We start from the raw sequence: 72,089 nt of genomic DNA on the forward strand, positions 1-72,089 counted from the left end.
CATCGCATACTAAACCCCTTCAAATGGTTCAAAACACGGCAGCCAGAATATTGACAAATACTCGGAGAAGAGATCACATTTCCCCAATCCTTAAAGACCTACACTGGCTGCTGATTCATTATAGAATCGTATATAAATCCATCACCATAATATACAAAGCTATCCAACAATACGCCCCGCTCAACCTACAAATCCCTTTCAAAAAACATACATCCTCCAGACCCATAAGAGAGTACTATACTATAAGGAATTTCTACAGGTACCTCACTCCAAAACCTCCCATCATATAACCCTCAGACAGGGCTTTCTCCACAGCAGGACCTCCTCTTTGGAACTCCATCCCACCGGAGCTGCGGCAGGAACCTTGCCTCCCAACTTTCAGGAAAAGACTCAAAACGTGGCTATTTAAAAAGCCTTCCCAGACTCGGAATAAATCTTAACTACCTTTAATCAACTTCCAATCACTACCCTTACGCAGAAAACTATAACTTCCAGTTTCCACCCTTACGCAAAAACTACAAAATACCAAATGGACATATCCTAGTAAATACCATAAACTCTGTAAATGTACCCCATCAAATTTCGGTTAATACATGCTGTTAAATTTACTATCACTTTTCTCTGCTCCCAGTTGTACTTTTCCCTGTTTTATTGTAACTGTAATTGTTTTCGTTCAGCACATGTTATTTATTTCGTTCACTGTAACTTTTATCACTCCCCCTGTTTATTGTAAACCGGCATGATGGGAGACTCTCACGAATGCCGGTATAGAAAAAACTAAAATAAATAAAATAAATAAAAAAATAAAAAAATAAATAAAGTCTATGGCTTAACCAAATAATTTGAATCTCATGCACAGTATGGAGAACACTGTAGAAATTAGATTATGTCCTAAAACTAAAGTAGCTTGGTGGAGAACTCATAAATACATTTGAAAAACACTACATGTATAAATATTCTACATTGTTTAAATTAATCCCTCAAGGGACAAATACAGACTGTTTTTTCCCACTATAAGTAGAATAGCTAGTGATTATTCCTTTGCAATTATAGTACTCATGTTGGATATTAAGACAATAAAAGCATACATTTTTAATATGCTTAATATGTAACATATGTAAGAACTTCCATTGCCAGTTTCCATGGCTTACTCTGTTTTCTGCTTTTGTAATAATCTTGTGCAGGTGAAAAGTATTCTGTCTTCTGTTGCTTGGAAATAGTGGGTTAAGGATTTTTAAACAAGTGTAAATATTGCATTGCAGTTTTGTTTTATATACATATTATTCAATATCTAACTCACAATATCAAACCATAATATGTTCTAAATTGCATACTTCTGAGAGTTACTCTAGCTTGGTATTATGAGGATTAAACAAAAAATTCATAGATGTCTTATGAGCCTAATTTATATAATCCTGGTTGGAATGTATGTCCCACTTAGAGGAGATCTGAGTACTCAAAAAGGATGAACTGGGTAATCATATTGTCTGATTAAGTTTTTCCTGGCATACAAATCTCGTTTGTGCAGATACTGTATATGCCAGCTGTATCTCTTTGAATTGTCCCTATGTGTGTTCTCTGTTATAGTATTTAATCCTAAATCTTTTCTTAGGTTTGTAAAGAGGCTTATGGTACCATAAAAAGATTTACATTTAATCTGGAAAGCTGACAGCATTGAATGACACTTTAGTCTTAGTTACTATTTTACGTGAATTATTTAGTAAATAAAGAAAGCTTTCTAGAAAGGAAAGTTCATAATTGACAATCTTTGAACTGCCTGAATTTTAGCAAAATTGCTCAGTTTAAAAATCTGGTTCTTATCTAAAGCAGTGCTCTAGGTCTTTATGCTAAAAAAAAAAGTCCACAATATTTTTAATGCTTTCATACAGGCATTTGTTCCTGGTGAAAGGTTTCCTTTTAGCTTGTCACCTGGAGATTGTTACTCAAGGCAGGAAAGGCTCTAAAGCAGTATGGAGCAGTTTTCCCCTAGTGGAAATTTGCACCACAGTACATGGAGAAATCCCTTATCAACCCAAACTTTTGTAGGAAATAAGTTCTAACCTGATGCTGGATGGCACAGGTCACTGAAAAATTTCTGTGTATTTTTTTTTTTAATGAGGTTTTTAGTACCTTTATGGAGACAAGTTCCTAAAGCCAGATATCAACTAGAGGCCAATGTACTATAGTGTGTTAACAGAGGCCATTAATGAGCATACATTTGGTGCTTTTCAATAGTTTGCTGACAGTGTTAATGAAATTAAAATAAAGCACATGCTTAGTGTAGAAGGTGAAATACTTGCACACAAATACACTCATTAATTAGGGAACTGTAAGTATGATGTACTCTATGATATCTTGACAATACAACACCATATGCGGAAACATATATTATTATTTTATGAATGGAGATCTCATAAGTATTACCGAGAGCTTCTCTTTGTTTTGAATCTCTCGTTCTGCCGACTTGTGGTCTTAATTTATACATCCACAGTCAAATTGTATGTATTACGACTGCTATAACCTTTTAATCATCAATCTCCACTCACTGTATCTAATTTTCAAATTTTTTGAAGATTTTTGAAATTTTTCTTAATGCTTAATAACAAGGACACTTATCATTTCCTTGCGGTCTCTTGAGGAGGCTTAGTGCCATAGGAACAGCCCAACTACCCGTATTCACCCAGACATTAGATCATTATAGACATTATTTAAACCATAGTTCATACGTTCCTTGCATCTTAGCACCCACTCGTGTCCTGCTCTTTTGCTTCAGCGATTCCAAACAGGATCCTCCATTTTAATTTTCTAGGCTTACTAGGTTATAACAGTCGTAATATATACAATTTGACTGTGGATGTATAAATTAAGACTGCAAGTTGGCAGAACGAGAGATTCAAAACAAAGAGAAGCTCTCGGTAATACTTATGAGATCTCCATTCATAAAATAATATGTTTTCACATATGGTGTTGATTTGTCACGGTGCAAATACTCTCATACATGCAGACAATATTGCAAAAACTTAAATACACCTCCCCAAAGTGTAGCTAACTTTTTTTTTAATTACCGTATTTTTCGCTCCATAAGATGCACTTTTTCCCCCCGAGATTGGGGGGGGGGGGATGGGGGAATGTCTGTGCATCTTATGGAGCGAATGTAGCGTCTCTTCCTCTCGTGCGCCGTCCCCCTCCTCCTCCTCCCAACTCAGCCCAATCAGCATGGTGGCGCAGGTCAAATGTCAGCTATTTGAACTGGAGGGGTCTCCGTAGCCCATGCGGTTCAAACAGCTGATGTTTGACCTGTGCTGCGCCGACATTCGCAGTAAGGACGGTATTAACAGCCCGAACAGAAAGGAAGAAATGCCTCAGGAGCAGCAGGCTGGCAGGAGCCCAGCCGACAGAAGAAGATACCCCCTGGGAACAGCAGACCAGCAGGGAGTTCAAGCTCTGCTGGCAGAAGACGATACATCTTGTAAGTAGAGAGCCAGTAGGATATCCAAGTCCTGTCGGGCAAATGTTCGAGCATCTTCCTTCCCACCCGCAGCAGAGGAGCCCTAGAGTTTGAGAGAGTCTGTTGTGGGGTGAGGGGAGAGCAGCCTGTGTGTATGTATATTTGAAGGAGAGAGAGTCAGTGAGTGTGAGAGAGCTATGTTTATGAGGGAGAGAATCTGAGTGTGAGTGTCTGTGGGTATGTATATATGTGAGGGAGAGCCATTGAGTGAGTGAGTGAGTGAGTGTGTGTGTGTGTGTGTGTGTGTGGTGGGGAGAGCTTGTATGTGTGAGAGCCTGTGTGGGAGTGGGGAAATGGGGGGAGAGAGCTAGTGAATGTGAGAGAGCCTATGTGTGTATGTGGGGAGGGGAAAGAGCCTGTGTATGTATGTGAGGGAGAGAAAACCAGTGAGTGAGAGTACCTAAAAACCAAAACCAAAAAAATACACGGGCAGCCACCAGGGGGAGCTCTGAACAGAGCCTGTCATGGGGACAGAATTATTTTTTTTTTCCTCCTCTAAACCCTAGGTGCGTCTTATGGTCAGGTGCATCTTACAGTGTGAAAAATCCGGTAATGCATTTGTAATATATTTCAATGCATGTAAGTTTTTGCTGTCCTAACAGATTTTGAAGCCAATATTCAGTGCTACTTAGCCAAATAAGTAGTGACTTATCCAGCTAAGTTACAGCTGCTGAATATCTGGCTACATTTAGTGGTTGCCACTTAGCCGGACAAGTATTTACCTGCCTAAGTAGATCGCCAGATATTTTGTGCATGGGCAGTCGATGAATTGGGGCAGTGCCACTTATCCAGGTAACTTAGCTAGATAAGTGCTGATACAAATTTGGGTGCAGCTTTTTAAGGGCCCCTCTAAGTCCAGGCATTCTTTTCAATGGTGGCATATACCACTTTCTGTGCAGGAGCTCAGATACACAATGGAGTGTTCCTCTTCTTTATTGTCTACTTGACTAAGCACAGCTCCGATGCCATAAGTTGATGTCAAAAGTCTTTTCACTCCCACAATGATATTTTTCAGATCTTTTTTATTCTTCATTATTCAATTAGAGATTCACATATTCATGCTGTCTACATATAGTCTACATACATATATTCATGTGGACTTACATATCTCCATGTTATTTTTTGATTTATTAACCGCATGTCTATTAATGGTTTAATAGTATTTACTATTTGCCTACTTCTATTAATTTGTTTCAAAGTAAAAACTTGTTTACTTTGTTTGTTTCAATGTTAAAACTTGTTTACTTCTTTTTGCTCAATGTAAAACTTCGTTGTTTAATCCTGTTCTATGTAAACCGCAAAATGTAGCGATTGTTACTGTTCTATGTAAACCGGGGTGATATGTATATTATACAGGAACCTCCGGTATATAAATTATTTAAATAAAAATAAAATAAGTTGAGGTGTCAGTTTGTAGCACAAATCTTTGATTATAGTCCGGTGTAGCCAGTACTGGAGCAGTAGCTAATACAGTCTTTCATTCTTGAAAGGCTGCTTCATACTCTGGTGACCAGGAAGTGGTTCGTGGTAGTTTCTTTTTAGTCAGGTCAGTCAAGGCCTTGGCTATTGTGCTATACTGGGGCACAAACTGTCTGTAGTACTCTGCTGTCCTTAGGAAGGCCAGTACTTGCTTTTTTGTTTGGGGAGTTGGTTCATGCTTTAACTGTCCACCTCCAACTCTGTGTCCTAAGTACTGAACTTCTGCCATTCCCACCTGACATTTGCGAGGCTTAATGGATGTATGGAGTTTGAGGGGAAATTCAAGGTCAAGATGAAAAAAGTTATGAATGGACTTGTGTATCAGGGTGAGAGATTTGTGAAGGACTCTGTGGTAGACTGGTAACCAGTGTAGGTTTCGGAGAGTGGGTGTAATATGATCTCTTCGGTTGGTACTGGTTAAGATTCTGGCTGCGGCATTTTGTATCATTTGAAGTGGTTTGGTGGTTGAGCTGGGTAGGCCAGTAAGAAGAGCGCTGCAGTAATCTATTTTTGAAAATATTAGGGATTGCAGAACAGTTCTAAAGTCGTGGAGATATAGGAGAGGTTTGAGTCTTCTCAACACCTGTAGTCTGTGGAAGCAATCTTTGGTAGTCGTATTGATCATAGTCTTTAGATTAAGGCGGTTGTCTAGAATTACTCCCAGATCTCTTACTTGAGTGTGGGTGAGTTGGTGACTGTGATGGATTTGTGGAGGAAGGATGTCTGGGTTGGAAGAGATAAATAGTAATTCAGTCTTAGCGGAATTGAGGACCAAATTTAGATTATTGTGGAGGTTGTTTATAGATTGAAGGCAAGTTTTCCAAAGTGAGAGAGCTTTGGTGATGGATTCTGTAATGGGAAGCAGAATCTGAACATCGTCAGCATAGATGTAGTGGATGAGATTGAGACTTGTTAACAGATTAACTTGTTAAGATTGAGACTTGTTAACAGATGACAAAGAGGAATATTATATATTTTTAATATAAACGAAAGTTTTTCACAAGATATGTTGTGTTGTGAAACATTTTATTATGTATATATTTAAGGAAACATACATAACTTGTCGAAATACATTTCATTCATTTAACCTTTAACCTCTGGTTTGCTTGTAGACTAATTACTGTGTCCCGAAATTCTGTTTGTCTAAAAAGTGTGTCACCAACATGAAAAGTTTGGAAAGTTCTGCTCTAAAGCCTCTTCTTGAACTACAGGCAGAGGTCAAACACCTCCTGCAGGCCAGCTCACAGGAAATGAGCTCTCTGTGGAAAAGTGTTACAGGGCAGAGCAAAAACTACAAGGCATGTGAAACCTCTGTTTCACCACAAAGCATTTTTAATTCATTAGATAAGAACATAAGAACATAAGAAATTGCCATGCTGGGTCAGACCAAGGGTCCATCAAGCCCAGCATCCTGTTTCCAACAGAGGCCAAACCAGGCCACAAGAACCTGGCAATTACCCAAACACCTAGAAGATCCCATGCTACTGATGCAATTAATAGCAGTGACTATTCCCTAAGTAAACTTGATTAATAGCAGTTAATGGACTTCTCTTCCAGAACTTATCCAAACCTTTTTTGAACCCAGCTACACTAACTGCACTAACCACATCCTCTGGCAACAAATTCCAGAGATTTATTGTGCGTTGAGTGAAAAAGAATTTTCTCCGATTAGTCTTAAATGTGCTACTTGCTAACTTCATGGAATGCCCCCTAGTCCTTCTATTATTCGAAAGTGTAAATAACCGAGTCACATCTACTCGTTCAAGACCTCTCATGATCTTAAAGACCTCTATGATATCCCCCCTCAGCCGTCTCTTCTCCAAGCTGAACAGCCCTAACCTCTTCAGCCTTTCCTCATAGGGGAGCTGTTCCATCCCCTTTATCATTTTGGTTGCCCTTCTCTGTACCTTCTCCATTGCAACTATATCTTTTTTGAGATACGGCGACCAGAATTGTACACAGTATTCAAGGTGTGGTCTCACCATGGAGCGATATAGAGGCATTATGACATTTTCCGTTTATTAACCATTCCCTTCCTAATAATTCCTAACATTTTATTTGCTTTTTTGACTGCTGCAGCACACTGAGCTGACGATTTCAATGTATTATCTACTATGACGCCTAGATCTCTTTCTTGGGTGGTAGCTCCTAATATGGAACCTAACATCGTGTAACTACAGCTAGGGTTATTTTTCCCTATATGCAACACCTTGCACTTGTCCACATTAAATTTCATCTGCCATTTGGATGCCCAATCTTCCAGTCTTGCAAGATCATTTTTATTATTAGTTAAATAATACTATTGTTGTATGCTGTTTTATATATTATATGTGATTGTACTTCACTTAGCATGTAATTGTATAGGTGGTATGTAAATATTGTAATAAATAAAATAGACCTGCCATAAAACAAGCTTAACTTTGCTGAAAATGACTTATCTGGCTAAGTAGTGATTTCTACAGGGATATTTAGTAGTATAGCTGTGCTGCTTCATATCTCATGTAAGTTTGCTGGATAAGTTTTTTTTTATTTAATTTTTATTCTGCTTTTTGACGCTTCAGAGTAGATTACTTTCAGGTATGATAAGTATTTCCCTATCCCCAGAGGGATTATATCTAAATTTGTACCTGAGACAGTATGATTTGAATGCTAGTTTCCTTTATTTTTAGCCTGCTGCACTAACTACTAGGCTACTCTTCTGTGTGAACCACTAAGCTACTCCTAGTCTTATACGGCTAACTTTCATATACTTTTATGTTTGAATATTTGGCCCAATGAAATTGTTTGCATGCTTTTATATCTAATTATCTCATTAGCATAGATTTTATGTTAAAACTATTGAAAGCTAATTTATGCATGCCAGCAGCACTTTTAATGCTCATTAATCAATTTCCTTCTGAAATACAGATGTCTGAGCATTAATGTTTGCAATAGAACAGTATATAAAACATATAACATTAATCCATAAATAAATAAAATACATTTATTATATTGGACCTGTAAGGAATAATTTTCAAAGATGTTATGTACATATAAGTAACAATTTAAAAAATTCCTTTAACATGTGTAAAAAAACAGTTTTAAGCATGTAAATCCTTTTGAAAATTACCTCCCCTGTGTGCACACTTATGCCTTTAGGTAAATAATGGGCCAGCCACTAACAATTTAGCAAGGGTGAAAATCCATGCTAATATGTGAATGCATGCCAAAAATTCCCAAGAAAGTGCATGCAAATTAGGGAAATAGATTTATTTTGAACTCATGTGATCTTATAACCCTATTCACTAAATGATGCTAAATTTACCAAGGCCCTCAAGCCCTACTAAATTTAACAACTTCTCTAGGTGAGTGTGAAATGTTAGCCTGTTAATAAGATTTACTCATATTTTAATTCACAGTCTGAAGTGCTTTTACTTCTCCTTAGGTAGCAACTACTAGCTTGTTTCTCAGGAAAAGTCAGAGAGAGAGAAAGGCAACATATAAAATATAGTGTATTTCTGCCCCCAAAGTATATGCCTATATTACAGTACACGTGTATATCTGCAATGCAGGAACACAAATTCTTTCATTAGCCATTTAAGAGAAAATATGCACATTTATTTGACATATGTAATAATTGTGAAAATTTGCACATAATAACCCAGAATTAAATGTAGAGTCAGGTATTTTATAAATTATGCACACATTTTGCTTCTGAAAATAGCTACTTACACACATACTTGGAATCATCAGTTTGCCGATGCTTCCACCAGTTCACCCAGTCCTTCACAAGTTCATCTAGACCAGTGGTTCTCAACCTTTCTAATGCCGTGACCCCGAAATACAGTTCCTCATGTTGCGGTGACCCCTCGCCCCGCGAGGGTGGGGTGAGGGCGGGGCTTTGGTCATATGGGGGCGGGGTTATGGATGGGGTTGGATTTTAGTGCATACTTATTTATTATGACATTTATAAACAGAACCACCATTCCTCATAAAACAATAAAATTAAGAAACATAAAGCATCAGTTATAATAGTAAAACCATACTAATAAAAGAATATTTTAAAATTACTGATAAATAGAATTTCTATTAATTAAAATCATATACATTTTTATAATTTCCCAAACACCAATAATATTTCAAAACAGCACATATATCAAATAACACACAATAATTAAAACTAATAAGGATTTTAAAAAGCCCCTGCTGTCCATACATGGGAGCTCTTGATTTCCAGTCACCCTGATATTGTCGAGGATTAGGAGGTTATCCTCTCTCTCTCACACATACTCACATGTCCATTCTCTCTCACACATACATTGTCACATACATACACATTCATGCTCTTATACCCACCATAACCTCTCACTCTCACAGACACTGATACACTCTCAGGGTGTAAGACACTCTCTCCCCCCTCCCCCCCCCCCACACACTCTTACTCCCCTGGATTTTCTCATACACACTCATGCTCTCACTCTTACTGGCTCCCTCACAACCTCAGAGCCTCTCAGATAAAACTCTATGCAGCAGAAATAATGCTGAATGTTGAGAATTGTGTTATGCACACTAATCTGGAAAATGCACTAATTTCTACATGAGTCATAATGAATCAGTCCTCAGCTGCAGGCTTCAATTGATTATCCTGGCTCCCTTTATGTTTGCCAAATACAGTTCATGTGTAACAGCAATCCTAATTCTCCACCAGATCAAGGTGATTTCACATCCCACTTCATACTTTGTCACCTCCAGCTGAGTCAAACAATTAATCTAATTACTGCCACTGCTGCCACGTGGCTATTGGGGAGGCACTGATTGCTGCTATTGGCACTGAAGCCCATTCTGCTGCCTCCTCTGTGCAGGCCCTGTGGGTTTCCACTTCCTCCATGTTGATCTCGTACATTGTGAGATCCGCCATAGAGAAAGTGCTACTCTTGCACATTCCCAAAGATTACATGTGCCAATCACTAAAAAGTAATTTATTTATTTTTTTACATCTGCTTCCCTTTCTTATTTTTTTGCAATTGCCTTTTTTTCTATTTCTTTTCTCTCCACCTGTCTTCTTCCCTCAAACACACAGTCAGGTTCTCATTCTCACATGCATTTCTCTCTCTCACACACACACACACACACACACACACACACACACAGGCTCTCACTGGCACATGCTCTCTCTCTCATGCAATCATTCATACACACAGTCTCTCACTGGCACAGGCTGTCTGAGTCTCGTACACAGGCTCTCTCACACCCCCACATGCTGCCTTGCTCAAGCACAGGCTCTCACTCTTACATGCTGTCTCTTTCACACACACAGAGGCTCTCACATGCTGTCTCTGCAAACACACACAGTCTCTCAACTCACTCTCACACACAATCTCTCAACTCATCTCATACTCGCACACACCTCTCTCTCACCTCTGGGCCTCTTCTTTACGGGTTGCCACAGGATGGGCTCTGCAGCGGCTCTAGTCTTCCTGGCCCCACTGCTCCTCTGCTGCACACGGCTGAAGCGCCTCTTCTACCCACGCGGCTGACGCGCCTCTTCTACCCACGCGGCTGACGCGCCTCCTCCTTCCTCCCCGTGCGGCTCCGGCAACATTTGTCTTCCAGGGCAGGGCGGGCAGGAAGGAAGTAGGAGGAGCACCTGCAGTGGCTGATACACCTCCTTCCTGCCTGCGCGGCTCCAGCTACATACGTCACTGCGACGCGCTAGCTTTTTGGGCCATGTCTCTTCCCTTTTGGGGTTGGAGGAGGCAGGTCGCCAGCTTCGCCCCGCCTCCCCGCAGCAGCCGCGACGCCGCAGACCGGCAAAAAACCTCAACGGCCCGGTACTGGTCTGCGGACAAGGTGACCCCTGTGTTTTGGTCGTTCGACCCCCGCCGGGGTCGCGACCCACAGGTTGAGAACCGCTGATCTAGACCTTCCAGGAGTTCACCCTGCACCCTATCAGTTCACCCATATGTCCCATTCAGAAACTGCAGAGAAAAGATCTTTAGAGGGATAGCCATGTTAGTCTGGTATTAATCAATTTATTGAGGCATCAGCTTTCGAGGACAAATTCAGATGCATGAAATGTGGTACAGGGGGGTGGGTAAAATATATGGGGGATGTGAGAGAGTGTGTTTGTGGTGGTGGGGGGGGGGGAGGAGGATACTGAATTAGGCAGGGTAGGGTGTGGAAACAAAGTGTTAATAGCATTATAGTCCAGCCCAGTGGTTCTCAACAGGTGTGTCGGGACACACTAGTGTGTCACAAGGTCATGGACAGTGTGTCGCAGACTCAGCGGAAGGCCTGCTCTTTGCTCATCAGTCTGGACGGGAGTTGGCTGATTTCTCCTTTATTGGGTATGACAGGAAGCTGCTCTTGCTTCCTTTTCCTCTTCCTGGCCCAGTGGGAGGTTATTCTCTTCTTTTTCAACCAGATCATAGTGAGATATCACCAATTCCTGTTCATAAGGGGCCGGCAGTGAGGCTGCAGCTTCTCACTTCACCCCACGGGGCCTGGACATGAAAGCAGAAGCATGAGGAAGAGAGGTGCATGCTGTATAGATCCACTGCTGACTTCCGCATCTACTGCTTCATCTTCTTCCTCTCCTCAATGCTACTTCCTCTCATCTCCTGCTGGTAAAGCGGGAGGGAGACTCTGGATTGGACTGAAGGCTTATGCTTGCTGGGAGCCAGGAGGAGGGTGAAATGTGCTGGGCAGGAAGGCCTTGGGAGATGGGGAGTCAGGTGTCTGCTGGGTAGGAAAAGGTGGGGGAAAGGAGGTTGGGGTTGCTGGGTAGGGAGAAGTGGAGGAAAGAGGGGCTGGGGCAGATGGGCAGGGAGGAGAGATGGAGGTGGAGGGAGTGATGGAGGTGTGGGGACTTCAGGGTTGGGGAAGAAGGGAGGTCAGGGGATGCTGAGCAGGAAGGGGTGGGAAACGTGGTCAGAGGAATGCTGGGGAGGGAAGGGGAGAGGAAAGGGCAGGTACAGTTGAGCAGGGGAGAGAGGTGGCACAGGGAAGAGGATGCAGAGGTGGAGGGTGTCGGAAATGTTGCACAGGGACATGAGCATGTGAAGGGACAATTGAGTAATTGGGAAAAGTGAGGGGTGATGGGGGCATGGAGGGGAGGGGTACTATGTCAATTTTGAGAATATGCATTTCTTCTATCTTTGAACTTTGCTTAATGTAGGAGGAAATACATTTCTGTTTCTAGTTCTCCAGTTTTGCATTGCAAGAGGAAGGTCTTCTTGGGGTTTCCATTCCTGTTTTTGTTTCTACATTTGTCATTTGTGGTATTTTATTCTATATTAGGTGAAGGTAGGACTGTCTGTATTCTGTATGTGTGTGACTGAGCATGTAGAGAATGTGTCAGTCTTATTTGTTGTATTTTCTCAATATGATATTGCGCTGGTGGTGAATTGCTGCCTTTTCATGGGTAGGGATATTGCTGTTTCAGTTCTTGGAGTTAGTGCTCCTTCAGTATGGCAGGTTTGATAAACATATACAGAGTGGGGTTTGTTTGTTTTTTTTTTTTTCTAGGTTTTGTATTATTTTACAATGCACCTGGTAGTATAGGGAATTTGTGATGTTATTGAGATCTTACCAGAATCAGAATATCTTTTTTGTATGTTGAGTTTGTACAGGGAAATGTCTTAGTTCTGCTCTGCACTCATTGTTTGGAAGTGGGAGTTCCTGTGGATGCAGGGTATATGTTTATATTTAGTCCCGTGATGGTCATGTGTTCAGTGTGTCATGCATGTGAGCGTCATCTCTCAGGTGTGTCCTGATAGAAAAAAACCACTGGTCCAGCCTACTGACAACTGAGGTAGTGTGAAAAGACAGAATGATCTGAGAACTGTTAAGTTCACAGATAGTTGTGGAGTACCATGAAGGCATTGTCTCTGTTCAGAGGTAGTATGATGATTTTTTTTTGATGAGTTTCAATTCATCAGTTTCATGCTGGAATGTTCCTTTGAAGTTTCTTTTGGGAATATGGCAACCCTAAATTCAGATAGAGAATGTCCTGGAAGGTTAAAATGTTCTCCTACTGGTTTCTGAATGTTGCCATTTCTATAATCATAAGAACACAAGAAATTGTCATGCTGGGTCACACCAAGGGTCCATCAAGCCCAGCATCCTGTTTCCAACAGAGGCCAAACCAGCCCACAAGAACCTGGCAATTACCCAAACACTAAGAAGATCCAATGCTACTGATGCAATTAATAGCAGTGGCTATTCCCTAAGTAAACTTGATTAATAGCCGTTATTGGACTTCTCCTCCAAGAACTTATCCAAACCTTTTTTGAACCCAGCTACACTAACTGCACTAACCACATCCTCTGGCAACAAATTCCTTCGTTCAGTTCGTCTAGAAAAAAGTAGCAGCAATGAAAATATTTTACAAATATTAATATACCTCAATACTTGTAGCTTCACAAATCAAAAAATGCCAAATGCAAGACTGTTTAACATGAAAAAACTTTAAAACATATTTTTTTAGATATGGAAAGGGCATCAAAAGGACTTGTCAAAGGACCACTTCAAACCTTTGACTTCATGTCCTCACTATCATCATATGCCACTTACTGTCCCAAATTTTTGCTTCAAATTTTTTCAAAAAACTGTCCCAACAACTGAACAAACAATGAGCGGAGCAGTCTGTACGTATCTTATTTTTTGAACAATTTTTCTCCCTGCATTGGAGCTGGGTCTAGGCCGAAGCCCTAGTGTTGGGACCTGGCCTCCGGGCTGGGCTACAGCATCAGGCCTGGGTCTGAGCTCTGGCCTAGGCATTGGGACCCAGCCTGGCCATTTCCGCTGATACCTGATGGATTAGGTAAGAGGGGGGGGGGGGCTCGGCCAAGGTCCTGGTGTTGACCTGAGCCGAGACCACAGCATCGTTCTCGGGCCTAGGCCGTGGCCCCTGCTTGAGGTCTCAGCCTGTGCCCTAGGCGAGGCTTTGGCTTCAGGCCTAGGTATAGGCCTTGGCCAAGGCGCTGGCATCACTCTTTGGGGTAGGCGGCAACCCCTGCTTTCAAAAGGATTTACATACATAGAACTGGGTTTTACATGTGTAAATGCACTTTACCCATGTAATGTGGCTTTTGAAAATTGCTACAATGTATGTGCATAGGTTATACACGTGTTGCATTTCACACGCATAAATGACTTTTTAAAATTGCTACGGTAGTATATTACCTTTACACACTTACCTCTAAACTGTTGAACAGTGGAAGGATTTTGTTTTGCTGAGGTGACACCAGAATTAGAATATATATTTATTTATTTTGCATGTGAACTATCCTAGTTTCGCTCCGTACCCACTGTGATTCATGAAAGAATACATTATACTTGTTTTATTACATAATTGATTGCATCTGATGTTTGTGCTTTTTGTTTGCTTTTTACATGATATTTTTGTGTTTTTATGAACTGCAATAAATATAAAATTAATTCAAATTAAGAAGTAATTTTTAAAGCTTGAAATAAAGATTAAATATTTCAAAGGTTCACTCATGATGTATAACAGCTGTTGGATACTGGTTAGAAATTCATTGTCAGGTGCACTCTAAGGCATTATTTATCGATAAGGATACAACTAGTAGGGCGCAGACCTATGGGCCTACTTCTCACCCATGTTAACCTTGGGCCCTCCAAAAAAAAAAAATCAGTTCTGGCTAAGCCACTGCTTCTAGTATATCTGTAACACAAAAGGAAACAATTTTGAATACAGTATCCTACAGGTTGTGTAGATAGCTGTCAATGAGATTTTTCATGTACTTACATTTTACTTGATAACCACCATGATGGTGTTTCAATGAATGTCAGTATATCAAATAAATGAAACCTCACCCTGGTGTGTGTGTCCTGTGTGGGTGGGGTCATAAACGTATTTGTAAGTTCTTTGGGGAAGAAACCCTGACTAGCTGTTTTCTGTGGATCTTTTGGTTTGAGGGGGAAAGGGTTCCTTTCAGGTCCCAGTGCAGGGGACCTGAAAGGATGTCTGACATCCTTTTGGTTATCCCTGGAAGATGGGTAAATTCTGTTCTTTGTGAGTGCTACGTGCCCATATAAAGATGGTAGATGCACTGGGTTAGTGCCCAAACTTAAATCTACTAAATAAGATAGTTGCAGATGGCACAATAATTATGTTTCCAGCACCACGGTCTCTTCTCTTATAATTTACATTATTTACCTCTATCTGTGCAGGAATCTTTCAGAGGGCAGGGCAACCCTTAGATGGCTGCAAAAATCCCTTCCAAGATGACCAAAAATAGTGTCTCCCTAGGGGCTTGAAGACTCCAGATGGGTGTCCTCCAAATTGTAAATATGTTCTTACTCATAGTTCTTTTTCCTTTACACTGGATGGGGATCCCTATTGGGAGGGATCCTGGCAGGAACTGCAACTGCCAGGTCTGCTGATGGTTCCCAAAAAGGACGTAACTCCAGAGTTGCCCCATGCAATGGGTCACCACCATTTCTGGGGCAGGTCTTCCCTATCCCTGGGCATCTTAGACACAGGGTTCCTGTTCCCTGAATCCAGTAAAGGCCCAGATGTCCATCAAGGCTTCTACCATATAAAAGTCCAAAAGCCAAATTATTCCTAGGACAACCACTCTGCACCTTTGCAGAAGAGTACAGCAGTGGAGACCTCGACCTGTCCCAAAGGATCTTAGGCAGAAGGAGCCCAGGCCCCAGGTAGGCCAAAAGTATAACTTAGGAAACATTTCCGGCCTTCCTCCTGAACTTTAACTTAGACTGCCCACAGAGCCCTTAGCAGAGCTCTGCTATAAAACGTCTGTGGTATATCCATTACAGCACCCTCAATAGGAGGGGCTGCACATGAATGGATACTCACCTAATTTTTTCTCTCACTAACTGCACTACCATGACACATCCCAGGGCTTACTGATAACGTGAAAGGATGCCTGGGTCACATAAATACATGAATAATGTCCAATATAATTTCTGTGAGGACTCCAAAGCGTGTACGGATGACTCTCTCATTATCTGAAGCCATAGCTTACAACATCCATAGGAGGTATTTCTTGAAGATTGTCTGGGCCTGCATTCTGCTTCTTTAACTTATATGTGTAGTCTTATAGTGGTTAGTTGCTAGAAGATATTGTTGTCCTGAACATTTCCTTCTCCCCCAGCCCCATACCTATCTTTCAAGTTGGTCCCTAGGACTCCTACAGCGATCTGGGACCAGCTCTTCTGAGGATGCCTCTGCTGTTGTTAAAACTAACTGCATAGTTGGCAACAAATATTGAAAGTATTTATAAATATTAATAAACAAAAATATTTCTTACAATATATAAAAGGGAAAAGAAGGATTAAGGATAAAACTATATACACACCACAAAGGCCCTAGGAGGAGAGATCATGCAAGGTTTAGGGTGCGAGGGGTGCTGGTGTTTCACATAGGCCAATGAACTCAAGAGTTCCTATGAGTTTCTCCTGAGCTTGGGCCAGGTACCTCACCACCACAAGCAGACTCCTAAGGTCAGCTGTGCCTGTAGCTGTGAGAGAGTTGGCTTTTGGGCTAAGAACAGGTGCTCCAGCCACAGAGGCAGTCTCTGTAGCTGGGGTGCTGTGATGATTCTGTGGAAAGCTGTGCCCCAGTATGATCGCCTCCCTCATCCTACAAATGCAAGGCACCTGCAGGACCACGTCCTGAAGTTCTTGGGGAAAAACTGGGAGGAAGCCCTATAAGGTGGAGAACTAGAAAGGGGGGAGGGAAGTCAGGTGCAGCTTGTTCATCATCATTTATGACATGCTTTTCCACTAAGAGAGTTCAAAGTGAGTTATAATTAGTTAAATAATAATCAGATACAATATATCAGAACAGCAGTTAAGAGAATGAATATAAAATACCATTTGCTTTTCATCCCAGAGATAGGAGGAGACTATAACACATTAGAATCAGTGATCTGCTTATTAGCTCTGTTTGCTGAAGTGTCTTGCTCAGGTAGAATAGAGCAATTCTGTCAGTCCAGAGAGATACAGATGTCAGGAGTCTGAGTGAAGATTTTATAATTAGAGGTTCAGGAAAAGTGACTGCAGATGTTAATGGTTGGTGCCAAAAACATCTCAAACAGCTATAAGGCAGATTTTAAAAGCCTTGCACCTGCAAAAACGGCTAGATACACGTGTAAGTGAGCATGTGAATTTTAAATAGCTGGGAAGGGTGCGTGTACATGTGCCCAGAAAAAAGTGGCAGACTATTGATACACATAGATGTACATTTTAAAAAAGAGCGCGCGCGCGCACTTTTGTTCGCACACCGGAGTTTATAAGATACGCACGTATCTTATAAACTCCGGGGTCGGCACGCACAAGGGGGTGCACATTTGTGCATCTTGCGTGCGCCGAGCCCTGCGTGCGCTGCCCGTTCCCTCTGAGGCCACTCCGAAATCGGAGCGGCCTTGGAGGGAATTTTCTTTCCATCCCCCCGCACCTTCCCCTCCCTTCCCCTATCTAACCCCCCCCTACCTTTATTCCAAAAGTTACTACTGTCTCCGGGCAGTAGTAACTTAGGCGTGCCGGCTGTCTTCTGGCGCGGCAGGCCCCGACATAGGCCACTGTGATGGGGCACTCGGCCATGCCCCCTAGCCATGCCTCCGACTGCCCCTTTTTGCAAGCCCCTGGACTTACGCGTGACCCGGGGCTTGTGCGTGCCACCGAGCCTATGCAAAATAGGCTTGGCGTGCGCAGGGGGGTTTTAAAAGGGTTACGTGTGTACCTTATGCACGTAACCCTTTTAAAATCCGGCCCATAGCCTCTAATTTTCCTTTGCTACTACTCCTTGTTAGGTATCTAATGAACATGAGAGAGAGAGAGAACCTCTTTATAGGGCTCAGCCTGATACTCAATATATTGACCATTGTAAGGGGGCATTTTGATTTGGGGTGAGTTTTCAGAAGGTGGGTTGGGGTGTGGGGGGGCGTGCTGTTACAGTCACATTCAGAGGTATTCATTGTAAAATTGACATCATTAAAGAACTTTAGACCTTATAAGTGATGAAAGAGTTGATTTGTACAATGCAGCTAGCAGAGACTGCAGTGTACAAATCAACTTCTCGTAAGAATTTTCATCACTTATAAGGTCTAAAATTCTTTAATGATGCCAATTTTACAATGAATACCATTGACTGTGTCTATAACACCCCCTAACCCCAGCCCACCTCCTGAAAACTCACAAACTCACCCCGAATCAAATAAATCAAATAATAAAAATAAAGTGCCCCCTTACAATGGTCCATATATTGAGTGTCAGGCTGAGCCTCATAAAGAGGCTTTTTTTCTCTTTCTCTCTCCCATCCCCGAGTGCACCCAAGATATATGTGTCAAGCTGCAGACATACGCACAGAGAGTATTTTATAACCTGCGCACATTTATGGTCACACACACGGCCCTTTTAAAATCTACCCATTGGTGAGTGGGAGGGCTTCAAGGGGAGAGTGGCAAATGTAGGAGATGTGCCTGGGGGATTGAGGAAGCAATACTTTTGTGCTATATTTAGCTGGAAGGGAGGGGGCTGTTTCAGACATTCATGGTGGGAAGATAAGAATCACCCAGGAGACTTGTGACTATTTATTTATTTTTAACAGAGGATGTTCAAATAACTGGTTATCTTCTAAAGATATCCTGTTAAGTGGCAAGTCTCTAATGTTCAGGTAGGGGCTCACCTGAGCACCAGTGATCATCAGTGTGGTTCGATTATGTGACTAGGATACAGAGAAGTCACAAGAAGACCCGAGTTTCGAATTTCAAAAATACAGACTTTGTCAAAATGGGAATATACCTGGAGGAGGAAAAGGAAGACTGGGAGAAAAATGGGTGAGGTAGAATAACAGTGGGACAAGTTAAAAGGAGCTATTACAAAGGCCACAAATCTATGTGTTAGAAAAGTAAACAAGAGTAAGAGGAAAAAGAAACTGATCTGGTTCTCTAAGGAGGTGGCTGAAAAAATAAAGGTGAAAAGAACAGCATTCAAGATATATGAAGGATCCCAAAAAATGGACCAGGGAAAAGGATCTGTTAAAACTGAGGGAGACAAAAAAAGAAATATGGAAAGCAAAAGGTCAAGTGTAAGAAAGGATGGCCAAAGAGGTAATATGAGGAGACAAAACATTTTAAAGCTATATCAGAAAAAGTAGGGAGGTCAGAAATGGTACAGTGAAACTGAAAGGTGACAAGGAACAATATGTGGAGAGTAATAAAGAAATGGCAGAAATATTAAAAAATGCTTCACTTTAGTGTTCACTAAAGAAGACCCTGGAGGAGGACCGTTGCTCATTAACAAGACTGTAGATGAGGATGGCGTAGACAAAATTCTGTTTACAGAAGAGAATGTATGGGAGGAGCTAGGCAAACTGAAGGCCATGGAGCCATATGAGTACACCCCAGGATACTAAGAGGGCTCAGAGATGTGCTGGTGTGCCCGCTGAAGTACCTGTTCAGTAGATCCCTGGAAACAGGAGTGGTGATAGCAGAGAAGAGACTGGAAACTAAAGGCTGGTTAGCCTCACCTCGGTTGCGGGAAAATTATTGGAGACTCTACTGAAGGAAAGGATAATGAAGTATCTACAATCTGGTAGGTTGCTGGACCCAAGGCACCATGGATTCACCAGGGGAAGGACCTGTCAAACAAATCTGATTATTTTGATTGGGTGACTAGAGAAATGGATCAAGCAAGAGTGCTTGATGTGATGTACTTGGATTTCAGCAAAGCTTTTAATATGATCCTGCATGGGTGGCTTGTGAATAAAATGAGAAGCTTGTGAGTGAGTGCCAAGGTGGTGGCATGAATTTCAAACTGGTTGACTGATAGGAGACAGTGTGTACTGGAAAATGGAATCTACTCTGAAGAGAGAACCATTTTAAGTGGAGTCCCACAGGAATTGTTGTTGGAACCTGTTCTGTTAAATATCTTTGTGAGCGACATTGTGAAAGGGATAGAACTTATGAACAAATAAGAATATAAGAAATTGCCATACTGGGTCAGACCAAGGATCCATCAAGCCCAGCACCCTGTTTTCAACAGTGTCCAATCCAGGCTACAAATATCTGGCAAGTACCCAAACACTAAGTGGATCCCATGCTACTGATACCAGTAATAGCAGTGGATATTCCCTAAGTCAACTTGATTAAAAGCAGTTAATGGACTTCTCCTCCAATCCAGACCATAAGAACCTGGCAAGTACCCAAAAACTAAGTCTATTCCATGTTACCATTGCTAGTAATAGCGGTGGTTATTATCTAAGTCAACTTAACAGCAGTTAATGGACTTCTCCAAGAATTTATCCAATCCTTTTTTAAACACAGCTATACTAACTGCACTAACCACATCCTCTGGCAACAAATTCCAGAGTTTAATTGCGCGTTGAGTAAAAAAAGAACTTTCTCCGATTTAGTTTTAAATGTGCCACATGCTAACCTCCACCTTGCACCAAATGCATCTAAAACTGAAATCCTTATCTCTAATCAACCTGAACGTGCAATATCCTAAAGAGTAAATAACCGATTCACATCTACCCGTTCTAGACCTCTCATGATTTTAAACATCTCTATCATATCCCCCCTCAGTCGTCTCTTCTCCAAGCTGAAAAGTCCTAACCTCTTTAGTCTTTCCTCATAGGGGAGTTGTTCCATTCCTCTTATCATTTTGGTAGCCCTTCTCTGTACCTTCTCTTAGATCACTTTCTTGGGTTTTAGCACCTAATATGGAACCCAACATTGTGTAATTATAGCATGGGTTATTTTTCCCTATATGCATCACCTTGCACTTATCCACATTAAATTTCATCTGCCATTTTGATGCCCAATTTTCCAGTCTCACAAGGTCTTCCTGCAATTTATCACAATCTGCTTGTGATTTAACTACTCTGAACAATTTTGTGTCATCTGCAAATTTGATTATCTCACTCCTCGTATTTCATTCCAGATCATTTATAAATATATTGAAAAGTAAGGGTCCCGATACTGATCCCTGAGGCACTCCACTGTCCACTCCCTTCCACTGAGAAAATTGTCCATTTAATCCTACTCTCTGTTTCCTGTCTTTTAGCCAGTTTGCAATCCACGAAAGGACATCGCCACCTATCCCATGACTTTTTACTTTTCCTCATGAGAGGCTTCTAGGAAAAGTAAAAAGTCATGGGATAGGTGGCAATGTCCTTTCGTGGATTGCAAACTGGCTAAAAGACAGGAAACAGAGAGTAGGATTAAATGGACAATTTTCTCAGTGGAAGGGAGTGGGCAGTGGAGTGCCTCAGGGATCTGTATTGGGACCCTTACTTTTCAATTATATTTATAAATGATCTGGAAAGAAATACGAGTGAGATAATCAAATTTGCAGATGATATAAAATTGTTCAGAGTAGTTAAATCACAAGCAGATTGTGATAAATTGTAGGAAGACCTTGTGAGACTGGAAAACTGGGCATCCAAATGGCAGATGAAATTTAATGTGGATAAGTGCAAGGTGATGCTATAGGGAAAAATAACCCATGCTATAGTTACACAATGTTAGGTTCCATATTAGGTGGTACAACCCAAGAAAGAGATCTAGGCGTCACAGTGGATAACACCTTGAAATCGTCAGTTCAGTGTGCTGCGGCAGTCAAAAAAGCAAACAGAATGTTGGGAATTATTAGAAAGGGAATGGTGAATAAAACGGAAAATGTCATAATGCCTCTGTATCGCTCCATGGTGAGACTGCACCTTGAATACTGTGTACAATTCTGGTCACCACATGTCAAAAAAGATATAATTGCGATGGAAAAGGTAAAGAGACGGGCTACCATGGAGCAGCTCCCCAATGAGGAAAGACTAAAGAGATTAAGACTTTTCAGCTTGGAGAAGAGACGGCTGAGGGGGGATATGATAGAGGTGTTTAAAATCATGAGAGGTCTAGAACGGGTAGGGCCGTTCTCTAGCACTGACAGCAAGGGGTTAACACCCCACAATCATGTCACCTAACTCTGGGAGAGGTGGGTCTGCAAGGACTTCTGTAGGATGTAACTTGTACTAGTGAGTCCAGCATCCATCTTTCTTTCTGCCTGATTTGCTGGTTAAATTTGGCACAATCACCTGTAAAAAAACCACAACTGTATATAATGTTTGTTGTTTTTCTATTCCAGTTTCCCAAGTTAAGAATTCTTTCATGCAGCCAAGGAAGAGCTCTGAGCCATTTCTGTTTCACAGTAAGTCTTTCTCCTGGTTGCATGAAGGTACCTGCTGCCCACCCCCAATTCTGATTCTGAATGAGCAGATCTGCTCAGAACTGGTATCAGATAATGAGAGAAAAATTCATCAGGTAACATGTCCAGAGTACACTACAAACCTAAAAAAAAGGGTTTTTAATCCAGGCTGTGCTGATCGAGGGAAATAGAGCCCACACAAACCTGAATCAAGCTGAAAAGAAAAGCAGGTAGCCCACTATGACCATAGAATGGAGCAAAAGAAGCAATTGACTGAGAGAGCATGACATCCAGCACAATGCAAGTAGTTATCAGATATGGAAGTTCAAGATGGAAATGATGCTGAATAAAGATAAATTATGAGATATAATAGGCAAGGATAGACTACTGGAAGTGCAGAAATGTAGGACCAGAAAGATTTTGAATCAAAGTGTTATTTGTCTTTTTGTTGAAGATAATTAGTACACATCCATAGCTGTGCCGCTCTAAAACAGATGTGGTAAAGTTAGAAAAGATTACATGAAAAGTGTAATTTAAATAGAAAACTGTTTCTGCTTCACAAATTATACAGCTTAATACTGAAAGAATCTCAAGAAATAGTAGAGCATATTAATACCATGCTAGAAATCAAGGAGAAATTGATATATGAGAAAATTTTAAAAATTTTGTGATATGATTGTGTAGCTTGTCAGACACATTTAATGCACTAATAAGTTCACTGGAGACTAGACCAGAATGAGAACTGATCCTGGACCATGTGAAAGGCAAACTCATAGATGAATTTACAGCAGTGAAAAACTAAAAGAGACAATGGCAAGCATCACAAGTTCCATGAGATAACCCTGCATGGGGGAGGACTAGAAAGTCACAAATGATTTTCAAACTGTTCTTGCTGCAGGGGGAGAGGCTGATATCTGAAAGCAGCCCAGAAAAGCAAAAACTTCTCACACAGCTTGGGAGAGGCATAGATACCTACATAGGTGGGGAGTGAAGCCCAGAGGTGGTCACAGCCCAAGCTATGCAATCACTGCAAGGGATTGGGCCACTTGAAGAACTGCCCAGTCATCAGCTGAGGCAATAGGTGCATTTAAGAGTGCAAGCAACCAGAGAAACACCTAATTGCTTTGGATCTATACCATTAAACTCTGAGAGAAGCAACATGGAAAATGTATGTATTGATTTGGGTACAACAAATCACATGATAAGTAATAAGATTTTTTCACAAACATTGACTACAGTGTGAAAAATAAAGTATTTGTGGCAAATGGGAAATTTGTTCCTGCAATGGGAAAGGGACAGGGATGGCTAGAACCATAGATGGATGCAAGCACAGAATGCACATGAAAGTTGTACTGTTTGTACCAGACCTGAAGGGCATCCTATTGTCAATGAAATGCCCGACAAATAAGGGCTTCACTATCCTCTTTTGCAAAAAAATGCATGCATGATTAAGAATTGGACAAGGATAGAGGCACAAGGGGTTTCAGATGACAGCCTGTACAAACTCATTTGCACGTATGAGGAAGTTAAAGCAGCTACCCAACTCCCACACCAAACTCACAGTTCCTGGGGCACAGATGCAGTAAATGACTTGCTGGACAAACAGATGATGGCAGATTTAAATGTATTCCCCTGCACAGAGACATTGATATGTGTGTGCTCTCTGAAAGGCAAAGCAATACATGCACCACCACCAGAGTCGAGCCATGGCAGAGGAAGTCATTCACAGCAGCAAATCCACAGTGGATTCACAGTGGATCCACAGTAACCAATGAAAACAGTGACCCCTTCTGAATACAGATTCTTCCTGACCTTCATTAATGATTACCATACGTACACAAGAAACTATCCCCAGAGACACAAAAGCAAAACACTGGAGAAACTCAAGGAGTATATGGTAGAGATGCGCTACAAGTTCCAGCTTAAATATAAAACCATTCATAAGGATAATGGAGGAGAGTATGTGGACAAAGTGATTCAAACACAGCTCAAGTGACAAGGGATCAATCATCAAATGACAGTGCCCTATACTCCTGATCAGAACAGTGTATCTGAGGGATAGAGCTACAAACTGATAAAAAAGGCAAGGAGCATGATGCTGAATGCCAAATTTCCTGACAAGTTCTATGAGGAGGCACTGATGACTGTGATCTATCTGCGGAACCTGCTACTAGTAAGGGCAAATGAGGTGACACCACATGGAATATGGCACAATAGAAAACTTTGCATGAATCACCTGAAGGCATTCAGCTACAAGGCCTCCATACATGCTTCAAATGGAAAGTACTCCAAGATGGTGGACAGAGTCACAGAGGGTATGCTGTTGGGGAACAGTGAATGGAACTGAGGATACAGAATCCTATTCAGTGGGATAGACCAGTTGACAGTAACCTGAGAGTTAATGAGCCCTGAGTAAATGATTCCTGTGAGCATAACCAGCCACATGGTTTGTAATGAAATCATAGAAAAATCAGGTATTGCCATTGGTACAAAGTGAGCTGGAGCTGCAGAACAACAGGAAGTCCCTGCAAATGGGAGCCTAGATGAGACTCTGGACAACCAAGTAAGACAAAGGAGGAGACTTTGGACAGTCTAGACATACTGAAGAGGTGAAGCCTTAAGCAGAACCCATACTTCAAAGGTCTATCCAGATAACAAAGGTTATACAGCTCAGACTCTTATACAGAATGCAAGTCCAAGAAATATTGGAGTCCTCAAACTGGGATTTGGAACTGGAGGAGCATGGCATGAGCAATAAAAAGCTCTCCCCATCAGGAATGGACAGTTGTGGAGTTTCCAACAGACTTCCACCAGGACATCCTGGAGAAGACAGGACTCCAGGGTTGACCATTCATCATGGGGTTCTTAGCTAGATATGTGGAAGTTTGTTGCATCAAATACATTTAGGAAGCATACTATTGGTATTAGCAAAGAAGCTTTCAGGTAAGTAGCACAGAAAATGCTGAAACACGTACATCAATAGAGTTAGAATGTTTATTTTCAAAATAGCAATTTTGCTTGCCTAGAACACAAAGTTGACATTCCATTCTTCCAGATCCCTCTGTATTTTGTTCACCATTGGAGTCACATTATTTCTGTATAGATCTGTTAGGTCCTTGGGAACATTTATTCCAAAATAAGTATTGCTATTCTCTGCTTTGTTAAATTTAGAGAGACAGGCAGGTACATCTTGAAGTCTGCTTGTGCCTATGGGGAATACTTCCAACTTGCCAAAATTAATTTTATAGCTGGCTACCCTACTGTACTTTTCTATGATATGAAGAAGAGCAGGACTGGATGACTGTTATTATTTGTGATAAGTGTGGGTGGATCCTTGGGCCGGTGGCAGATGACCACGCCCACGGGGGAAGATCCTGAGAGGGACCACCAGTCAGGCTCAGAGTTGGGAGACAGACACACACTTAGTTCTTTTATTAGAGAACCACCAGAGGTGGCAGTAGTGAGCTGGAAGAGCCCGGCTGGGTTGTAGTCCCTCAGGCACTGGAACAGCGATCCTAGGATGGCTGAGTTGTAGAGAAACTGAGATAGTGAGTAGGCAGAGTATGCAGAGTTCAGGAACAGAACCTTGATGGTAACACTCACACTATAGTCTCTTGGTCCAGCCCAGGAGTTGGAATGAAGTAGGCCCTCGAGGAGCGAGTACCTGGTTCCAGGGAAAGCTCTGAGAGAGAGATGGTAACTCACTGGTGTTGTAGGCAGCGGTGACTTCCTGGCAGAAGTTATATTCAGTAGCAGGTCTGGGAAAGTGGGCCCTCGAGCGAGTACCGGTTCCAGACTGCGACCTGAAAAGCAAGAGAGAGAGAGAGAGTGAGGCCCTTGAGGAGCAGGTACCCCTGGTAAAGTCCGAGGTGGCAGAGTAGCAAGGTAAGTGGAGAGCGAATCCCATCCGCAGCGATACCTGGAGGCAGCTAGGTAGGAACTCGATTAGCTAGCAAAACAAGAGACCTTAAATATCTGGTGATGATGACATCATCTCAGGGGGATGCCCCTGAGGTTCGCACCGTAGCTGGTACTTGAGTAGGGGCCGCGCTGCTCGCGCGCCCTTAGGCCTCAGGAGAACATGGCAGAAAGCAGCGTCTAGCCGGTCCGGGGACGCTGGAGGAGGTCGGCAAAATGACGCCGTGGCAGCCAAACTTCCATCAACCAAAGAGGGAGTCGCCAAAGAGGTAAGGTTGGCGGAGTGGAGATGTCGGGCAGCGACGGTCACAACAATGACCTAAGACTCATGAGAAAAAGAAGTAAATCATCTGCATAGAATGAAATAACATGGCTGTGAGTCCCAGCCCTGAACCCCGTAATATTAGGGCATGCTCTGATCTTTTGCACTAATAACTTCAATGGCTAGGTAAAAAGGCTTTCTCAGCATCTAAGGCACCTTATCTTTCTTCCCTAGCGCCATAACACTGAATAACTGACATTAGCCGTCGACAGCAGGCTTTTAACAAAGCCAGTTTGGTCGAGGCTTTTCAAATGCTTCACCTGCAGGACTTTCGCTTGGTACTACAATCAATCATTCTCTCTAAAATCGACTACTGTAACTTCCTGCTTCTCAGCCTTCCTGCAGACACCATCAAGCCCCTACAGATGTTACAGAACTCTGCTGCCAGGATCCTGACAAACCCAAAAAAAAGTGATCACATCATGCCCATCCTCTACAGCCTCCATTGGCTTCCTATTAAATTCAGAATCCTTTACAAAGTCCTTACCATTATGCACAAAATCTTACACAATCTCTCCCCAATTGATCTTACTATCCATCCGCGTCCTCACACCTCGGTCAGACTGATTAATAGAGCCTACCAAGGCACTCTATACGCCCTTCCAGCAAAAACATCCCTAAGGAAAAGAGCCCTATCCACTGCAGGTCCTCCACAATGGAACACTCTTCCACCAGATCTCCGACAAGACCCCTGCCCGATATCCTTAAAAAAAAACCTCAAAATGTGGCTATTTAGATCAGCGTTTCCAGAATGATAACACCAGGCCATTCCGTCACGTTAGCCAAACCAAGTCACGCCAGTTTGCCCACTTGTTCCCATTAAGTATTGTATTTTCAGCAAGATTTATCTAAGTATGTAGTGTTATGCTCAGGCTTGTGAACCCTTGGCCGACGGGAGGCTGGTATACCTTTCAGAAGATGCGTAGGTTCTCTCGTCGGGTGGCGAGGCAGAGCGGAAGACGGGGCCAGCTGACCCTCAGCACTGGAGACTGAGGCGACTGCGGAGGCGGATGAAAAGACGAGGAGCTGTGTCTTCACCACTGGAGGTCTGTGGTCCCCCCAGGAGGAGCCCGTAGGGACCCAGACCGCTGGGGCTTAGGTGGACCTTTGAGAGGTCAAGGTATCAGTGCAAGGGCTGACTGGAGCTTCGCCCTGTAAGCCCGCGGTCCCCCCAGGAGGAGCCCGTAGGGACCCAGACCACTGGGACTTAGACGGGCCCTTGGAGACGGTAGTCTAGAAGGAATCCTAGGTTGAGTGCCAGAGGGTCGTCACTTACCAATCCGAAGTCACACACTGAGGGATCACCACTTGCCAATCCGAAGTCGCACACTAGAGAATCACCATAAGCCAATCTGAAGTCAGGAACCGGGAACACCAAGACGAAACAGGAACAGGATCCAAAGCTCAAGGAACTCACCGAAGCAAGCAGACTAGACAGCGCTGGAGGTCGTTGCCAAGTCACTGAATGAACAGAGGAAGCTTCCCTATATACTTCCCCTGCTCAGGCTGATCAAGAGCAGGTGAAGCTAGTTAAAGGGATTGGGTCCCTTTAAATCTGCACAGGAGGCGCGGCCTCGTGCCTAAGGATGGCGGCAGCCATCTTTGATTTTCCCCTGCGGAGGAGAGACGCGCGACGGGGGAGCAGGACGGCTCCCCCTGCAGCGAGTAGCACCGGGGGCTGCGCGGGAGTGACGGCCTGAGTCAGAGCCCTCCCATGGGGCTCTGACTCAGGCCGCGGACAAGGTAGGGGGCCACGGTCGTGGTCTGCCATGGCCACGGAACACAACATTTAGCAACCTTTCTGAGTAATGTTACATAGTTCATCAGACTAGCTTTAAGTCCTTGTATCTCATTTATGCAAATGTTTATGCTTTGTTTAATCAATGGCTCCCATTTTGTTCAATGTCAGTTATTCAAAGTTTTCATTGTTAATTGTTCCATGTAACACTCACAGGCGAGGTTTTGTTCATTGTAAACCGGTGTGATTTGTATTCTATACAGGAATATCGGTATATAAAAGTTAAAAATAAATAAATAAATAAAAGTAGATTCCAGACATAATTGAAGCACTTTCTTCATGATTTTGATGTCTGTATTTAGCAATGATATGGGGCAATAGGAGCTCTGATCTAACTTATCTTTAACCTTCTTATGAATTAACACTATATCTCAGTCTGTGGAAAATGCTACAAATAGATAAATAATTTCATCAAGCCAGGACACAATTTGAGTGCAAACCTCTTATAAAAATCTATGGATCAACTGTCTGGTACTGGACACGTTCCATTAGACAAGCTCATTATGGCCTTAGCCACTTTATCAGTGGTGACCGGGGCAGCCAACCTATCCCTCTGCCACTCAGTTAGATCCAGCATTTGAGTCTAACTGAGTGGCAGAGGAGACTGGTTCCTTCTGAGTCTAAATGAGCAGTGGAGGGGACTCTTTAGCCTTTCCTCATAGGGGACTTGTTTTATTCCAGGAATGGAATGAATCCCCTATGAAGAAAGGCTAAAGAAGTTAGGACTCTTCAGAGTAGAGAAGAGATGGCCAAGGGGAGATATGATAGAGATCTATAAAATCATGAGCTGAGTAGAATGGGTAAATGCTAATCGGCCTTTTCTGCTTTCAAAAAATACAAAGACAAGGGGACATATAATGAAGTTACTAGACGAGGTGAAAGAGGCTGTCTTAGCCAAAAAAACTGCCTTCAAAAATTGAAAGAAGGATCCATCTGAAGAAAATAAGAAAAACATAAGTGTTGTCAAGTTAAATTTAAAACATTGATAAGACAGGATAAGAGAAAATTTGAAATGAAGTTGGCTGTAGAGGCAAAAACTCATAATAAAAAAGTTTTTAAAATTATCTGAAACAGGAAACCTGCGAGGGAGTTGATTGAGGGGTAAAAGGAGCACTTAGGGAAAATAAGGCCATCATGGAAAGACTAAATGAATTATTTCCTTCTGTGTTTACTAATGAGGATGTTGGGGCCATAGCTGTTCTGGAGATGGTTTACAAGCATGAACTGAAACAAATCACGGTGAACCTTGAAGATGTAGTAAACCATATTGACAAACTAAAGAGTAGCAAAACCAGATGGTATACACCCCAGGGTTCTGATAGAACTCAAATATGAAATTTCAGACCTATTAGTAAAAATTTGTAACCTATCATTACAATCATCCATTGTAACTTAGATTGTAAGCCCTCTGGGGATAGAGAAATACCTACAGTACCTGAATGTAAACCAGTGTGATATCTTGATTGAGATCGAATGTCGGTATATAAAATAATAAAAATAAATAAATAACTGAAGACTGGAGGATGGCCAATGTAGCCTCGATATTTAAAAAAAACCTCTAGGGGTGATCTGGAAATCTATAGACCAGTGAGCCTGACTTCAGTGCCGGGAAAAATAGTGGAAACTATTTTAAAGATCAAAATCACAGAGTATATAGAAAGACATGGTTTACTGGAACACAGACAGCATGGATTTACCCAAGGGAAGTGTTGCCTCACAAATCTGTGTCATTTTTTTGAAGGAGTTAATAAATGTGGATAAAGGTGAAGCAGTAGATGTAGTGCATTTGTATTTTCAGAAAATGTTTGACAAAGTCTCTTATGAGAGGCTTCTAAGAAAACTAAAAATGCATGGGATAGGAGGTGATGTCCTTTCATGGATTGCAAACTGGTTAAAAGACAGAAAACAGAGAGTAGGATTAAATGGTTAGTTAATGTGGACAAGTGCAAGGTGATGCATGTAGGGAAAAAAATCCCATGCTGTAGTTACATGATGTTAGGTTCCATTTTTTGAAGTTATGCAGGAAAAAGATCTAGGCATCATAATGAATAATCCATTGAAATTGACCACTCTGTGTGCTGTGGTGGTGATCAAAAGAGCAAACACAATGTTAGGAATTGTTAGGAAGGGAATAATGAATAAAATGGAGAATGTCCTAATGCCTCTGTATCACTCCATGGTGAGACCGCACCTTGATTACAGTGTGCAATTTTGGTTGCTGCATCTCAGAAAAGATATAGTTGCACTGGAAAAGATACAGAGAGGAGTGGCCAAAATGATAAAGGGGATGGAATGGCTCCCCTATGAGGAAAGGCTTAAGAGGTTAAGATTGTTCAGCTTGGAGAAGGGACAGCTGAGGGGGGATATGATAGAGGTCTATGAAATCATGTGAGGACTAGAACAGGTAATTGTGATTCAGTTATTTACTCTTTCAGATAATAGAAGAACTAGATAGCATTCCATGAATTAGCAAGTAGCACATTTAAAACAAATCAGAGAAAATTATTTTTCACTCAATGCATAAATAAGCTCTGGAATTTGTTGTCAGAGGATGTGGTTAGGCCAGTTAGTGTAGCTGAGTTTAAAAAAGGTTTGGAGGAGAAGTCCATAAACTGCTATTAATCAAGTTGACTTAGGGAATATCCACTGCTATTACTGGCATTAGTACCATGGGATCTATTTAATATTTAGGTATTTGCCAAGTACTTGTAACCTGGATTGGCCACTGTTGGAAACAGGATGCTGGGCTTGATGGACCCTCTGTCTGACCCAGTATGGCAACTTCTTATGTTCTTATTTTCTTAGGTGATGCACTTTAATCTAATAAGAGAAAATGTTTTTTTTTACTCAACCCCTAATTAAGCTCGGGAATTTGTTGCTAGAATATGTGGTGAAAGCTATTAGTATAGCTGCATTTAAAAAAAGGTTTGGACAAGTTCCTGGAGGAAAAGTCCAAAAACCGTTAGTAAGGTGTAGTTGCAAAAATGGTCTTCTTATCCTTGGGATAAGCAGCTTGGAATCTGTCTACCCCCATGGGAATCTGCCAGGTACTTGTGACTTGGTTTGGCTACTGTTGGAAACAGCATACTGGGCTTGATGGATCTTTGGTCTGACACAGTATGACAAGACTTATATTTGTTCTATATATGCAGTGATCCTCTCTAAACATTGGTCTGCCTGGAATCATACAGCTCCTCAAAATAACCTCAAAATATTTCACTTATCTCTGAAAGCTTGTGCCTGATTACCCTCCTCCCGCCCTGCCCCCCCCCCCCCCCCCCACTGTTATCCTGATTTCCAGTAATATGTGTTTTTGATATTCTCCTATGTATGGAGCGGGCCAGTAAAGCTCCCATCTTACATCCATGCTCATAAAAGCATACCTTAGTAAACTTAAAGGCCTTCTCTATATTTTTCTCTCCCGTACCATTTGTATCTGCTGCCTAGTAGCCAGAAATTCCTACGTGAGCAAATAAGTTAGGTTGGCCTTCTAGAGCTTTGCTCCATTTTTCTAGGATTTTTCTCTCTCTGTTTTCTCCATTTATTAAGGTGTTTTGCAAAGCTAATAATATGGCCCCTATGAACTGCTTTAAGAGTTTCCCATAGTGTAGGAGATTGTTCAGCATCTACATGAATCTCTTGAAAGTCTTCAATGACCTTGACCACCATGGTGCAAAAGCTCTCAATGCATAACAAAAATGTATTGCATCACCAAGATCTATCAGTACCTAGTTCTAGAGGATATTAAAATGGAGAAGCAACTGGATAGTAATAAAACATTTGGCAGGTCAGTATATCCATTAAGCTAAACAATCTGCTATATTCAGCAGCACAGAGAAAGTAATCTATACAGCTATATGTGGCATGTCATGGAGAGTAATAAGTATAATCCCTGCAAGTAAGCCCCAAACATGACATAAGATCCCACACTCCCAGCGATTGACCCTGTCCTTCCTGCCAGCAGCCAAACTGTCCATAGCTGGGTCTAAAAATACATTCCAGTCCCCTACAACAATGAGAGGGGCAGACGAAAATCCCTCCTGTATCTCAACCAGCTGCTAAAGTATGCCTGCTGACTTTCATTTGACCCATAGACGTTGACCAATGGAAAATGCTTGTCATATAAAGAACATTCCAGGACTATAAATTGACCCTCTGGATCTGACATGGATTTGATGACATTCAGTGGACAGTTTTTGTGGCTAAGAATACATACTCCCCTACTTTTAGTACTGAAAGAAGAAAAGAATGTTTGTCCAACCTAGTCCCTAAACATCTTGTTGTGTTTAAGTCAGAGGTGCATGTCCTGTAAAAATCTATCATAGCTCCTTGTCTCTTCGGGGAATTCAGAATTCTTTTCCGCTTCATTGGGATACCAATCCCGCTCTCATTAAGGGAAATATTTACTCATCCGCAGCATGTGGTACCAATATTTTTCCCACTATCCTGTAGAGTCACGCAACCACTTTTTTATTATCAACCAATAGGATCAGAACCATAACCCTCTTAACCCCCCCCCCAAATCAAAACAATTGCCCTCCCTGTAACAACCCCCTGAAACTTAACGCTTCCTAGAGACTGGGTAATTCTCACATATTTACCCTTACTATCCCCCTGTCACCCATGCTGAATCTTGAAACCCCATCCCACCCTCCCAGCAGAATGACATTGGGTGAAGGACCACCTGAGGCAAATCTCTTTGATGCTCTGCTTAATTAAACCCTCATAAAGCCTCTTCTGCTTGACCCACCTTCCTTGCTCCCCTTTAACTCCTCTCACTGTCCAAACCCCCAATCAACCCTCTGCCTTCCCCCTCCTATTCCCATATCCCTCCAGTCTACATCTGATAACAGATCAGTCCAAGCCTGAGTAGGAGATTGCAGAGCTCTTGCTTCTTGCACTGATCCAGCTCTGATTGTTTCCCATTTGCACTAGCAGCAGTTCCCACCGCCATCTGCTTTTACTCTCCAGGACATGATGACGCAGTTTGAAAGCAGCCACCATGACTGCTCATTTTGCCACCAGCTTCCTTGTGGTCTCTGTAGTGTGCAGCAGAGCCGTCTAGCCAACGGACTCGTATTCCAAAGTATATCTGTACAGTCACCCAAACAAGGACGGTGAGCAGTTTATACAGGTGATTATAACCCTCCCTCCATCCCTTCCTCCCCCCATAAAGTGCAAGTTTAAAAACAAAATAAAATGAACCCCCTCCTACCTCCCCACCCTGCCAGAACATATGCCCCATGCGCTCGTTGATCCCTTTTTAATTTACACTCTCCAGCTAAAGCCAAATTTAAAAAGGATTGATGTGGGTGCTCAAAGGCCCTTTGTCTCAGTGAAACACTTTTTGACATGTCACATATTAAGTGATTATTCCTGTACTCCTGGGTTTTTGATTTTTGATCATAAGCAGTTTTGTAATTACTAGCAACATTATTGCCTCAGTCTTGCACTTGTTTTTCCTAGGCAAAAGACTCTATAAATTAGATAAAGATGCTGAAATACAAGGCTTTAGAACATTGTGAACTGATATGAGGTTAGTTTACATTCATTTAAGAATAGAGATGAGATCAGTTTACATTCTATGTAAGATTATAGAAACATATCTAGAACTAGAACAAGGACGAGGCCAATTGAAATTCCATCTAAGATTATAGACAATATTCTTAGAACAAGCACAAAGTTGCTAATGGTGGCAAATTCCAAGAAAACATTTACATATGAGATGAGAATTAATTAACTTGGAGAATGAAAGCAAATTACCATACAGCCATTCAGATTATTTGTTTGTAATAGAAAGGCAATCATAGAAATTTTGACAGTTATGTAATCTTGTTTAGGGGTTGGAAATATACAACTGAAATTCTATATAATGCTGTGTTATCAGTAAAATCATTTGAGAGGGAGTTTATTCTAGTGTCTTGTCTGGCACTCTTCCTCTCCATAAGGTACCTTATTATTTAATTTATGTATTTATTTAACACTTTTTTATACCGACCTTCATAGTAATAACCATATCGGATCGGTTTACATAGAACAAGGGTATAACTGAAGCAATAACTAAAGTAATTAACAATAGAGGTGAATAAGGCAAAGTTACATTTATATTATAGCAGTTAATAAAACCTTCCTCCACAGCTAGTTTCTAGTTTATTATTTTTTTTTATATACCGTCGCATCAGTAAAACCTTCACAGCAGTTTACAATAAAATGAAAGTAAGAAAAAGATCTGCGCCAAGAACTATGCCCAAAAAACTTTAAGCAAAAACTCAAAACGTGGCTTTTCTCACAAGCTTACTCCTAATATCTACACCTCGGCCACCCAATTTCCTTTATCCCACAACCTCATAGCCTCTCTACTTTCAAACCCCCTGAGCTAACTTCCTTTCACGGCATCCCTCCCTCCTATATCCTAGACACCCTTTCCCCCCACCCCCTATAGTCCCACCTTTTGGTCCCCACCTCTTTTCAGCCCTAATGCATCTCGTTGTCCTTTTCCTGTATATATTATATAACATTGTTATCCGTTAAATATATTATATATCACTTTTTTATTATGCTGTTCACCCAAGTTTAAAATCATATATTCCATCATGTTTCCTGTCAAACGCCTCTGGCGTAATGTTTCTGTTCAATGTACACCGACGTGATATCCTTGATGAACGTCGGTATATAAAAACCGTTAAATAAATAAATAAATAAATAGATCATCAATAGAATCAAAATTCAGGGAAATAGATAAGTATAAAATAATAAATAAATAAGAGCCAGTACAAATACTAAAAATCATAAAATCATAAAAAGGCACAGCAACAATATAAATTACAAACATTAAAAGGAAAGTAAGCGGAGAAAATAAAAAATTTCTTAAAACTAAAACCTTAAGCATGAAATAATTTGTTAATTAATATCTGCATATGCACATCCGAAAAGCCATGTCTTAAGCTTGGTCTTAAATTTCTTAATGTCTGCTTGTAATTTTAGCTGGGCTGGTAACGTGTTCCAGAGTTTGGGGCCGGCTATTGATATCGCTCGATCACGCACTTGACTAAGGCGTGCTGACTTTAATGACAGAATTGTTAATAAGCTAGTGGCTTTAAGCATTTTTATTTTCAATGAAACACAATAGGATATAAGATGCAGGCATGTCAAATCACGCGCTTACTTCTATGTGCTCCTCTATAATCTGCTGTATGAAGGCAGTAACCATTTTGCATCAATGAACATTGTGGACCGGCCTCTGTGCTCCATTCTTAAGTGCTCTGGGTTCAGCATTGCTTAAGAAAGCCCACAATTCCACAACTCATTCTTCATATTACCAAAACTCTGCCATCTCTGCTGGACATAAAAAAAAAATCCTGCTTCCATTGGCTTGCCTCAAGAACCTGGGCCTTGCCATGATAGTGATGAAACCTGAGGATTATCATTTGTGGGCGGCCTCCTTCAGCTGGGGCTGGTGCTAGGGCTCAGTGTGCTCAATCTGCGGTATTTTGAGTGTTATTTTTACATTCTAGCCCAAGCGCTTCTGGTATTCAATGTGCCAGGAACCCTACTGGATCTTCTCCCTCTACTGTCTCTGAAAATCTCACAATCCACAGGTTATTACATCTTTCTCGGTTCTCCAAATCAGCGTATTTTTCCTTGACTCTCTTATAGGAATGCACTAGGACTCCAGACATCTGCCATTCGAGTAAGAGATATTTCCATGTCCTTCATGCATTCTTTAATGGTATTGAGTCTCACATTCATGTCCCCTAATGTAGAGACTAGCTGATCAACTCTGTCTGTGATGGACTCCAGCTTGGCCTCGATACTATCATGGATCTTGTCCCCTAATTACTTCATAACCACCTTCATAGCCTCGGTCATCTCCATCAGTTGGATATCTTCACAGGAGGCCTCATTCTCCAAAGCCATATCACCTCTGGCCATCTGTTAGTTGCCAATGTTATGCATAATGTCCTTTGGCTATAGAGCCTGCTTATCCCAGATCATAGGTAGCAATTTCTTGGGCCTTTTATCAGATATCTTTTTTGAGTTGTGCCAGTATAGGAGAGGCTGAAAAGTAGCAATTTATCGGTGAAGAAATGGGAGCTAGTCAGGAATGCAGCTGTGGACCCTTAGCCTGGTGCAGGATTGATACGGACCTCTGGTTGGACCCAGAGAGCGCCTGCCACCAAGAGGCGGAACACACAAGGAGACAGAGGCTAGCTGGAGCTTCACCAGTAACAGTCCGGTGTTTCTGCAGGTTGAGCCCTTGGGTACCCGGACCACCTGGACTTAGGTGGGCCTCCGATGGTCTCCCAGAGAGGAATCAGAGAGGTGTGCCCACCACGAGCAAGGGTGCGAGGCTGATGCAGAATGAGTGGACTAGACCAGGACCGGAAGCTCCGGAGACCTCGGAAAGGCAACAGTTCAGAGAGGTCCACTGGAAGAGACAGGCAGCGCTTATAGGTCCAGCCACGTGGAAGCCGCGGTTGTTATCCAAGTGCGTAGGCCCGAAGGTCCCTGGGGGCCAGAAGAGCGTGTCCGAATGAAGCGCAAATGTCAATGCCAGAATATCAGTCCAAGAGATGTCAGCCAAAGCGGGGGTCAACTCCAGAGTCAGTCCGTACGTAGTTGTGGCAAGTGAGGGTCAGTTCCAGGCGGTAGACAGAAGAATGGTCAGGCAGGCATGGTCAGTTCCAGACGGCAGACAGAAGAATGGTCAGGCAAGCAGTGGTCAGTTCCAGGCGGCAGGCAGAAGAATGGTTAGGCAAGCAAAGGTCAGTACCAAGAAGTCAGTCCGGATAGGTACTACCTGAGAAGGACACAGAAATAGGAGACACTGGAACAGGAGACCCTGGAACAGAAGATACTTGGAACACGGAGGCAAACTTACTACACAAGCTGGGGCGGATTTTAAAACAATATGCGCCGGTAGTTTTGTTCGCGCCACCGGTGCGTAGCCGCACGTATCTTATAAAATCCGGGGTCGGCGCGCGCAAGGGGGTGCACATTTGTGCAACCTGCGCTCCGAGCCCAGCGCGGCCTGCCTGTTCCCTCCGAGGCCGCTCTGATTTCGGAGCGGCCTCAGAGGGAACCTTTCTTCACCCTCCCCCCACCTTCCCTACCTAACCCACCCCCCCCGGCTGTATCTAACCCCCCCCTTACCTTTGTCGGCAAAGTTACACCTGCTTTCAGCAGGCGTAACTTTGCACGTGTCGCCGGCAGTCCCGCTCCGTCCTCCAGTCCCGGGGGCGTGGTCTGGAGGCCTCAACCACGCCCCCGGGCTGGCGCCACGCCCCCGGGCCTGCCCCCGGACATGCCCCCTCCCTCCCCGTTTCGAAAGCCCCGGAACTTACGCGCGTCCCGGGGCTTTACGCGCGCCGGCAGCCTATGCAAAATCGGTGCGCAGGGGTTTTAAAATCCGCCCCAAGCTGTGTCGACCCGATTGCCAAGGCAAGGAACAGGAAGCAGGGCCTTGCCTTAAGTATCCAGCCTAAGTGACATCATTGGAAGGTGCCCCCACGGGTATTCCCGCCATTGGCCCTTTAAAGGGCTGCAGGTCGGCCGCGGGGGGCCGAGGACGCCGACGACGCGGAGCCCTGACGGGATCTCCTCTGAGGCCTGCATGGGAGACTGCGAGCGGGGGAACCAGGGACGCCGCGAATTGGCAACTGAGGAGGAGTGCCCGGAGCTGGTGGAAGGGATAGCGAGGTGAGCAGGGCCGGCCATGGTGCGGACGTGGCCGGGACGCGCAACAGCACCATCGCTCCATCATGTGACTCCCCCCTCTGCCCCCTTCTGCTGTTGTCTATCCACAAGTTTCATTAGAACTGATTACAAAACTCCAATTTTGAAACTCAATAGGCTACATTGCTTCTCCTTTGACTTCAATGAAAATAAAATATAAACTCATCTGTGGTGCAGGCCCCCTGATGCAGGGGCTACAGTAAATTCCCAGGACTGTCTTTACTCTCCTTTATCTCCAAAACACTCTTACATCAGACTTCAGCCCTGGGGGTAGGGTTCTCCAGCGGGGAGGAAGCTTGAGCCTTCTGGACCCTAGGTGCTGTTGTGGAGTAACCAGGCTGCCCAGTCACTTTCACTCATTTTTCAATTTTTACAGTCAAGGGGGTCAGTCAGTCCAAAAGGGCACACTTGAGTAACAGGGTTATAGTCCAAAATTGGTCTTCAAATAATTAAAGGGTTAATTTCAACTTAAAAAGGAGTATCCATGCTAGGATTTTAAAAATCATTAACAGGATGAGAAAAATACAAATTAAAAATAAATGTTTCTTTTTGTCCATAGTGTCTCTTTTGATGACCTTCCTGCTTCTAACTGTGTCCTGTTCCAATGTGCCTTTCCCAATAAGAGGTAGATTTTAAAAGCTGTGGGCCAGGTCTTAAAATCTACGCGTGGGCGTACATTTGTTGGTGCAACCCGGCGCAAACAAATCTACGCCAGATTTTATAACATGCGTGCGCTGCCGCACACATGTTATAAAATCCAGGCTTGGCGTGCGCAAGGGGGTGCACGCATATGCACCTTGTGCGTGCCGAGCCCGAGGGGAGCCCCGATGGCTTTCCCCGTTCCCTCCAAGACCGCTCCGGAGCGGTCTTGGAGGGAACTTTTTTTCCGGACCCTCCACCTTCCCCTCCTTTCCCCTATATAATCCCCCCCATCCCTAACTAAATCCCCCCCTACGTGTACTGAGGCAGGCGTAACTTGTGCGCGCCGGCGGGTGTCCGGTGCACCATGCCCCGGCACAGGCCACTGTGCCAAAGCACTCGACCGCGCCCCCCGGACCGCCCCTTTTTGCGCGTCCTGGGGCTTGTGCGCGCAGAGGCAGATTTTCTCGGGTTACGTATGTATGTTACGCACGTAGCCTTTGAAAATCTGCCCCTTTGCGCGCAAAAAATGGCTACTTACATGTGTGAGTGGACCATGTGGGAGCTATGCGAATTTTAAAATTAACCGGGAAGGACACGATTCCAGAAAATTAGGCAGGACATGGGTCAGCACGTAACCACTAATTTTCCTCAGCCAGTGCATGCATGTTACTGGTGTAATTTTGCTACAGCTCCTCAGTAGGTATCCAGGTGAGAGAGAGAGAGACTCTTTATAAGGCTCAGCCTGACACTCAATATATGGACCATTGTAAGAGAACACTTTTTCGGGTTGAGTTTTTGGGAGATGGGTTGGGGGTTGGGGTTTGGGGAGTGATGTTACAGAAACATTCAGAGGTATTCATTGTAAAATTGACATTAAAGAATTTTAGAACTTATAAGCGATGGAAAATCTAACAAGAGGAATTGATTTCATCAATGCAGTCTCTGCTAACGGCATTGTACAAATTAACTCCTTTTCATCACCCTCTCTTTTTCTCTCTCTCGGCTGCAGACATATGTCTGTATACTTTATAAAATGCAACACACAGGTAAAATATCACATATCTATGGGTGCATGTGCAGCCCCTTTTAAAATCTACCCGTAAGGGTAAGTAAGTTCTCTTCTAGTTCCAACATATACCAGGGATGATGGAAAAACTTTCCCCAGCTTCAAAAATAGATAGAATCTTAAAAATCTCCATTCTTTATTTCACCTTGCTGTTAACAGGGCTCAAAATGCAAGAACAGGGATACTGCTTTTCATTCCAGGGGGTTCTCGTCCTCAGCCAAGAGCTGCTCTAAAATATCAAAATTACTTTTCTTCAAAAATTCTTACTTCAAAAAAACCCTCTTCACTTGACTAGGTCTTGAGGACCTACTCAAAGTCTCTTCTACAATATACTCCTGTGCACTGTGCAATCATGGGATAATCTGCTTTCTCAATATTGCCTTCCCTCTTCTAACCAGTGCCACCAACTCTCTGGTTTCTATAGTGTCACCTTCTGTCTGATTACTGCATGTGCTCAGAGGTAATTTATACCCCTGAGACCCATCCCAAAAAGAGAATAGCCCAAAAGCTGGAAAGGTGCAGGATATGTAAAACACCTTCCTAAAAAAATCCCAGGAAGTCTACAAGGAAAATATTTGTGCGGATTCTAATCTGCACTCCAAAAACCAACTAATTAGTTTGAAACTAATGAAATGAACGAAGGCGACCCATGAAATGAATAAATGAACCAAAATTAATATTTTTCCTCTACACATCCTTACTGTGTGTATCTTTGACCAGGATTAATGATGTAGCTGGCTGCTTTATCACAAAAGCTGGATTCTTCCATCTCAAATTAAGGAAGGTGCAAAGTTAACTTTTGAATACTAACTTTACATCAAGATAGAGTTTTAAAGAAAAAATGTAGAAACATACTTGTTCATATTTAGTTTTTAATCTTCCTGCACTTATTAATTTTGTAAGTGCTGTAGCCACTTATTTCTCTTGTTCTTTCTGAAAGGCTTATTAATTGTTCAATGCATAAAAAATCCAGCAGTAATTATTAAGGGACCATTGATATTGCTATGTATGCTAATGAACAAAAGTAGCTTCAGGTGTAGACAATGTCATTGCTGACTTAAGGGCATTTATATTTCACTGTGTAAAAGGTATATATTGATAAAGGATAGTTGAAAGTCAGTTATTCAGAGAGCTGCCAAAATAATTTGTCAGATATATACAGTTTTAGAATCATTTGTTGTATTCCCATATGTATAATCAAATGAGAAGTATAGAAAATTGTATATTAATTTTGATGACAGCACTAATTATTATTTTAAAGTGCTACTGGATGTATGCAGTGTTGTATTAATAATGATAAGTGTTCAGATACAAAAAAGCTCCTGTCCCAGGGAGCTTTCTATTTAGCAGGTACATTTTCAAAGGAGTTATGAATGTAAATGTAATATACTATCAGAGCAATTTTCAAAAGCCCACTTACACGGGTAAAGTGCATTTACACATGCAAAACCTAGTTTTAAGCCTGTAAATATTTTTGAAAATCACAAGGGATATAAGTGGGAGAAGCAAGATATAAACCCTAATTTTGCTGATGTCTCCTCCTCCCACTTCTCCTCCTGAAACATCACAAACCACAAAAAAGAATGTCAGTGCTATAAATGCCTGTATATCTTTATTTTTCCTTTTTTCATATAGTAAATGCACACTGCAGGAATGCTTAATGGTGTGGTACATTTGACTTCGATTTAATTAAGGCTGATTTAGTATTATTTTCTCCCATCCTGTGTCTATGATAAAAAAAAATGTAGTAAGTCAGGCCCTAAGTCAATGTTGTAGAACTTGTTTCAATTTAGGAATGAGATTGCTTTGCAGTGATGGTGCATTAAGTGAATCAGGTAAGACCATCTGTTTGCAAACTGTTGAGATTATCCAATTAATGGAAACAAATTAGAAAAAAAGGTTTTAGAGATATCAATAATTTTTTCAAGGACTTTGCTGTGCTATCTTGAATATGAATAATCTGAATCCCAGAAGAGTAACTTGACTTCTTGCAACCGCCCCATTAACTTACATGCTTTTGGTTACTATGGGGTAGATTTTCAAAGGGGTACGTGCGTAAGATACGCACGAACCCCCCGAAAACCTACCCCAACCCCCCCCTGCACGCGCCGAGCCTATTTTGCATAGGCTCAGCAGCGCACGCAAGCCTCGGGACGCGCATGGAGGGGCGTGTCGGGGGGGCGTGTCGCGAGTGACGCGGCGTTTCGGGGGTGACGCCGCGGGTGTAGTTTCGGCCCGGGGGCGTTCCAGGGCATGGCAGCGGCCTCCGGACCAGGCCCCGGACCGGAACATGGAGCGCGGCAGCAGGTGTAACTTTGCCGACAAAGGTAGGGGGGGGTTTAGATAGGGCCGGGGGGGTGGGTTATGTAGGGGAAGGGAAGGTGCGGGGGGGTGGAAGGAAAGTTCCCTCCGAGGCCGCTCCGATTTCGGAGCTGCCTCGGAGGGAACGGAGGCAGGCTGCGCGGCTCGGCGCACGCAGGCTGCCAATTTTGGGCAGCCTTGCGCGCGCCGAACCCGGATTTTAATGGATACGCGCGGCTATGCGCGTATCTATTAAAATCCCGCGTACTCTTGTTCCGCCTGGTGCGCGAACAAAAGTACGCATGTGCTCAGATTTATAAAATCTGCCCCTATGGGTTTAATATGGGCAGTCCTAGCCTGGACTATCCTGTGGATTTTCTACTTGGAACAAAGCTTTACCTCCCATCACAGATAACCCTACAGCAGAATGGTGATGCAACAGGCTGCAGCTTTGTTAAATATGATAATTACACAGCTAAGTCAAGAACTTTTCCTCATTCTGAAATTTCTCCCCATTATCTCTTTCCTGATGTTTACAGTTCATCTCGTGACATCACAAATTCTAGAGCCTATTTAATACATTTCCATGAGATTCATTAAACATTAGGTATGTGAATCGGGCTACGGACGATTAAAAATATCGTCAATATTTTCAAAATCGTCAGAAATCTGGGGCTCCCCCGAAACGATAGGAAAACCCCATGATATTGATCGTGGGGTTTCTCTTATCGTTTTGGGGAGGGCGGGAAAAACGGCACACAAAAATAACCCGTAAACCCACCCCAACCCTTTAAAATGAATCCCTTTGCTTCCCCCACCCTCCCGACCCCCCAAAAACATTTTACAGGTACCTGGTGGTCCAGTGGGGGTCCCGGGAATGATCTCCCGCTCCCGAGCCGTCGGCTGCCACTAATCAAAATGCTGCCGATGGCCCTTTGCCCTTACCATGTGACAGGGTATCCGTGCCATTGGCCAGCCCCTGTCACATGGTAGGAGCACTGGCTGGCCTGCGCCATTTTTAAAGATGGCGCCGGCCATCCAGTGGCAATTTCTTATGTTCTTATGTCCATCACAGACCCCCCACGAGATCTGCATTCTGTGCCTGGGAGCTCCTTTTGTGCTCAGATGACCCCCAAGGGTTGCCAAGCATGCCTGGACAAGATGGACAAGCTTTTGGGGGCCAGAAAGTCCAAACCCTCAACATTGGTGTTGGGGGTGTCGACACCTCATGATAAAGAGGACCCTGGAAGTACTGGCCCTGTCTTGTCCTCTCTTGTTGATTTCCTTACTGGAAGTAGGTGCTGGGGATCGGCCTCTATGTGTCTTTTTCCTCTCTAGGTCTGGATCGTCGCCATCATCCTCAGCACCGGGGAAAGACCAGGCCAAGCAATGGGAGAAATCAAGAAAGCACCTTCATTGATCACCTTCCTCCCATGGCTGCAAGCTCAGAAAGGCATCTGTATCATTCATGACACCACCAAAGCGGCCCCGTGGCGATGAGACATCTATGCCTGTTGAGGACGAGGGCCCGAGGTGGTCCCCACTGATATTGTTGCCAGGCACCTGTTCCCCTCCGGAACCCTGAAGGGAACCAAGTTACGCCTTTTCCTCCTTAAGCTGTACTGTCATCGACAGCATTTGAGGAGAAGTTGGAGTGCAGAGTGCGGTTGGTGTTGGGATGAGCCCTGTAGGGTATTGAGCCTCCGGCCTCCTTGGGGCTTCTGCTACCACCGGAGCCTTCAACGTCCATGTTGGCGCCATTTCTGAAGTGCCCTAGCTTTATGGAGCAATTGGTTCAGGAACTGATGAGAGAGGGAGCAATTTTAGATCTAATTCTCAGTGGAGAACAGGATTTGTTGAGAGAGGTAATGGTGGTGGGGCCGCTTGGCAATAGTGATCATAATATGATCAAATTTGATTTAATGACTGGAAGGGGGACAGTAAGCAAATCCACGGCTCTCATGCTAAACTTTCAAAAGGGAAACTTTGATAAAATGAGAAAAATTGTTACAAAAAAACTGAAAGGAGCAGCTACAAGAGTAAAAAATGTCCAAGAGGCATGGTCATTGTTAAAAAATACCATTGTAGAAGCACAGTCCAGATGTGGACCGGATGGTATACACCCCAGAGTTCTGAAGGAACCAAAAAAATGAAATTTCAGACCTATTAGTAAAAATTTGTAACCTATCATTAAAATCATCCATTCTACCTGAAGACTGGAGGATAGCTAATATAACCCCCATATTTAAAAAGGGCTCCAGGGGCGTTCCGGGAAACTACAGACTGGTTAGCCTGACTTCAGTGCCAGGAAAAATAGTAGAAAGTGTTCTAAACATAAAAATCACAGAACATATAGAAAGACATGGTTTAATGGAACAAAGTCAGCATGGCTTTACCCAAGGCAAGTCTTGCCTCACAAATCTGCTTCACCTTTTTGAGGGAATTAATAAACATGTGGATAAAGGTGAACTGGTAGATGTAGTGTACTGGGATTTTCAGAAGGCATTTGACAAAGTTCCTCATGAGAGGCTTCTAGGAAAAATAAAAAGTCATGGGATAGATGGTGATGTCCTTTTGTGGATTACAAACTGGCTAAAAGTCAGGAAACAGAGTAGGATTAAATGGACAATTTTCTCAGTGGAAGGGAGAGGGCAGTGGAGTGCCTCAGGGGTCTATATTGGGACCCTTTCTTTTCAATATATTTATAAATGATCTGGAAAGAAATACAAGTGAGGTAATCAAATTTGCAGATAATACAAAACTGTTCAGAGTAGTTAAATCACAAGCAGATTGTGATAAATTGCAGGAAGACCTTGTGAAGCTGGAAAATTGGGCATTAAAATGACAGATGAAATTGAATGTGGAGAAGTGCAAGGTGATGCATACAGGGAAAAATAACCCATGCTATAGTTACACAATGTTAGGTTCCGTATTGGATGCTACTACCCAAGAAAGAGATCTAGGCGTCATAGTGAATAGCACATTGAAATCGTTGGTTCAGTGTGCTGCGGCAGTCAAAAAAGCAAACAGAATGCTGGGAATTATTAGAAAGGGAATGGTGAATAAAACGGAAAATGTCATAATGCCTCTGTATCGCTCCATGGTGAGACCGCACCTTGAATACTGTGTACAATTCTGGTCGCCACATCTCAAAAAAGATATAATTGCGATGGAGAAGGTACAGAGAAGGGCTACCAAAATGATGACTGAAGACTAAAGAGGTTAGGACTTTTCAGCTTGGAGAAGAGACTGCTGAGGGGCGATATGAAAGAAGTGTTTAAAATCATGAGAGGTCTAGAAAAGGGTAGATGTGAATCGGTTTTTTACTCTTTCAGATAATAGAAAGACTAGGGGACACTCCATGAAGTTAGCATATGGCACATTTAAAACTAATTGGAGAAAGTTCTTTTTCACTCATCGCACAATTAAACTCTGAAATTTGTTGCCAGAAGATCTGGTTAGTGCAGTTAGGGGTAGATTTTTTAAAAAAGCGTGTTTGCGTACTTTTGTTTGTGCACCAGGCGCAAACAAAAGCACGCTGGATTTTATAAGATACGCGCGTAGCCACGCGTATCTTCTAAAATCCTGGATCGGCATGCGCAAGGCTGCCAATTTTGGGCAGCCGGCGCGTGCCGAGCCGCGCAGCCTGTCTCCGTTCCCTCCGAGGCCGCTCCGAAATCGGAGCGGCCTCGGAGGGAACTTTCTTTCGCCCTCCCCTCCCCTCACCTTCCCCTCCCTTCCCCTACCTAACCCACCCACCCCGGCCCTATATAAACCCCCCCTACCTTTATCCATGGATTTACGCCTCCCAGAGGGAGACGTAAATCCATGCGTGCCAGCGGGCTGCTGGCGCGCCGAGACTCGACCCGGGGGTGGTTCCGGAGGGTGCAGCCACGCCCCCGGAACACCCCGGGCCAAAACCATGCCCCCGGCCCGCCCCCAAAACGCCACGTCCCGCCCCCAAAACGCTGCGTCGTTCAGCCCCACCCCTCCAACATGCCCCCAACACGCCCCCTTCAGAAAACCCCGGGACCTACGCGCGTCCCGGGGCTCTGCGCGCGCTGGCGGCCTATGCAAAATAGGCTCGCCAGCTCGCAAGGCCCTGCTCACAAAAATCCGCCCGGATTTACGCGAGCAGGGCTTTTAAAATCCGCCCGTTAGTGTAGCTGTGTTTAAAAAAGGATTGGATAAGTTCTTGGAGAAGAAGTCCATTATCTGCTATTAATTAAGTTGACTTAGATAATAACCACCGCTATTACTAACAACTGCCTGTGTGAGGTAGGAACAGAGCTACAGATGAGGTGGGAGAAGTAGGCAAGTAGAGAGAATGGAGGACCAGTCAAGATAAAACATTTTTTAAACTAGCCTACAATTGGCTTCTGGATCAAGTAATGTTGTTGTCTTTCAATCAAAAGGTCTGAGCATATGCTAAGAAACTCCATTTTCTTTGTTGGATTTCACAGGGAAATCTTGTTTTTTCAGAAACTTTCTTGAAATCAAAAGATTTAAAAAAGGAGAAAAACTGTGGCATTGTCAAAGGGCTTTTTCTTCACTACTGCAGTCATTGTGCACTCAATGTAACATAAATACAGAGACGCTGTGTTCTGTTTGTTCTTTGGGGCAGTGTAGTGAACTAGAAATACAGAAGGAGTAAATGCTGACTTTTTGTGTCTATCTGTCGGACTCTGCAAAGTGTAATGCACTGGTTATCTTCAGACAGAGTACAGTGCAGCCTTGCCAGTTTATTCTCTTTCTGACAGTTTTTTTGAGTGTGTTCAAAAGAAGTCAGCATTTCACACACATGTAAGGGATATCCCTAGAAAGACAGAGACTGAGCTTGTGCCATTAGCAAGATCCTAACTCTGCTTGGAAAATTGGCAATGCTTGCTAAGCACAGAAGTGGACTCAGTCTATCAACTTGATTGAGTGTGTATGACAGAAAGATATTCAGTCAGTATTAGAGTAGTACTGGTGAGTGGTACAGTATCAATAAAGTAGATTGTGACATCAAAACCCCAGTAGCCACTTCCAATTTCATCATACCACTGTGAGGAAAGGGAGGAGGTGGGAATGGCAGTGAGCAGAAAAATGGCAGGGGCTGAAGATTGGATATTCTTGCAGAGCTAGCCCAACCTGTCAGATGCACAAGCAGTTGTAGCAGTCCAGCCCCTAAACTTATGAGCATTTTTAGCATTTTACTCCAAGAGTAGAAGCCAGAGCAAGCCATAAGAAATTAAAGTTTGGAGATCATGTGCTACTACCACCTATTCCTCTTCCTCTTACTTGAGAGCAGGGGTAAGAGGTGGGAGAGCTATCAGAGGCTGGCCTTACTAGGGCAGGAGCAAGGAAACGGGCAGCAGACATGTAATACCCAAAATCAGCAGTGAGCTGCTCCATGATTATGGCTTTATAAGTAATGGAGGTGTTATTTTAAAGAATTGATTCTGAGGAAGAATTGTGTCTCGGATTCCCTGAATCAAAAGATATTGAAGAGCTAGTAGGCAAAGATATTTGGGAGGTTTATTCAGTAGTGTTTTAGCTTCCAGTGAAGAGATAGGGGAGATGGATGATACTGATGGTTTTGAGAACAACCAAGAAGAAGAGCAGACCATGAAGGAAGAGAGAGTGAATAATGCCCCTGGCATTTTTCTTCACAGTCCATTCTCAACCTTAACTACAGTGCCTGTAGCAGCAGCAGCAGCAGCCCCCAAAGTTGCAGAGGGGAGACTGCAAAAGGCATTTATAATATGGAGGCACTTTAACGTGAGGGAGAGACTGTATTTTGCTCAAAGTATTCACCGCAGTAAGGACCGTATTTTGCTCAATGTATTCACCGCAGCATCACCTACAGAAACACCACCAGCTAGCAATGGCATTGGGGAGGGTGGCAGTATGAGCATGGGGACCCTCTCTGCCACTCAAAACAAAAGCTGAAGCAAAAGGATTGAAAACGGGAAGACTTTTCCTCAAGATGATCCCATGGCCCCCTTCTACCAGTCAGATCAGCAGCCCCTGCCATGTATCTGCAGCCGCAAACCACCATAGAAGAAATAGGGTGGCATTCTGTTTCACTGCACCTGGGCAAGAGGCAGGCAGCATTGAAAGTAGTGATGAGGTGCATCAGGGAACAGATTGCAATAGATGACCATCCTACAAATGGTGGTGAACCTGTGCTTTAAGTGTCTACACCTCTTATACCCCAACTACAAAGTGACCTCCAGGACAATATTTAGTAGGTTATCACCACCCTGTACTGTTGAAGATGTGCATACACTCATTCTAAAGATAAAAAGATAAATGATTTTATTTGCGATATACAAAATGTTTTTAAAAAAAATGTATGCATATGACCAATGATTATAACCACAGACACGGTCCGATCAAGACTTAAGACATTACATCGTTGAGCATCTCCGTTTATATGAAGGTCATCCAAAATCATGTTACACTTGATTAGCACAACTTTGTGCAGTGTTGAGTGAAGTCTCGGTGCCTTGGGTTACTGAATTTTGAATAAGTATCACATTGTGTTTCAACTTCATGGGTTGTTTTTGCTAGCCAAGATTAGTGAAGCAGCAGACACCCCCTTCATAACCTGTCTCTGGAAATAGAGATAGGTGTGGATCACATCCCCCACCCCCACCCTGTGCATTATGATTGGGTAGAGATGAGTCAGCAGATACAAGCCCTTCAAGGATGCCATAAAGAATCTTATTTCAGAAAGCAACAAGCTGAACAGGGTCATCCCCCCCCCCCAAGTAAATATTCTGGAGGAAAAATGAGAGGGTTTCTGTGAGCACAAGAGAATGAAAGCAGAGATGTTGGGGCTCCTTGCAGCAGCAGATGCAACAGAGACTGAAATCTCTGACAGAAAATGATACATACAAGCATGAATGGGGGATACATTAAAAAATATTTACCTGAATCCGAGGGTTCCTTGGGGTGGATGGAGGCAGTGTCAGAACTGCAGGTGCAGTTTGTCAGTGACAGCCAAATTCAGGGCTGCTGGTTAAGTGGGGCCTATTTGGGAGGCCTGGAGTGGCCTGAGGTCTGCTGCTGGCTCTGTGCTACATCAGGGACTGTGGGAACTATGTGGAGGCTGCCCATGGTGGTGGTGGTAGTGGGGGGGGCTTTCACACAGTTGGGCTGCAGAGATGGAGCGATGGGAGCGGGAGAGCAGCTACCTCCGGCATAGCAGGACCAGCATTGTTTTCCTGGGGAAAGGGCTGGAGCGAGTAGAGCAGTGCTGAGTCACTGCTGCTGTTGCCACTCTGAGTCCCAGCCATAGCAGTGATGGACTGGAGCCTTGCACTGCCAGAGGATGAGGTTCTGGGATGTCCAGGGCTTTAGGAAAAGCCCCAGTGCTTGCGGAAGACAGACCATATTGACAGACAATTACACCACTGACTTGCGGTTTCACGGCTGTGACACGATTATAAATAAAAGCTTAAAAAGAAAAAAAAACAAATAAAGTGAAATAAAATAAAATAACCCCTGAATTGCGGTAGGTAGGCCCAAGGGAAGACCCTAGTGAATTTATAAGTTTCATGGTTCAACTCAGCAATTTTCATAATAAGTTTTAAAACTGATAATATTGCATAAATGAAATCTAAACAATATCAGGGAACAGCTGAAAAGAAGTCAGGAACCCCTGTCAAGTTATCATTGGGGAATAAAAGTGAGTTTTAATGATAATAATTGACTCATTTTCCATGGAGCTTATTTTAGAATTTAAAAAAATATAAAATACCTCAGAATAAGTTAAGTAAAGTATGGAAACATCAGAGGAGAGATTAGAAACACCCATTTGATTTTTATTTTGGATAAAAATGAGGTGGATTTTGACATTTGGCCATTGCTACTATTGAGTGATTGTATATGTTTTATGGGAGCTTAAGAAGTCTCAGGATGACATTAAATACCATTGAACAGAAAAATAACCATCTCACCTCATAGATGATAAGAAACCATCAGAGATGCTGAAGTTGATATGTGACCTTCATACTAGGCGTCATCGTAAAGTGTGATACACTCAAAGAACTCCGCCTTATTTATAATCATCGGTCATTATTGCAAATTCTAGAAAACAAAAAACACCAACAGTGACAACATTTTTTGGTTTTTGGTATGCATGTGAACTCACACAAAATTAATTCTTGAAACACTTCTTAAAACCAAAATCTGAACAATTGTTTTTGTGTAAAGAGCTACTTAGCTTGATGGTAGAGCAAGAGTTCAGCAATTTTCATAGCGATGCAGTATATCCCGTCTCAATAAATCAGAAATGCCATATTATTAAAATTTCAAATTGATAGTTGCTGGAAGATGATGCCGAAGCAAAAAGCCCAAAAGACCGACACAGTCCATGTTTCAGAGGGTAATCCTTCTTCATGGGGTGAAGAAATGCATCTGGAACAAAAAAGTTGATAGATCAAATCTTGAATGTTTGTAATTAAAATTTATGTTATGCAGGTACTTACTTCCATGGGTCGGCATGGGTAGACTGCACTCAGTTTCCAGCAAAGCATACCGGAACTGTGCATAACAGTGTGTTTATGAACCCGCCAGAGTGTTAATCAAAATCACAGCAAATTAAACATGCATGATTATAAAATAGAATACCACTCTACAGCGATGTTAAGGCCATGGTAATGAGTGTTATTTAGATGGAAAATCCATTTTTGCTCTTGTGAGTTCATGTGCAAACCCAAAACTAAAAAATGTTGTCACTGGTGGTGTTTTTTGTTTTCTACAATTTGCAATAATGACCGATGACTATAAATAAGGCGGAATTCTATAAGTGTATCACACTTTACGATGATGCCTAGTATGAAGGTCACATATCAACTCAGCGTCTCTGACGGTTTCTTATGATCTGTGAGGTGAGGTGGTTATTTTTTCTGTTCTTTGATTATCTGACTTCCTACCTACATTTAATTTCAGAGCTGTGCGAAGTTTAGTGCAGGTTTATTAAATACCATTGAATAATCTTTCATTACCTTAGGAGGAAATTGGGAATGGTTTTGAATTTTAAATTTTAAATTTATTGTAATTTGTAACTCTGATTCAGTGATTTCTAGTGATTCATTTCAGCTTTTTCTTGTATAAACCTTAGAAAATTAGGTTCATGCAGCTAAGCACAAGTCAGAAAAGTAACATTCTAAATCCATTACCATATTAATGACATAGCAATGTACTTTTTAGTTGGTAAACAACATGTTATGAGGCTGATGTAGCTATATAACAATTGGTTAAAGTACATTAAATTTTGGATAATTAAATTTGTTTTGAAGAATTTCTAAAGTTATTAAAATTTCCTGATCTTATCTATGCTTGTAACAAGGGGGTTAGAAATTGAGTAATTATTGGGGTAGGAGCTATTTTTATCTCGGATATCATAAACGCAATAATTTTTTCTGTCGGAGAAAGGCTGTAGCAGTTTTAGAATACTGTGGAAACGATTCTTTAGAAATTCATAGAGCAGAAATGCTGCTCCCTAGCTCTGTTCTGTGGCCTAATACAGTTATAACAAAACACTTTTGACTAGGGAAAGCTCTGTGAAACACGTTCTAGTGTGTGTGAAATAAGTGAGTGTGGTTTAAGCAGAAGATTTTCCTGGAAAGGTAAGAGTTGAAAATAGTTAAAGTAAATTAAATACAGCTGATCTGTGGTGAAAGAAAGACAAGTGTGTGGAAGAAAAATTAATCTCAAATTCATACATAAGTAGGTTTCCACTATTTTATCAAAACCCTGATAGTAAAGCCCTGTGCTTGGGGAGGATCTGTCTGTAGTGAAGCTGTAGTCTATTATGCTTATTCTCAAATAGGAGAGGAGTTCTCTGTAATCATCACCAAGAAAGACTTTATTCCTGACCTGAAATATTTCTAAGGGTTGTTTTTAAGGTTGCAATAGTCTGATGAATAAAGAGGTGCTTCCAGGGAAATATGTGCACATGCTGGATAGCGTATAATAATTTCATGATGGTAGTTCAGTATAAGTCAGTTAAAATAACTCAGGATTTGAATATTTCTTTAGAGAAAATATAAAGAAAAGTGTCGAGTGTAAAGCAAGTTCAATTTCAAGACCAGTGTTTGAGTGAGTGTGGAGTGTAGGTTAAAGTGATTCTTTTCTCATCTTTTAATTTTCTCATTCTATTATTCTCAGTATCTCTTTTCATCTCTCATAACTCACATCTCATGGTCTCAGTTCAGAAAATATTAAGAAAGGATAATTTCAATTGACACTATGGGGGATCTCCAGTGAAAAATATTAGCCCTTAAAGAAACTGTCAGCAAAAAATGTCAGGCATTTGACATTTGGAATAACTTGCATATATTGTTAGAGGATTTTCGCAATTGACTAATTGTTTAAGAAGATTCAAATGGTTACATATCTTTCGATTTGCTGTTTTGTTTAAAAGAGTGGATTGCACATGCTCTAACATTATTTCCATCTGATAGAATCAGGGACAATAAATATAGATGTCAATATTCAAAAAGCTTGTTGTGTCAGAGGTGGACCCTTGGGCCGAGGTGGGGTTGATGCAACCCAAAGGTAGGATCAGGAGCTCGGGAATTCCTTCCGGGGAGGAATAGGAGCAAGAGTTAAGAAGCAAGCCAGACCTTGCCTTAAATAGGAAAAGGTGCTGGTTTTTGAAAGGAGGGGCCGTGGCCATTTCCTGCCATGGTCCCCTTAAATCTTGGGAGGTAGTATGCGCGTGTGCCTAAGAGGATTGGGGTGAAGAAGGAGCCTGAGGCAGTGGGTGGCCGTGTGCCGGGAGAGAGCAGCACCGGAGAGACCGGCCGTGACTTGAGCTGCGTTGGCAGCGGCTCCCTGCTGCCGCCAGTGTTCCAGGGCCCGCCCGAGCCACGCCATGGCACGGGTAAGTATGAGAGGCCGGTTACGGGGGGCCACGACTGATGAACGTAACAGTACCTCCTCTTTTAAGCCCCCTGCGTGAGGGTCTAGGTTTCCTGGGGTGATACGCATGGTTGTAGATAGTGAAGATGAGTAACCTGTATTAAATGGAAAACTGAAAGGTGTTTTGCAAAGTTTTGAAATGGAATTTGAAATGTCAAATTTGATGTAACAGCACTCTAATAAGAGTAACTGCCTAATTAGGCTCTTGTCATGGATGTTGGAGGATGGTCCCTAGGAATTCTTCTCTGGGCCGAATCCTTCCTAGGATAGCAAGTATTCCTATCTGTGACCTCGATTCCTAGAATCAAGGACCTCACAAACTTGGTACATGGTCTCATCTTTGGTGGCAAGCTGAGGAGGCTCTGGGGTTCTCCGGCAGGGCCAGGAGAGTACTAGAAGGGAGATGTGGAAGGAATTGTGTACCTTCAGAGAGGCAGGTATGCAAAGCTAATAAGTTATGGGCGCTATTTGTCAGAGCACAGCGAAGGGACCAATATAACGCAGAGCCAGCGCATGGATGAGACCCTCAGGCGAATGTGCTAGGTGCTGAGCCATACTTTTTCTCCTCGCTGGAATTGGGGCACTGGTCTTTGATGGTGGTCGGCAAATTTCTTGGCCATCAGGTCCACCTCCTGGTTCATCCATTGAGTCTGAATCCATAGTTCTTTCAACTTTAAAGCTGTCATCTGGGCGGCCAGGGACAGGATGGACAAGGAAAGCGGTAAGGGTGGAAGCGGCTGCTTCCCATAAACGATTTGGAAGGGTGATGCACCAGTAGCAGTACAGGGGTGTGAGTTATGTGAAAACTCTGCCCAGGGGAGTAGATTGGTCCATTCATCCTGACGAGCATTGACATAAGTTGTTAAGAATTGTTTCAGGGCATGATTAGTCCGCTCTGCTTGGCCATTTGCTTGGGGGTGATAGGCAGTCATGAAATCCAGAACGATTTGGAATTTTTTGCAGAGGTTCTGCCAATACCTAGCGGTAAACTGGGGATCCTGGTAGGAAATGATACGTTGTGGCAGTCCATGCAGATGAAAAATGTGTTGTACGAATAACTGTGCCAGTTGGGAAGCTGAGGGGATGCTAGGCAATGCTGTAAAATTTGCCATAGAAAAGCGGTCAACTATCACCCAAATGGCTGTGTTGCCCTCTGAAGCGGGAAGATCCACAATGAAGTCCATGGAAATGTGCATCCAAGGTTCTTCAGGGGCAGGTAATGGATGCAATAGGCCCTGTGGTTTTCCCACTGGAGTCTTCTGCTGGGCACAGACAGGGCAAGAATCTACATAAGCCCGAATGTCCTTATGCATCTCTGGCCACCAGTAAAACTGTTGGAGAAGGGCCTGCGTCTGGGCCCATCCAGGGTGGCTGGTGACGTGGGAATCATGAGCCCAGCCTAAGACGAAGTTTTCTGGGGATGACCATCTTACCTGGTGGCACAATTTGGGTGGCAGAGAGGATGACGCAGGCTGGATCTATGATATGCTGTATAGGTTTGACATGATCCTCCAGAGAGCAGGAACGGGAGAGTACATCCGCTCTGAGGTTCTTGGTCGCAGGTTGATAACAGCTCGAAATCAAATCCTGTGAAAAAGAGCACTCAACAAGCTTGGCGGGGGTTAAGACGTTGTGCTTGCTAGAGGTGTACGAGATTTTTATGGTCCGGGTAAACCGTAATACAGTGTTGTGCCCCCTGAAGTCATTTACACCACTCTTCGAATGCGAGTTTTATGGCCAAGAGTTCTTTATCACCTATGGCATAATTCCATTCCACCGGGGAAAACTTCCTCGAGAAGACAGAGAACGGGTATAGGGTTCCTGCTGAGTCGTGTTGGCTGAGCACCGCTCCTACTCCCTCGGAGGAGTCATCCACCTCCACTGTAAACGGAAGCCTGGGATCTGGGTGCTGGAGGCATAGCTTCTGTAAGAAGGCCCCTTTGAGGGCTCGAAAGGCTTCTACTGCCTCGGCGGACCAGTTCTTTACGTTGGCCCTCTTGCGGGTCAGGGACGTGAGAGGTGCGGCCAGCCTGGAATAGTTCTGGATAAAACTGAGATAATTCGCAAAGCCGAGGAACCGTTGAAGAGCTCGTAAACCCCTGGGTTGTGGCCAATCCTGGATACACTTAAGTTTAGCTGAGTCCATCTGAAAACCACGGTTAGAGACAATGTAGCCTAGAAAAGGCAGGGACTCCTTTTCACCTATGCACTTTTCCAACTCTGCATACAGGGGGTTCTTCCTTGGGCTTTGTAGCACTTAGGCAACATGTTGGTGATGAGCGTGCAGATCCTTGGAGTATACCAAAATGTTGTCGAGATGAGACAATCTCGCATTCTTAGAGGAGGTCTCAGAACACCTCATTCATGAGATTTTGGAAGATGGCGGGAGCGTTGGTAAGTCCGAACAACATGATCAAGTACTTGTAGTGGCCGTTCGGAGTGTTAAACGCCGTCTTCCATTCGCCATCCTCCCATATCCTAATCAAATTGTAGGCCCCCCCGGAGGTCCAGCTTCGAGAAGACTTTCGCCCCTTGAAGGCGGTCAAACAGTTTGGCTATGTGAGGAAGCGGGTACCGATCTTTCATGGTGATAGCATTCAGGCCGTGAAAGTTGATACAAGGCCGCAGGGTCCCATCCTTCTTACTGACAGAGAAGAAGCTGGCTCCGGCTGGGGAGGTGGATCCTCGGTGAATCCCTGTGAAGATTCTCCCAGATATATTCGGACATAGCGTGGGTCTCTGGTAAGGATAGGGGTAAACCCTTGTCGAGGAGGTGTGGAGCCAGGAATCAGATTAATGGCGCTATCGAAGTCCCGGTGTGGAGGCAGAGTATCAGCTGCCTTTTTAGAGAATACATCTGTGAATTGGCCATATTATGGAGGCACTCCTTCTAGGACTGGAGTACTGGAACAATAGGACAAACCCACAACTCTTTTCAAGCAGATCCTTTGGCAAGCGCAACCCCATTGGGTCAACTGTAGCAAGCTCCAGTCAAACTGGGGGTTGTGCTGTTGAAGCCAAGGTGTACCACTGGATGGATGGTCTTCGGAATGACGTAGAAGGAGAGGCATTCCAGATGGTGCGGATCGATACGGCATTCCAACAGAATGCGACGCATGATCCTTCCTGGAAGGGGATCCCTGTGGATGGAGGAAAGGGACAGGGGACTTGGACATAGATAGGTGGGAATTAGCAGCTGCTGCACAATGTCCTGCATCAAGAAGTTCCCTCCCGCTCCAGAATCTACTAAGGCTAGTGTCGGGAAATCACATCCTTCAAGGGAGAATGTCACAGGGAGTGTTAATGGGGGAACTGGCATGGTCAGGCCTAGGGCCACTCCCCCAGTGGAACCTAGGCCCAGGAGTTTACCGGACAGATGGGACAGTGAGCAGTGAGGTGCCCGGAGCCCCCACAGTAAAGACAGAGGCCCACCCAATGACGCATCTGCCATTCTTCGGGAGTCAAGGGCCCTTGACCTAACTGCATGGGTTCCTCAGTAGGTCCCTCCGAAGATGGGGGAGGCCGCGAGATGGGTGAGGGGTGTCGGGGGCGACTGGGGGCCACTGTATGCCTACTCAGGCCCTGTAGCTCATGAGCCCTCTCCTGCAGGCGGCAGTCTATCCTGCCGGCCATCTCAATGAAGGCATCCAGGGAGGTGGGAAGTTCCCAGGCCGCCAACTCGTCCTTGATTTTCGGGGATAATCCATCCAGGAGAATAGATCTAAGCAGGCCTCCACCCAATAGAGTTCGGTAGCTAGTGTTCTGAATTTGATGGCGTAGTCCGTCAGCAATATCCTCCCTGGTGGATATGCAGAAGTTCGGTGCCTGCGGCTGCTAGCCATCCTGCCTTCTCAAACACCGTCCGGAACAAGTCTAGGAACCAGGGAAGATCCTGCAGAATGGGATCAGAGCGCTCTCACAAGAGGCCAGAGCCTTGCCCTCAAGTAAGGACAGGATGAATGTCTGGTTCCTAGACTTGTGTGATAGGACTTTATCTAGCTATGTGATGTTTTGAGAGAGAGAGAGAGAGAGAGAGAGAGAGAGAGAGAGAGAGAGAGAGAGAGAGAGAGAGAGAGAAAGAACCTAGCCATAATACTCTCATACTAGGTAGGTATTTATATCTCTATATGAGGCCCACCTAGCCACTCGAGGTGAGGTTTAGGTATTAGAGTAGGGGTTAGGGGCCACTTTGACATTCAAAGTGAGATGTATGAACAGAACAGTGCTCTCTTGTGAAGATTTCATGACCTTCGGCATGAGGAAACTCACCCAAAGATGAGATTTGTACAATGTTCTCTCAACCTAGCTTGATGGACTCTCTACCTGGGAAACATCAAGCTAGGTTGAGAGAACAGTAATGATGCCCATTATAACTTAATTTTCCTTCTCTTTAACCTAATAATATAAAAAATCTTTGAACAAATAAATCATTAAAATTACTCATATGATCTATACAGCAAACATTAACGGTTAGTTATATAGGCTTTGTATGCTAATACTCTTTTATTTATATTAGAAGTTCTAATTTTGAGTTTATTCCTTTGAATTAATGATAAAAATATATATAATATGCTTTATGAGATTTTCACATTGTTAGCTAGGAAAATCCTTATTTTAAGCATGTAGTAATTGCTCAGAAGTCTACCACAAAACTATGGGCAGATGATATTGCCTCTGCTTTGTGTAGCATGACAAATTACAATGTTTAATACAAATGTTAATTTTCTTATTATAAGATCTTGCCTAAGCCCTTGATTGTGCTTGAAGTAGAAAACATAAAACAATAACATAAATACTGAGGTAAATATTCAAAAGAATTGTCTGGCTTAATTTCGGGGTTGAAAATATTCTGCTGAGTAGGTAAATATTTTCTGAGCAAGCTATTGCCCAGAGGACATTTACCCAGACAAAATGAGTTGCAGCTGGAGATATTCCCAAGGTGTTGGTTATGCGTTAGCTGAATGGTGCTGATATTCAGTGCTGTGCAGCTAATATTGGCCAGGGAAATTGGTTTGAACCAAATACTTGTCCTAAACTTACCGAGATGACTATAACTGGGTAACTTTATCCAGGTATGTTTAGAGGCACTTTTTCCCAGATATGTGTCACTGAATATCTGCGTACAATTACTTGGATATAGTTATATGTATAACTTTGCTACTCACTGGGCTTTTCAATATAGACCTTACTGAATTCACAATGAATTGCAATTGCATGTATCTTTTTCCTGCAGATATAAATGCACTTTCACTCTTGTGTAGCTGGATTGCTGAAATGTCTATCACTGTATCTGCCATTAAGCTAAATGGGTGATAGGACACAAGCACATCAGTTAACATGTACTTTTCATAGGAATTATTCTAGCTTTTAAGCTTTTTTCACATTGTCAATCACTTTCAAATTTAAGCAACACTATGTGACAGGGAGCACTGTTTGAACAGTATAGAAATACTACAGCTAAACTGTGAATTATATTGCTAAAGGCTATGGGGTAGATTTTCAAAGGGTTACGTGCGTAATATATGCGCATAACCCCCGAAAACCTACCCCTGCACGTGCTCTGAGCCTATTTTGCATAGGCTCGGCGGCGCGCACAAGCCCCGGGACACAGGTATGTCCCGGGGCTTTGAAAAAGGGGCGGGAAGGGGGCAGGACTGCGGTCTGGGGGCGGTCCTGAGTCCTCCGGCACAGTGGCCGTGCCGAGGTTCGCGCGCTGGCAGCTGGCCGGCACGCGCAAGATACGCCTGCAAGAGGTAGGCGTAAAAAATAAAATAAGGTGGGGGGATTTAAGTAGGGCTGGGGGGTGGGTTAGATAGGGGAAGGGAGGGGAAGGTGGGGGGGACTGAAAGAAAAGTTCCCTCCAAGGCTTCTCCGATTTCGGAGCGACCTTGGAGGGAACGGGGAAAGACATCGGGGCTCCCCTCGGGCTCGGCGCATGCAAGGTGCACAAGTGTGCACCCCCTTGTGCGCACCGACCCCGGATTTTATAACATGCGCGCGGCAACACGCGCGCACAAATGTACCCCACGCGCGTACCTTTTAAAATCTGCCCCAAACTGTGGCTAACCTTCATTGGTTTACCTGTAAAAAAAAGTTTATTTAATGTTATGAATTTAATTTTTCTTATATTCCATTAATTGCAATAAAATGGTTCAATGTGGATTACAATTAACATTCACAGTAGCATAGAATAAACATGCTATATCATATAAACAGGTTGTCAGAATTATAGTAAAATATTTATCTGTGCAGTAGCTGCAGTAATAATGTATCTCTTTTTTTTTTTTTTTAGGTTTTACTGGGACTTAATAATGCTTATAATGATGGTTGGAAATCTTATCATAATACCAGTTGGAATCACATTCTTTACAGAACAAACAACAACACCATGGATTATTTTCAATGTGGCATCTGATACAGTTTTTCTGTTCGACTTGATCATGAACTTTAGAACCGGAATTGTGAATGAAGACAGTTCTGAGATAATACTTGACCCTCAGGTCATCAAGATGAATTATTTAAAAAGCTGGTTTGTGGTTGACTTCATCTCATCAATACCAGTGGATTATATCTTTCTCATTGTAGAAAAAGGAATGGATTCAGAGGTGTACAAGACTGCTCGAGCACTTCGCATTGTGAGATTTACAAAAATCCTCAGTTTATTGCGTTTGTTACGACTTTCAAGATTAATTAGATATATACATCAATGGGAAGAGGTAAGATTCATCTGTGTATTCCTAATTCTCCATGCAATGCTAATATTTCAATCTACTCATCTGTTCCAGATTATCAAAAGATAAATGGTTGCTGGTATTGAAGGTGGTATGTTACCTAGTATTCTGCTTCTTCTTTTGTCCAGTCTCTACTTTCTGCTGGCAAGCACATTTCAATATTCATGAGTTGGCTTCAGCAAAATCCCACATCATGCAGGGCCATCCTCAAGCAATGGGAAGAACAAAAGAAAGGTTATATAATACATTTTAATTTGGTATGATAGAAAGTATTTCAGTGCCCCTTTGGAGGTAATTTTCAAAAGAGTTATGTGAGTAAAAGTAGCATATATTGTAACAATTTTCAAAAACCCATTTATATGTGTAAAGTCCATTTACACATGTAAAATCTTTTGACAATTCATCCCTATGAAGTGAATTTTCAAAAGAGTTATGCATATAAAAGTCAGCATTTTCAGAAGTCCATTTAAATATGTAAAGTCCATTTATGCACATAAAACCTATTTTTACCCTTTTTAAAATCACCTCCTTTGTTTTTTGTAAGAGATCAATACCTCAAATTATCTTTTCGAACATTTGTTGTAATTGTATGGTTAACATATATGCTATATACTGTCTACTCAAAACAGGCCAATGCAATACAGACCCACTAAAACTATGCATTCAAACTGGACACTCGCTTTCCTAACATATGCCCATCCACCTCTCAAAAGCGTGAGATGCAGCAGGCAAATGAGCTGCTGTGTTAAAAAGGAGGCACTAGAGGAAATTGTGTGTGCCTAGCACCTCCTGGCATCATGCGCCCAGGAGAAGTGGCTGCGCGTGGGTTAGGAAAATGGACGCTTAGTTTTGTGAGCATGTTTTCCTAACCCGTGCATAGCCACTGGTTAGAAAAATGGATACTTGTTAATTGAGCTTCTGCTCCCTAAACTGACCTCCGGCAGGACATTTAAAACAATTTTTTTTTTACCTTAATCCTTTTTTTTTTGGTTCCTCCAACTTAGTATAGTCAGAGGAACTACAGAAAAGCAGTATTTTAAGGGCTCCTCAAGACTTAATTCCTGGTTCGGGGCAGGCATTATTTTTTTAGATTAAAAATGTGCACATCAGGCACACATTATTTTTTACATACGTGGGTAATAGCAATTGCATTATCAACGTGAATTTACATGTGATGAGCACTATTAGCTACGTGCTGATTTAGACATGTGTTTTGGATACACTAATCCCCTTATTGCATAAGGGGTTATGGGCATGTGTCCAAAATGCGTGTGCAAGCACTTGGTAATCTGTGTGCTAGGCTCAGCATATGATATTGCATCAGCCAGTAAGATTTTTATAGGAATAAAATAGGGATCTGATGAGGGCTGTGATGGGAATGCTTCTGCTGTAGATCCTGGAATTGGACTGAGGTTATCAACCTATTTTGCATGGGCAATCTCTAAGTTCTTTCTGATATGAGCTGGTTTTGAACCAGTGATATAGGGATGAAAGCTTTTATAATGCTGTTGAGTCATCTAGACTCCACAACTAAATTTCATAACTTTGACCTTGATTTATCAATCATTTTCTCATGTGTCAGTGGGAAATCCTTTTAGAAATTTAGCTGGGTAGTGCTCATATATATGTTAGCCCACTCTCACCATGTTTCCAGCTGAAACCACAAATATTTTATGTGGCCAGAATTGCCTGGACAAAGGGGATATACTTTTAAAGGACAGATGGTGATGGTAGCAGCACTTGTATGATTGGGAGTGGGCAATGCCAACCGGTTATGAGGCAGATGTGCAGCAGGAATCGCAGGAAGGGGCCGAAGTCGTAACGCATGCCCCAGCACCGTGCAGAAGGTTGACCCGACTAGCGCTGCTAGTAGAGGGAGCAGGGCTGAGGAGAAGCCTGGGATTTGAGGAGAGGGATCGGCACCATGGAGTCATTGTTGCAAGAGAAGCATTGAACCGCTGGCAGATGAAGCATCTTGAGCGCTAGCAGTGGACATTGGTGAAGCTCCAGTAGCCCAGCAGGTGGGGGCCGAGGCCCATGCCCAGGGCAGCAGGGAGGTCCCAGCCACAGAGGACGGCATGCAGTTGGCTTCATGGACTGGACCGGGATTCATGACCCTACCAGGCACATGCATGTGGACAGGGCAGGTTCCAGCCCAAGCGCTTCCCCATGGATGTGGCACTGGACTTGCTGGCATAACAGGCATGCTGTGGATTGACCCACGAGGTAATATTACAGAGGGAAATGCTTTTTTGTAGCTAAACTCTCTAATGGCATATAACAAGATCACATACACAGAGAGATCACATATATTCAAATTATCAAAATTTTTATTAGAAATCACAAGGTGTTTTCCCTATCTAGACATTTAAAATCTAAACTCACACACTCATTCATCAATCACACTTCATATAAAAACATCTACATACACAAATAATGTTTACTGGTCAATGATTACAATTGATTATAATCAGTATAACAATATCAAACATGTAATACTATTTTTATATCCAAAACCCTTCTCTTATTTGTCCAACAAAGGATCTCCTTGTTTCGCCTAAATGATCAGGCTTCCTCAGGGACTAACAATATCCTGTAGCCGGTTATATCTCTCAGGACCTGAAGTCTAATTCCTACACTTTCAAAAGTCATAAATATTCATTAACTTTCCTTATATCACCAATATGACCAAAGGTAATTGCTACTCCAAACACTTTCCAAGATTTGCTTCCAACCGCTACTTTTTTACATGTCTCTCGATAGTATAAGTCATGACAAGACAAACCGCTACTCGTTCCAATCCTTTAAATAACCTTTAATTCCAAATACATCTAAACCAATCCATTTCAGGAACCTTGCAGATTGTGCTTCATTGTATCTGCACGTGACCAGACGCAACGCACTGCGTCAAGGATCCTTGACGCAGTGCGTTGCGTCTGGTCTGCAAGGTTCTGGTCTGCAAGGTTCCTGAAATGGATTGGTTTAGATGTATTTGGAATTAAAGGTTATTTAAAGGATTGGAACGAGTAGCGGTTTGTCTTGTCATGACTTATACTATCGAGAGACATGTAAAAAAGTAGCGGTTGGAAGTAAATCTTGGAAAGTGTTTGGAGTAGCAATTACCTTTGGTCATATTGGTGATATAAGGAAAGTTAATGAATATTTATGACTTTTGAAAGTGTAGGAATTAGACTTCAGGTCCTGAGAGATATAACCGGCTACAGGATATTGTTAGTCCCTGAGGAAGCCTGATCATTTAGGCGAAACAAGGAGATCCTTTGTTGGACAAATAAGAGAAGGGTTTTGGATATAAAAATAGTATTACATGTTTGATATTGTTATACTGATTATAATCAATTGTAATCATTGACCAGTAAACATTATTTGTGTATGTAGATGTTTTTATATGAAGTGTGATTGATGAATGAGTGTGTGAGTTTAGATTTTAAATGTCTAGATAGGGAAAACACCTTGTGATTTCTAATAAAAATTTTGATAATTTGAATATATGTGATCTCTCTGTGTATGTGATCTTGTGGATTGACCCACAGCAGATTCAGTTTTGGGCACTGGGGCCAGGCCCACAGGCCTGTAATGTATTGCCGATTACAAGATCAGTGGCCATGCAATGGGGTACCAGTTACCTAGGCTATTCAGGGGCATACAAGTGTATCCACCATTTTGGGCCCCCTATGCGCCACACATGCCTGTAACTGGAAGTGGCAGACAGGCATCTGCCCTATGAACAGACAGCATCGAGTCCAGAGTGGCTATACATATTCTTCAAGGAGACAACAGCCTGGGTGCGTCAGAAGAGCAGCAGAGCGACAATCATGCAGGGGGCCCTCCGGGTTGGCGGAAGCATCAGATGAGCTGGTGGTACAGGCTGCAGTGGACCTCAAACAGCCGGTGGCAGCAGACATTGCAACTAGCCGTGGAGCCGAAGCATCAGCTACAAGTGTATCAAGTACCTTATCGACCGGCAGACCAGCGGACACACCCACAGCATGCGAGGGCAGGGAACATGTGAGTGAACTCAGGGCTATGGGTAAAGGTCAAGGAGGGTCATCTAATACATTGACTGTGGTGCTGGGGGAGAAAAGGCCATGAGGGTGGGGCTCCAGTTCCAACATTTCATCTGGCTCATCGGATTCAGCATCATCCTGTGATGAGGGCACTCCCAGGCCGTCAGAGGATGTGACTGAGGCGAGCAGGGGGGCTACCCATACTGACTACTTTGTCCCAGTTGTGAGAGAGCATTCTCAGCGTATTGCATAAGAAAATCAAGAAGCGCATCTATGTGAACATTTTTAGTATAATGGAGGGGAGGAGGAAAGAACAAGATAGAAAAAAGGGCAAGAGGGGGGAGGAGGCAAGCGCCCCTATACAACGGTACTGAGGAATATAGTTAATTGGACCAGGGTTTTCCTCAGGATGATCAGCGCTGTAGGCCAGGACAATCCTGGCAGTACGGGCTGATATTGAGTTATACCGATACAATTCTTGTGGCGTATAGGGAATTTGAAGGGTAGGCTTGGCTGAACTGCGATGAGCGCTTCCAAGACAAGATGGAGGAAAATTAATTCATGTCTTGGGGCACTCAGGACGTAGGGCTGTGGCTTAGGTAGATGACGAGTAAAGCAGCCGACCCGAGAGCATGGGGAATGGCTGCGCAAAAAAAAAAAGCTATTTGGCTGGTGCATTGTCCGCACCTGCAAATAGTAAGGTCTGCTGGCGCTTTAATAAATCTGCTTGCAATTTTCAGGATTCTAAGATTTAAACACACCTTTTCTATGTGCGCGGGGTCTCAAAGTCCCCCATGTATAAACTGGCTATGTCGGGCGCCATAGACACCCCCATGGCCTCGCCCTTTATCTGTTTAAAGAACCGGTCACCCACACTGAAATAGTTCTGTGTCATAGCCCATGTCATAAGATCTACTACAAATTCCATGGGGGTCCTAATCCTCCTTTCTCTCCTGGTCATATAGTCTCAAACCATATCTTTCGCCTCTCCCTGTGGTATGTTGGTATATAGTGATGTTACGTCTAATGTGGACATCCACATATTGGTAGAAGGAATGGAAAATTCTTCAAGAATACTGAACATTATCTATTCTTAGATTGACACAAGGAGCAGCTTGCGTAAAATGGAGGCCAGAGTTCAGCCAATGGACATTCAAGAATAAACCGCTATACATACTAATGAACCAACGAGCCGATTGAAATCCAAAGTTGGTGTACAGATTTCCCCTGATGCAGGCGGCAGGATAGCTGCCGAAACGCCATGGTGTCGGGTATTTTTGATTAAGGACTGTTTATGCCGACAAAATGTAAGGTGGCTGCACACTTCATATGAAAAGAACTTCCCTACCCCCCCCCCCACCCCACCTTCCCTTCCCTTCCCCTCCACTACCTCTCCAACCCTTTTCCCCCTACCGTTTTCTTTTTTGTTTGTTTTGTTACAAAGCTTACTTCAGCCCTGGGGCTGAAGTAAGTTGTGCGTGCCAGCCGACTGCTGATGTGCGATCCCCAACACAGCGGCAAATGGCCGCTGTGCCGGAAGTCTCTGACCCTGCTCCCACCCCCGGAACGCCCTGCCCTGCCTGCCCAGCCCTCAGATCGCCCCTTTAGTAAAGCCCTGGGACTTAGACTCGTCCCGGGGCTTTATGCGCGTCGCTGGGCCTGTATAAAATAGGCCCGGCGTGCATAGAGTTTTAAAATCCAGCCCTAAGAGTGTACAACAGATGTGGACATTGTTAAAAAATACTGTTTTGGAAACACAGTCTAGATGTATTCCATGCATTCTGTTTGATTTTAAAATCCCTATATGTACCAAATCCGGGAGATACATGCGTGACTTGGGCTGGCGCGCACTGCGCACATTTTAAAAACTATGTGAGTATGCGCGTTTCTTCCGGTACGTACATGATGGCTCTACCGAATGACGGTATATAAAACTCAACAAATAAATAAAACTTTTCCACAGAAATCACCCCCCCCCCCCCCCAAGTTCTCTTTTATATATCTGCTAACTCTACCAGATTTTAAAAGACCAGCGAGAGCTCACTAGACGCCAACGGAAACACCCCACTCTAGGGGGGAACACATTCTAGGGAGCCCTTTCCTGCACAAAGGAAAGGGAACTCTCCCCAGATGTAGTCAGCCTGTATCTACCCTCTGCCTCTGTGCCTTGCTGCCATACATCAGATGACTCACTCAACTCCTTGTGGTGTTCTGGCCACTATCATGGTTCCTCAGTGTGTTGGTGCTAGTCTTTCTGCTTGCTATGTTCCCCCTTCATTGTGCTGTAGGATGTCGATGCCACTTGTCTTGCCGCTTTGCCTGTCATGCTGCCTTCGAGGGTTCATGCATCTTTTATCGGTGCTCTCTTTTGAAGCTGTGGTGTGTTTTTGACACTCTTGCTGCTGCTTTGTGCCTCTATTTAAACACTCTTCTTGCCACTCCTGGTACCCCTTTGCCCCTTTAAAGTACCTTAGGCTATTCATGCCACTTTGGTGCCACTTTGCCACAGTCTAAGTACCTTGGAGCTGTTTTGTTGTTCTGATGATTGCTCCCCAGAAGTTTCATCAAAATTGATAATAAAACCCCAATTCTGCAGCCAAAAATAGGCTGCAAATACTTCCCCCATTGACTTTAATGGGAAACGGAAAATGAATGCACGTATCAACGTATCGGGGCACCATTGAAAGAATGCAACGTATCTGGGCCCCGATGAATATGTATCCCAAATCCAACGAATATTTTCTGGCTGCACACCCCTATAAAACATAACATTGCAGAACTGTGAGGAAATATAATTATTTTATGTGTAAATAATTTAAAAAATGTAGAAATGATTGATAATAGCAGGGCACAAACTCTCACATTAGGTTCTTAATAATCTTACAGGAAGACAAAGTAAATGTTTATATAGTAAATCAGATGTATTAAATATTTCATTGTGTACCGAGGATCCAGATTAACATTTGCACACAAGCATAGAGTGAGAGAACACTATTAGAAATCAGGCTCTAAAAGTTACTCTTATGTATTGGGGCTATCACCAAAGTAGAGATTCTTCTCTATTGCTGAGGTAAAATATTTTTTGCTGTTTTCTCAAGTATTTATTTGTAGGAGGTTAAAAAAACCTAAGGAGATAACTCCTTTTTTAGGGGAGCTTTCATTTTGTTCTGAAATAGTATGTGTTTTCTTTATTTTTATCATACGGATAAGAAATGTGACTTTTGAAAATTGAAGAAGTGTAAGGTTTAGAATCTTTCTCTTGTTTATGATTCATTACTGTATTAATGTTTTTATATCATTAATTATCTTTGATTAATGAATTCTAATAACTTTGGAATTCATTGCCTGAATAGCTCAGAAACTCCGTATATGTAAAAACATTAAAGAAGCTTTTAAAAATGTATTTATTTCAGTTTAATTCATGACTAAGAGACCCTATATACATACTTTTTAATATGTAATATGTAACACAGCACCTACTAATTCACAATCAAAGGATTTGACCAGTTTCTTGATTATAAGGCTTTTATCGTTTTTATTGTTTTATATTATTAATTTGTCTGTTGTATGTGAATGATTATCTTACTTGTTTTAGATGTTATATGATTTTATGAACATCTTTTATTGTACACCACATTGAATTTTGACTAGGTGGTATAGAAATTATTTTTTTAAACTTCTCTTTATTAAAGTTTTATATCATATTCCATGAAAATAACACACCAAAACACAGATACATTGCTAGGAAAAACAAAAAAGGCAAATAAAAAATTTCCATACAATGAATATCAAGTCTTCATTATAAAAAAGTAAAAAAGGAGGCTTACAAGAAAAAAAATCAAAGAGAAAATAATATACCCATAACGGCAATGGATTGTCCAAGCGAACCCACCTAACCCAGATAACTGAGATAACATCAACTGCTGTGAGTTATCCTTCAAAATGATCTCTAAATGAAGAGGATCAATGAAAATAAACTTCTGAAAAACTACCTCACATTTTGTAAAGTTTGACTGGCAACACTCACCCTAGGGAGCAACCAACCCCATGAGACAACACCAGGCTTCTATCGCTGTGATGGTGCCACCATCATGCTCCCAGCCAGTGATGCCACACCTCTCGTAGATGTGTACATGTGCACCTGTGACATATTTCAAAGTCCTGTAGTGGGAAAGAGATACACGGCACTTACTGATGATGAGAGCGCAGCAGGGTATTTAAACCCCAGCTGTGCTCCTGACAGATGCCTCAGCAACAGGTCCTCCTGCCTTGTAGTGCATGTTGCTATTTCCTTGTGCCTTGCCTCGCTGTCCATGTCACTTGCCTAGTTAGCTTGCTGTTTTGTCATGCTTTGATTCTGTCTCACTTTGCTTCTGTTGCCTTTCCCTCTCCGCCCTGCCTTGTCTTGGTCCCCAGGGTCTTGTCTTGCCATGTCTTGTCTGCCTTGGTTAAATTTCTGGTTCTGACTCCTGCTACGGGTTTTGACTATGCTCATGGAATGCCATCTGCTGGGATCCGGATACTATTGCTTGCTGTCTACCCCGACTTTGGTCTGGACCCGGATATTGATTGCTCGCTACCTGCACCGACTTCGGCCTAGATCTGAATTCTGGTTTTTGGCTGTAAGTCCTGACCACTGTCTGCATCTTGTCTTCATTTGTCCACTATTCATGGGACATTTGCCTAAGCTCTGCCGGCCCCTGGAACACAAAGGCTCATCCTGCAGGGAACAGGACTGGTATAGGTGAAGCTCCTGCCCCAGTCTCAGTAAGAGTGAGTTCACTAGATGTTAGTGTGGGCCTAGTGAAGTCATCAGCTAGGTTGCTTCAGCCACACCACAGCCTAAGGCTTCACATCCATGACACATTTTCAGGGAAACTTCAAGAAGAAGGAAGCACCCAAATCTATTGCATGCTGTTTAGTCTTCCTTCTTGCTTAGGTTTTCTTGCAAATGTCAGGAAAAACCAAAACCTTCTGTCTGCAGAATATTGCATTTTTGAAATACTGTTGAAAAACAATATTTTTAACAGCCTCAAGAATAGCATGTGAGGTAATATTATCCTGAGAAGATTAAGAATATTAGATATATCATAACTATCGGAAGGGGCCAAAAAATCAGGGAAACCCTCATCCAGATTTTCAATCTTACTGAAGCTTGGCCTATAATAACAATTAGAGCGCAGAAAATTTGTATCAGATAAACATTGCATTATTTCTACTACATATCTTTTAAATAATTGTAAACCTGACAGAAATCTCATCTTTGGAAAACTTAAAAAGGGAAAATTCTTAGATCTCATCCTAGTTTCACAAAGTTCTTGTTTAAAATTTAAACTCAGATTTTCCTTAATTGCAGCTGTGGCATTAAGCTGTAGTGTATTAATAGTGGCAGGATGAGATAATGCATGAGATGACAGTGAAAGGGAGGAGATTTAGGAATAATCTTAGGAAATATTTCTTTACAGAGAGGATGGGTGGAACAGCCTCTCAGTGGAAATGGTGGAGACAAAATCTACCTGAATTCAAGAAAGTATGGGATAAATACACAGGATCTCTAAGGAAGTGTTCTAATTAATTGGACAGATGGACAGTCTGAATGGGCCATGCATTTTCTTTCTGCATGAGATTCCATAAATTTAGAAGAAAAAGACCTAAAAGCAATTTTATGTTAACTGATAATTTAATCATGAAAAGAGGTGAAAAATTAAGAATTCTGCTGGGAAGAATATAATGACAAAGGGATAGATTTTAATAGACGTACGCACACATGGACGGGCCACACGCACATATGCGCAAGGGGGGTACAGTTGCGCAAATGTTGCGTGGCATCGCATTCCGGCCTTCCCCAGTTCCCTAATGCCTACTCTAACCTACCTTCCCCTTCCCCTCTCCTCCCCATCCTTTAAACCCTTTCTCCTACATGTCGATTTTTTTATTTTGTTGCTTACTGTTCCAACGAAACAATAACAACTTGTGCGCGCCTTCCGACCATTCCCCGGTACAGCGGCAAATGGCCGCTGTATTGGCTGCCTTTAGCCCCGCCCCTTCCCGTCCCTTTAACTGGGCCTGGCACTTTGACGCGTAACAGAATGAAGCTGCCTTATAATACAGAGATGTATGAAAGTAGATCTGATAACTGAGGAGATCTAGGTCTCCACTGATAATTTTCAGTTTAAATAAATCCCCTTTTTAGGCTTCAAGTCCAACCCTATAACCACTGGAAAAACAGAAAGGGGACATTTACATTTTATGACCCATACTAGTTTGGACTTTGCTGGGTTTAATTTTAGCAAGTTGGAGTCCAACCAGAGTGCATCCTCTGCAAAGCAGGAGTTTAATTTAGCAATAGCTGGTACCTGGTCATTGTCTATGTGAATATATAACTGAATATCATCTGTGACAAAATGGCCATCCATGCCATGCTGCTGGATGACATAAATCAGTGACTGAAAGCATAGATTAAAAAGCAATGTGGACAATATAAATCCTTGCTGGACACCCCACTGTAGTTGTTTTAATGCATTATGTTCATTTAGTAAAAAATACCTCAAACCATTTATATGCCACTCTTGTAATGACAGTGTTCTTAAGATGGTAGAGCAAAATTCAATAGTCCAAAGTATTAAATACAGTGACAGGTCCAAGAGCGCTAGAAGAGTGTCTCACCCTCTGTCCACTTGCACTCAAATACTGTCTGCCAAGCAGTTAAGACTCTAAGTTGACTTTGGGGTAGATTTTATAAAAGTACGCCCGCGCGTACTTTTGTTCGCGCACCAGGCCAAGCCGCGCAGCCTGCCTCCGTTCCCTCCGAGGCCGGGCCGGCTGCCGGCGTGCCATGGTCCGATCCGGGAGCTGGTCCGGAGGCCACGGCCATGCCCCCGGAATGCCCCCGATGACGCACCGGCCGCAACACGCCCCCGATGACGCGTCGACCGCGACACGCCCCCGACACGCCCTAATGCACGTCCCGGGGCATTGCGCTCGCCGGCAGCCTATGCAACATAGGCTCGGTATGCGCAGGGAGAGCTTGGGGCAGGTTTTCGGGGGGTATTCTCTATGGGGCAAATTTTCAAAGGGGTACACGTGTAAGATACACGCGTACCCCTTTGAAAATTTGCCCCATAGAGAATAGCCACTGCTATTACTAGAAACAGCATGAAATAGACTTAGGGGCAGATTTTTAAAAAGTACGCTCGCGCATACTTTTGTTCGCGTAACCGGCACAAAGAAAAATCCGGGGTCGGTGGAGGGAACTTTTTATTTGAACCCCCACCTTTCCCTCCCTTCCCCTATCTATCCCACCCCCCAGCACTAACTAAATCCCCCTCCCCTACCTTATTTCATTGAGTTACGCCTGCCTCTGGCAGGAGTAACTTGCGCGCGTCGCCGGCTCCCTGCCCCGTCACAGGCTGCTATGCTGGAGCACTCGGCCCCGCCCCCGGACCGCTGTCATGCCTCTGGACATGCCCCCGGACATGCCCCAAGTGCTGCGCTGCCCCCGACATGCCCCCAAACAAAGCCTCGGGACTTACGCGCATCCCGGGGCTTTGCGCGCGCTGGTGGCCTATGCGAAATAGGCGCGCTGGCAGGATTTATGCGCGCAGGGCTTTTAAAATCTACCCCTTCATTTTTTGGGTACTTGACAGGTTCTTATGGCCTGGATTGGCCACTGTTGGAAACAGGATGCTGGGCTTGATGGACCCTTGTTCTGACCCAGTATGGCATGTTCTTATGTTCTTATGTTCTTATCTCAGTCCCATATCCAGACTGAAAAACTGACTGAATTGAATGGAGAACCTGGCATTCACCCAAGTATACTTGCAGTAAATAAACCACTTTCTTAATCACTTATCCCAAAACACTCAGTTCCAAACCTCAATCAAGAGATTGAAAAGCTGGTTCTCCATGTCTGCCTAAGAGGCAGCAAAGACCTCATTCATATTATTGTACATAAAATTCCACATGAAACCAAATTATGAGGCACCCAGCTCAGAAAAGGCACATTGGACAGTTCAAATTTAACTAAATATGGTTGGACCATGGCAAAGCACAGATGCAGATGGTCTCCTTATTCCACAAACAAACATAGACAATGAATCCTTCTGACCTGTCTGCTTGAACCATTACATTAGAACTATAAGTTTTACATCCCAAGCTCTCTTGCTATCTATTGTGAATTTGATTCAGTTTTGACTGTAAATTTCTTTCAACCAATGTACTGTAACTGATGAGTTAAAACTTGTTTTGTAATCTACCTTCAGACTATTTGTGGAAAAAGGAAGAATATCAAATGTTTACAAATAAATAAATAAATATAAATATGTGTGTGTTATATATGCACTGGTACTAAAGAGTTTTTGATAGTATTCTTTAAGAGAATGCTTATGTTTTCCATACTATGCAGCCGCAAATCAACTTTACCTCCTTCCCTACACACATTATAACAGATAAGTGTGTGTGTCAATAAGAACT

At 42.9% G+C, this 72,089-nt stretch overlaps 1 protein-coding gene across 1 annotated transcript; it reads left to right on the top strand.

The window, feature by feature from the left end:
- Positions 1 to 3,270: 3,270 nt before the first annotated feature.
- On the top strand, positions 3,271 to 60,208 carry LOC115100951. The gene is made up of 5 exons (XM_029620074.1): positions 3,271 to 3,469; positions 22,100 to 22,275; positions 33,133 to 33,314; positions 59,154 to 59,577; positions 59,721 to 60,208. Exons 1-5 carry the CDS (start codon positions 3,271 to 3,273, stop codon positions 59,853 to 59,855), a joined length of 1,116 nt encoding a protein of 371 aa, XP_029475934.1. The 3' UTR covers positions 59,856 to 60,208.
- Positions 60,209 to 72,089: the final 11,881 nt, after the last annotated feature.

This window comes from Rhinatrema bivittatum, chromosome 1 (genome assembly GCF_901001135.1).
Source record: "Rhinatrema bivittatum chromosome 1, aRhiBiv1.1, whole genome shotgun sequence".
In the NCBI taxonomy this organism is placed as follows: domain Eukaryota; kingdom Metazoa; phylum Chordata; class Amphibia; order Gymnophiona; family Rhinatrematidae; genus Rhinatrema; species Rhinatrema bivittatum.

What these genes read in the sequence shown, in the direction of transcription:
- LOC115100951 (XM_029620074.1), top strand. Translation starts at nt 3,271, where the DNA reads ATGCGGTTCAAACAGCTGATGTTTGACCTGTGCTGCGCCGACATTCGC. An exon ending in CAGTCACCCAAACAAGGACG is followed by an intron (nt 33,315 to 59,153) that starts GTGAGCAGTTTA and finishes TTTTTTTTTTAG; the next exon opens with GTTTTACTGGGACTTAATAA. An exon ending in ATATACATCAATGGGAAGAG is followed by an intron (nt 59,578 to 59,720) that starts GTAAGATTCATC and finishes TCTTTTGTCCAG; the next exon opens with TCTCTACTTTCTGCTGGCAA.